The sequence below is a fragment of the Cherax quadricarinatus genome, chromosome 71 (assembly GCF_038502225.1).
Source record: "Cherax quadricarinatus isolate ZL_2023a chromosome 71, ASM3850222v1, whole genome shotgun sequence".
Taxonomy (NCBI): Eukaryota; Metazoa; Arthropoda; class Malacostraca; order Decapoda; family Parastacidae; genus Cherax; species Cherax quadricarinatus.
In genome coordinates, this window is record NC_091362.1 from 9,928,686 (window position 1) to 10,000,774 (window position 72,089).

A 72,089-nucleotide genomic window follows, 5' to 3' on the forward strand; every position below is an offset into this window, starting at 1 on the left:
GAAGCTAAAACCTTGTGTGGCTTTAAAAAATAGGCTAGGGAATTACATGAGTGGGTGTGGGTGGGTGTGAGTTGAACCTGCAGTAGGCCTGCTGTAGTGATCGTCCTTTCTTATGTTCTAATATCACCAACACAACAACCAGCCAAACATCACGAGAAGTACATTACTACCACCATCACCACCACCATCACCAGTACCACCACTGCCTCACCCATCCCAACACATCACACAACTCCCACCACCTTCCTCATCACCATCCGTACTACCACCCCATCACCACTCGCACCACCATCCTCATCACCATCCCCACTACCACCCCATCACCACCCACATCACCATCACCACCCACACCACCATCACCACCATCACCAATCACACCACCCACTCCATCACCACCCACGCCACCATCACCACCCACACCACCATCACCACCCACACCACCATCACCACTCACACCATCATCACCACCCACACCACCATCACCACCCACACCACCATCACCACCCACACCACCATCACCACCCACACCACCATCACCACCCACACCACCACCACCACCCACACCATCACCACCCACACCACCACACCTCCACCCACACCACCATCACCACCCACACCACCATCACCACCCACACCACTATCACCACTCACACCACCATCACCACTCACACCATCACCACCCACACCACCATCACCACCCACACCACCACCACCACCACCCACACCACCACCACCACCACCACCACCCACACCACCATCACCACCCACACCACCACCACCACCCACACCACCACCACCACCACCACCCACACCACCACCGCCAGCCACACAACCACCACCCACACCACCATCACCACCCACACCACCATCACCACCCACACCACCACCACCATCCACACCACCATCACCACCCACACCACCATCACCACCCACACCACCACCGCCACCACCCACACCACCATCACCACCCACACCACCATCACCACCCACACCACCATCACCACCCACACCACCATCACCACTCACACCGCCACCACCACCCACACCACCATCACCACCCACACCACAATCACCACCCACATCACCATCACCACCCACACCACCACCACCACCCACACCACCATCACCACCCACACCACCATCACCACCCACATCACCACCACCACCCACACCACAATCACCACCCACATCACCATCACCACCCACACCACAATCACCACCCACATCACCATCACCACCCACACCACCACCACCACCCACACCACCATCACCACCCACACCACCATCACCACACACATCTCCACCACCACCCACACCACCATCACCACCCACACCACCATCACCACCCACACCACCAACACCACCCACACCACCACCACCACCCACACCACCAACACCACCCACACCACCATCACCACCCACACCACCACCACCACCACCCACACCACCACCACCACCCCCAGCACCAGCACCACCCACACCACCATCACCACCCACACCACCAACACCACCCACACCACCATCACCACCCACACCACCATCACCACCCACACCACCATCACCACCCACACCACCATCACCACCCACACCACCACCACCACCATCACCACCACCACCACCCACACCACCACCACCACCCACACCACCATCACCACCCACACCACCAACACCACCCACACCACCATCACCACCCACACCACCATCACCACCCACACCACCATCACCACCCACACCACCATCACCACCCACACCACCAACACCACCCACACCACCATCACCACCCACACCACCATCACCACCCACACCACCATCACCACCCACACCACCATCACCACCCACGCTACCATCACCACCCACACCACCATCACCACCCACACCACCATCACCACCCACACCACCACCACCACCCACGCCACCAACACCACCCACGCCACCATCACCACCCACGCCACCATCACCACCCACAGCACCATCACCACGCACACCACCATCACCACCCACACCACCAGCACCACCCACACCACCACAACCACCCACACCACCATCACCACCCACACCACCACCACCACCCACACCACCATCACCACCCACACCACCATCACCACCCACACCACCACCACCCACACCACCACCACCACCCACACCACCACCACCACCCACACCACCATCACCACCCACACCACCATCCCCACCCACACCACCATCACCACCCACACCACCATCACCACCCACACCACCACCACCACCCACACCACCATCACCACCCACACCACCATCACCACCCACACCACCACCACCCACACCACCACCACCACCCACACCACCACCACCACCACCCACACCACCATCACCACCCACACCACCATCCCCACCCACACCACCATCACCACCCACACCACCATCACCACCCACACCACCACCACCACCCACACCACCAACACCACCCACACCACCATCACCACCCACACCACCAACACCACCCACACCACCACCACCACCCACACCACCATCACCACCCACACCTCCACCACCACCCACACCACCATCACCACCCACACCACCATCACTACCCACACCACCACCACCACCCACACCACCACCACCACCCACACCACAACCACCCACACCACCACCACCACCCACACCACCACCACCACCACCCACACCACCATCACCACCCACACCACCATCACCACCCGCACCACCACCACCACCACCCACACCACCATCACCACCCACACCACCACCACCACCCACATCACCATCACCACCCACACCACCATCACCACCCACACCACCATCACCACCCACACCTCCATCACCACCCACACCACCACCACCACCCACACCACCATCACCACCCACACCACCATCACCACCCACACCACCATCACCACCCACACCACCACCACCACCCACACCACCATCACCACCCACACCACCATCACCACCCACACCACCACCACCTCCCACACCACCACCACCACCCACACCACCATCACCACCCACACCACCATCACCACCCACACCACCATCACCACCCCCACCACCACCACCACCCACACCACCACCACCACCACCAACACCACCACCACCTCCCACACCACCACCACCACCACCCACACCACCACCACCAACCACACCACCACCACCACCCACATCACCACCACCACCCACACCACCACCACCACCACCCACACCACCATCACCACCCACACCACCACCAACACTCCACAACCACCACCACCACCACCCACAGCACCACCACCACCCACACCACCACCACCCACACCACCACCACCCACTCCACCACCACCACCCACACTACCACCACCCACACTACCACCACCCACACCACCACCACCACCCACAGAACCACCACCCACACCACCACCACCCACACCACCACCAACACTCCACAACCACCACAGGTGTTGCGTGTGAGAGACTCATTAGAAGCAGCCAGTGTGAAGCAGACAAGGGTCATCACAGTATTGGAGGAAAGCTAAAACTGTTCCATTTACTGTGTAAAAGTATTTGACTGAGTGTTGCACATTTGCTTGACACCTTCCTGAAACTTGACCGTAAACTTCAACAAAATAAGGAAACAGGTTTTTCCTCAAACTTTTGATTCAAAGAAGCTTGAGTAAGGTTATTTTTTTGAAAAGTCGTTAATTATTTGTTGCTTTTGTTGTAGTTATAGTTCTTGTAATTAATGCAGATTCAGAAATCTCTATTATCAAGGAGTACACACACACACACACACACACACACACACACAGAATCTCCCACCAAAAGACTCCAACCGCGACATTCCCAACGCAACTGAGCAACCTATACTACAACCCACTCACTGTTCCCTCTGCCACCAACCCCCATATCACAAACCTCACCCCAACAGCTGTCCCTTATGGGCATTCTGACCCCACCCCTATCAACACAAACCCCACCTACACCACAGCCCCATATAGGCCCCCACCAAGGCTCTCGCTCCCCCAACCCCAATATTCTTGCATGACCACAATGATAGAAAAGAAACTGAAGGTTTGGTACACAAACGCGGATGGAATAACGAATAAACATGAGGAGTGGAAAGAAAGAATCAGTGAAAAATCCCCAGACATCATAGCAGTCACAGAAACAAAACTCGCTGAGACAATAACAGACACAGTCTTCCCAACAGGATATCAGATCCTGAGGAAAGATAGAAGGAGTAGAGGGGGAGGAGGGGTTGCACTGCTCATAAAACACCGATGGGGATTTGAGGAAATGGAAGGCATGGACATGATTGGAGAAAGAGACTACATTGTAGGTACAATTCAGTCCGGAGAACATAAAGTAGTCATTGGAGTGATGTATAACCCACCACAGAACTGCAGGAGGCCAAGAGAGGAGTACGAAGAAAACAACAGGGTGATGGTGGACACACTGGCTGAGGTGGCAAGAAGAGCTCACTCGAGCAGAGCAAAGTTACTGGTAATGGGCGATTTCAACCACAGGGAGATCGACTGGGAAAACCTGGAGCCACATGGGGGTCCCGAAACATGGAGAGCCAAGATGATGGATGTGGTACTTGAAAACCTCATGCATCAACATGTCAGGGACACAACCAGAGAGAGAGGGGAGGATGAGCCAGCAAGACTGGATCTTGTGTTCACTCTGAGCAGTTCAGACATTGAGGACATCACTTACGAGAGGCCCCTTGGAGCTAGCGATCACGTGGTTCTGAGTTTTGACTATATAGTAGAGTTACAAGTGGAGAAGGTAACAGGAACTGAAGGGGACAGGGCAAACTATAAAAGGGGGGACTACACAGGTATGAGAAACTTCCTGCAGGAGGTTCAGTGGGACAGAGAAATGGTAGGAAAATCAGTAAACGAGATGATGGAATATGTGGCAACAAAGTGCAAGGAGGCAGAGGAAAGTTTTGTTCCCAAGGGAAACAGAAATAATAGGAAGACCAAAACGAGTCCTTGGTTTACCCGAAGGTGTAGGGAGGAAAAAATAAGTGCAACAGAGAATGGAAAAGGTACAGGAGGCATAGGACCCAGGAAAACAAGGAGATTAGTAGAAGAGCCAGAAACGAGTATGCACAGATAAGGAGGGAGGCCCAGCGACAGTATGAAAACGACATAGCATCAAAAGTCAAATCTGACCCGAAACTGCTGTATAGCCACATTAGGAGGAAGACAACAGTCAAGGACCAGGTGATAAGGCTGAGGAAAGAAGGTGGAGAACTCACAAGAAACGATCAAGAGGTATGTGAGGAGCTCAACACGAGATTTAAGGAAGTATTTACAGTAGAGACAGGAAGGACTCTCGGGGGACAGACCAGATGGGGACACCAGCAAGGAATACACCAACAAGTGTTGGACGACATACATACAGATGAGGAGGTGAAGAAACTGCTAAGGGACATCGATACCTCAAAGGCAATGGGACCGGACAACATCTCCCCGTGGGTCCTTAGAGAGGGAGCAGATATGTTGTGCGTGCCACTTACCACAATCTTCAACACGTCCCTGGAAACTGGGCAACTGCCTGAGGTATGGAAGACGGCAAATGTAGTTCCCATTTTTAAAAAAGGAGACAGAAAAGAGGCACTAAACTATAGACCTGTGTCATTGACGTGTATAGTATGCAAAATTATGGAGAAGATTATCAGGAGGAGAGTGGTGGAGCACCTGGAACGGAACAAGAGTATAAATGCCAACCAGCACGGATTCACGGAAGGCAAATCCTGCGTCACAAACCTTCTGGAGTTTTATGATAAAATAACAGAAGTAAGACACGAGAGAGAGGGGTGGGTTGATTGCATCTCCTTGGACTGCAAGAAGGCCTTTGACACAGTTCCTCACAAGAGATTAGTGCAGAAGCTAGAGCATCAGGTGCATATAACAGGAAGGGCACTGCAATGGATCAGAGAATACCTGACAGGGAGGCAACAACGAGTCATGGTACGTAATGATGTATCACAGTGGGCACCTGTGACGAGCGGGGTCCCACAGGGGTCGGTCTTAGGACCAGTGCTATTTTTGGTATATGTGAACGACATGACGGAAGGGTTAGACTCAGAAGTGTCCCTGTTTGCAGATGATGTGAAGTTAATGAGGAGAATTAAATCTGATGAGGACCAGGCAGGACTTCAAAGAGACCTGGACAGACTGGACACCTGGTCCAGCAAATGGCTTCTCGAATTTAATCCTGCCAAATGCAAAGTCATGAAGATAGGGGAAGGGCACAGAAGACCACAGACAGAGTATAGGCTAGGTGGCCAAAGACTGCAAACCTCACTCAAGGAGAAAGATCTTGGGGTGAGTATAACACCGAGCATGTCTCCGGAAGCACACATCAATCAGATAACTGCTGCAGCATATGGGCGCCTGGCAAACCTGAGAACAGCATTCCGATACCTTAGTAAGGAATCATTCAAAACACTGTACACCGTGTATGTCAGGCCCATACTGGAGTATGCAGCACCTGTTTGGAACCCGCACTTGATAAAGCACGTCAAGAAACTAGAGAAAGTACAAAGGTTTGCGACAAGGTTAGTTCCAGAGCTAAGGGGAATGTCCTATGAAGAAAGATTAAGGGAAATCGGCCTGACGACACTGGAGGACAGGAGGGTCAGGGGAGACATGATAACGACATATAAAATACTGCGTGGAATAGACAAGGTGGACAAAGACAGGATGTTCCAGGGAGGGGACACAGAAACAAGAGGCCACAATTGGAAGTTGAAGACACAAATGAGTCAGAGAGATAGTAGGAAGTATTTCTTCAGTCATAGAGTTGTAAGGCAGTGGAATAGCCTAGAAAATGATGTAGTGGAGGCAGGAACCATACACAGTTTTAAGACAAGGTTTGATAAAGCTCATGGAGCGGGGAGAGAGAGGGCCCAGTAGCAACCGGTGAAGAGGCGGGGCCAGGAGCTAAGACTCGACCCCTGCAACCACAAATAGGTGAGTACAAATATGTGAGTACATATATATATATATATATATATATATATATATATATATATATATATATATATATATATATATATATATATATATATATATTATATATTGTAACCATGAACGAGTGGTATTTAGTCAATAACACTGCGACTAGCCGAGGGCTCGAACCCCCCGTGCTGTTTTGGCCCGCCTCATGGTGAGCGAAAGTCACACGACGCTCTAACCCACAGGACCACCTAATCCAAACAAAGCGCACCCAGCGGAGTATTGTTATTGATTAAATGCCACTCGTCCGTGGTTGCAATAATATATATACTGCTTGTGGAGGCTAGTACACCAAACGGGGAGTAAAATGAAATTAGCTCTGAGGCAGCCACACCATCGTATGTCCTCGGATCACTTTAAAACACCTAGCTCTGCTGGGTGCGTGATTCTTGTAGGATTTGATGGTCCTGTGGGTTAGAGCGTCATGTGGTTTTTCGCTCACCATGAGGCTGGCCAAAACAACATGGGATCAAATCCTTGGCTAGTCGCGGTATTGTTACTGACATATAGATATATATATAAATATATATATATATAGATATATATATATATATATATATATATATATATATATATATATATATATATATATATATATATATATATATGTATGTATGTATGTATGTGTGTGTGTGTGTGTGTGTGTGTGTGTGTGTGTGTGTGTGTGTGTGTGTGTGTATTTTGTTTTTAAATAAAATCTACTTAGGAGAAGACAATATTCAAACAGCTCCGGGCAGAACCTCGAGTTTTCCCTGATGTAAGTTTATTCTTTTCTCTGAAGATGAGGGTCCCCAGCACAGTTCCAGAGGTGGTACCCCTCTCTCTCTCTCTCTCTCTCTCTCTCTCTATATATATATATATATATATATATATGTATATATATGTATGTATATATATAAATATATATATATATATATGTATATATATATATGTATATATATGTATATATATATATATATATATATATATATATATGTCGAGCCGAATATGTAAAACTGGTCAATTAGCAAGAACTCATTTAAAATTAAGTCCTTCCTAAAATTTTCTCTTATACGTTTAAAGATATATTTTTTTTATTAATGTTAATGTAAAAATTTTTAATTTTGCTCCAAAAAGAATCTTAGAAAACTTACCTAACCTTATTATAACAACAACAATTTATTTTAGCCTAACCCGACTAAATATATTTTAGATTTGTTCACAGTAATTTAATACTAAACAAACACAGTGAAATATATTTTTTTCGTTAGGTTCAGAATAATTTTGGCGAAATTATTGCATACACAAATTTTCACTTATCCTATATGGCGAGATGAGCGTTGCTATTTAAGCCAAGATCGCAAGTTCTGCCTATTCGACAGCAACCACCCAGGGAAGTACTACCGTCCTGCCAGATGACTGTGAAACAGAAACCTGTAACTGTTTTGCATGATGGTAGGATTGCTGGTTTTCTTTTTCTGTCTCATAAACACGCTAGATAACAGGGATATCTTGCTACTCCTACTTACACTTTGGTCACACTTCACAGACACGCACATGCATATATATATATACATACATCTAGGTTTTTCTCCTTATTCTAAATAGCTCTTGTTCTTTTTTATTTCTTCTATTGTCCATGGGGAAGTGGAAAAGAATCTTTCCTCCGTAAGCTATGCGTGTCGTATGAGGCGACTAAAATGCCGGGAGCAATGGGCTAGTAACCCCTTCTCCTGTATACATTTACTAAAAAAGAGAAGAAGAAAAACTTTATAAAACTGGGTTGTTTAAATGTGCGTGGATGTAGTGCGGATGACAAGAAACAGATGATTGCTGATGTTATGAATGAAAAGAAGTTGGATGTCCTGGCTCTAAGCGAAACAAAGCTGAAGGGGGTAGGAGAGTTTCAGTGGGGGGAAATAAATGGGATTAAATCTGGAGTATCTGAGAGAGTTAGAGCAAAGGAAGGGGTAGCAGTAATGTTAAATGATCAGTTATGGAAGGAGAAAAGAGAATATGAATGTGTAAATTCGAGAATTATGTGGATTAAAGTAAAGGTTGGATGCGAGAAGTGGGTCATAATAAGCGTGTATGCACCTGGAGAAGAGAGGAATGCAGAGGAGAGAGAGAGATTTTGGGAGATTTTAAGTGAATGTATAGGAGCCTTTGAACCAAGTGAGAGAGTAATTGTGGTAGGGGACCTGAATGCTAAAGTAGGAGAAACTTTTAGAGAGGGTGTGGTAGGTAAGTTTGGGGTGCCAGGTGTAAATGATAATGGGAGCCCATTGATTGAACTTTGTATAGAAAGGGGTTTAGTTATAGGTAATACATATTTTAAGAAAAAGAGGATAAATAAGTATACACGATATGATGTAGGGCGAAATGACAGTAGTTTGTTGGATTATGTATTGGTAGATAAAAGACTGTTGAGTAGACTTCAGGATGTACATGTTTATAGAGGGGCCACAGATATATCAGATCACTTTCTAGTTGTAGCTACACTGAGAATAAAAGGTAGATGGGATACAAGGAGAATAGAAGCATCAGGGAAGAGAGAGGTGAAGGTTTATAAACTAAAAGAGGAGGCAGTTAGGGTAAGATATAAACAGCTATTGGAGGATAGATGGGCTAATGAGAGCATAGGCAATGGGGTCGAAGAGGAATGGGGTAGGTTTAAAAATGTAGTGTTAGAGTGTTCAGCAGAAGTTTGTGGTTACAGGAAAGTGGGTGCAGGAGGGAAGAGGAGCGATTGGTGGAATGATGATGTAAAGAGAGTAGTAAGGGAGAAAAAGTTAGCATATGAGAAGTTTTTACAAAGTAGAAGTGATGCAAGGAGGGAAGAGTATATGGAGAAAAAGAGAGAGGTTAAGAGAGTGGTGAAGCAATGTAAAAAGAGAGCAAATGAGAGAGTGGGTGAGATGTTATCAACAAATTTTGTTGAAAATAAGAAAAAGTTTTGGAGTGAGATTAACAAGTTAAGGAAGCCTAGAGAACAAATGGATTTGTCAGTTAAAAATAGGAGAGGAGAGTTATTAAATGGAGAGTTAGAGGTATTGGGAAGATGGAGGGAATATTTTGAGGAATTGTTAAATGTTGATGAAGATAGGGAAGCTGTGATTTCGTGTATAGGGCAAGGAGGAATAACATCTTGTAGGAGTGAGGAAGAGCCAGTTGTGAGTGTGGGGGAAGTTCGTGAGGCAGTAGGTAAAATGAAAGGGGGTAAGGCAGCCGGGATTGATGGGATAAAGATAGAAATGTTAAAAGCAGGTGGGGATATAGTTTTGGAGTGGTTGGTGCAATTATTTAATAAATGTATGGAAGAGGGTAAGGTACCTAGGGATTGGCAGAGAGCATGCATAGTTCCTTTGTATAAAGGCAAAGGGGATAAAAGAGAGTGCAAAAATTATAGGGGGATAAGTCTGTTGAGTGTACCTGGTAAAGTGTATGGTAGAGTTATAATTGAAAGAATTAAGAGTAAGACGGAGAATAGGATAGCAGATGAACAAGGAGGCTTTAGGAAAGGTAGGGGGTGTGTGGACCAGGTGTTTACAGTGAAACATATAAGTGAACAGTATTTAGATAAGGCTAAAGAGGTCTTTGTGGCATTTATGGATTTGGAAAAGGCGTATGACAGGGTGGATAGGGGGGCAATGTGGCAGATGTTGCAAGTGTATGGTGTAGGAGGTAGGTTACTGAAAGCAGTGAAGAGTTTTTACGAGGATAGTGAGGCTCAAGTTAGAGTATGTAGAAAAGAGGGAAATTTTTTCCCAGTAAAAGTAGGCCTTAGACAAGGATGTGTGATGTCACCGTGGTTGTTTAATATATTTATAGATGGGGTTGTAAGAGAAGTAAATGCGAGGGTCTTGGCAAGAGGCGTGGAGTTAAAAGATAAAGAATCACACACAAAGTGGGAGTTGTCACAGCTGCTCTTTGCTGATGACACTGTGCTCTTGGGAGATTCTGAAGAGAAGCTGCAGAGATTGGTGGATGAATTTGGTAGGGTGTGCAAAAGAAGAAAATTAAAGGTGAATACAGGAAAGAGTAAGGTTATGAGGATAACAAAAAGATTAGGTGATGAAAGATTGAATATCAGATTGGAGGGAGAGAGTATGGAGGAGGTGAACGTATTCAGATATTTGGGAGTGGACGTGTCAGCGGATGGGTCTATGAAAGATGAGGTGAATCATAGAATTGATGAGGGAAAAAGAGTGAGTGGTGCACTTAGGAGTCTGTGGAGACAAAGAACTTTGTCCTTGGAGGCAAAGAGGGGAATGTATGAGAGTATAGTTTTACCAACGCTCTTATATGGGTGTGAAGCATGGGTGATGAATGTTGCAGCGAGGAGAAGGCTGGAGGCAGTGGAGATGTCATGTCTGAGGGCAATGTGTGGTGTGAATATAATGCAGAGAATTCGTAGTTTGGAAGTTAGGAGGAGGTGCGGGATTACCAAAACTGTTGTCCAGAGGGCTGAGGAAGGGTTGTTGAGGTGGTTCGGACATGTAGAGAGAATGGAGCGAAACAGAATAACTTCAAGAGTGTATCAGTCTGTAGTGGAAGGAAGGCGGGGTAGGGGTCGGCCTAGGAAGGGTTGGAGGGAGGGGGTAAAGGAGGTTTTGTGTGCGAGGGGCTTGGACTTCCAGCAGGCATGCGTGAGCGTGTTTGATAGGAGTGAATGGAGACAAATGGTTTTTAATACTTGACGTGCTGTTGGAGTGTGAGCAAAGTAACATTTATGAAGGGATTCAGGGAAACCGGCAGGCCGGACTTGAGTCCTGGAGATGGGAAGTACAGTGCCTGCACTCTGAAGGAGGGGTGTTAATGTTGCAGTTTAAAAACTGTAGTGTAAAGCACCCTTCTGGCAAGACAGTGATGGAGTGAATGATGGTGAAAGTTTTTCTTTTTCGGGCCACCCTGCCTTGGTGGGAATCGGCCAGTGTGATAATAATAATAATAAAAATATATATATATATATATATATATATATATATATATATATATATATATATATATATATATATATATATATATATATATATTTATTTATTTATTTATTTATTTATTTCAAATAACAGTAACCCCAAGTAGTTAAAAATACTTCTAAGGCATCTCCTGGATAAGAAGAGATGTGTATAAATATTAGTGAAAGTGCGGATAATATGCTAGACTAAGGAAGAAGAGATTCTAACAAGACATTATAATTGTGTTTCGCTCGCCAGAGGATTTATCAAGCCAATAAGCAAGAAGACAAGAAGTTACATTTATTACTGTTCTTACTTCCTAGCAAGAACAGTAGTAAATGTAACTTCTTGTTATCAGATTACAATAAGGTTTATTTTCTTATGGAGTATTTATTCTGATATTTGGGAGATGATAAAGCGGCCTTTATCCTGTTTAACTGGGTCTGATATTGAGACTGATGACGCTTCGAGGCATTTTTGTCTTTGTGTCTCATTTCTTAATCAGTAAATGGGTGCTGTTCCACTTCATCATGTGGCTGGATGTATTCTGGTGTTGTACACATGAGTTGGTCAAGTTATTGTATTTGCACGTATGTATGTGTTCGGTTAGACGGATTTTTTTTTGCGTTTTTGTTCTGTTTTCTTTGATGAATAACTAGTATCAGCCTCACCAGGACCGAGGTAGAGAACCACGCCCACGTCACCAAAGATCTTCACCACAAACTGTGGAAGGAATGTGAAAAAGATTCTACTTAACAAAAGGCTGTAGCCTGGTAATAATAACCGCATATTACTCTCACTAAACCAAACAATCATTAAACTAACAAAACCTAACATTTAAAAACACAGTAAAAATAAATCGACTAAACAATAAATCACTGCTATCGTCTGCATCATACCTTGCAGAGGCTGTGATAAATCTTACATGGGAAAACCTTCAGGGTTTTAAACGCTGGAGCCAAACATATTATTGAAATGTTGGTCAAATTATCGACAGTTTGTTAAATAAAAGGACACAAGTGCAACTAATGTGACATTGTGGTAACGTTTCTCTCTCCAGGAGCTTTGTCAAGCCATTACGGCTTGAATGATAGCTCTAGGCCTTTCGTGTAGCAATCACTGCATCATCAAGAGCTTTCAATGCTGCAGAAATGTGTGATAATTGTACTTAGGTGTGCCTGTACCAAAATTAACTTGCACTTATGTCTGGAATAAACTTCGATTTGGTATCTACTAGAATAGTTGACTGATCTTGGCTGTCCGCAAGATGGCTCTCCTGGGCCACTCAGTATGCATAGTGGCAACTAGGCCACTCAGTATGCATAGCTTCATCAGCGCCACTCGGTATGCATTGTGCAATTTAGGCCACTCAGCATGCATAGCGTCAGCTGGGACCAATCAGAATGCATAATGCTCTCCGGGACAATCAGTATACCTGATGGGCCATCGGTCCTCTCGAGGTGCCAATGTCACCTTTGTAAATGGGACTAAAAATTCACTTTTTAAGTCAGTGTGACAACCAATGTTACCCTTATTATTGTGACCACCAGTGTTACCTTTGTAAGTTGATGTGACCACAAGTGTTACATTTGTAAGTTGGTTTGACCACTAGTGTTACCTTTGTAAGCTAGTGTGTGATCACCAGTGTTACCTTTGTAAATTAGTGTGTGACCACCCATTTTACCTCTATAAGTTAGTTTGTGTGACCACCTGTGTTACCTTTGTAAGTCAGTGTGACCACCAATATCCCCTTCATATGGGTTACTTATAATGTCACCTTTGTAAGTTAGTGTGAGCAGTGTAACATTTGATGAGGGAATTACTAGTGAAATGAGCAAATTCGCCGATGACACAAAGATAAGTAGGATAGTTGATTCAGAGAACTTCAGGAGGATTTAGACATACTCAATTCCTGGCCAGAAAAGTGGCAGATGCAGTTCAATGTAGATAAATGCAAGGTTCTGAAGCTCGGGAGTGTCCATAACCCTAGTACTTATCAGTTAAATAACGTAGAACTTAGCCATACAGATTGCGAAAAGGATTTGGGGGTTATGGTGAGCAGCAACCTTAAACCAAGACGTCAATGGCTAAGCGTACGTAACAAAGTAAACAGATTACTGGGATTTATATCTAGATGTGTAAGCAACAGAAGCCCAGCGGTTATTTTACAACTTTATACATCATTAGTAAGGCCTCACCTAGATTACGCAGCTCAGTTCTGGTCTCCATATTACAGAATGGACATAAATTCGCTAGAAAATATCCAGCGTAGAATGACCAAATTAATGCATAGCATTAGAAATCTTCCGTACGAAGAACGTTTGAAGACTCTTAAACTACGATCACTTGTAAGATGAAGAATGAGGAGAGACATGATCAAAGTGTATAAGTGGAAGATGGGTATTAACAAAGGGGATATAAATAAGGTCTTGAGGATATCACTTCAAGAAAGAACCCGCAATAATGGATTCAAATTAGATAAGTTTAGATTTCGAAAGGATATAGGCAAGTATTGGTTTGGAAATAGGGTAGTTGATTGGTGGAACAGTCTGCCTAGTAGGGTTATTGAAGCTAAAACGTTGGGTACTTTCAAATTTTGGTTAGATAAATACATGAGTGAGAGGGGTTGAATTTGAGTGAGACTTGAGTAATGAGTAAATAGAACCATCAAAACTTATTTCTTGGGTAGCATTGTAAACTGGGTTGGGCAAATATTTTGTTAGTGGGATGGATTGTAAAGGACCTGCCTAGTATGGGCCAACAGACCTGCTGCAGTGTTTCTTCTTTCTTATATTCTTATGTTCTTAAGTAATGTTCACTCTTTTACCGCTCACTGCGCCTTGTGACAGTGTGATTAACAATGCTCCTTGTAAAATACAGTGTAACACTGCGCCTTGTACCATTCACTGTGACTTACACTGTTTTTGTAGCAATCAGTGTGACACACTGTTCCTTGAACCACTCAGTGGGACAAATACTGCTCCTTGAACCATTCAGTGGGACAAACACTATTCCTTGAATCCCTCAGTGGGACAAACACTTTTCCTTGAACCACTCAGAGTGATAAACACTGTTCCTTGAACCACTCAGTGGGACAAACACTGCTCCTTGAACAACTCAGTGGGACAAACACTGCTCCTTGAACCACTCAGAGTGACAAACACTGTTCCTTGAAGCACTCTGTGTAGCTAGCACCCTCGTGTACCACTTAGTATTACGAACAAGTTTACTTAATTAATCTCGAAAACAATCACTTTATACGTTCCCAAGTATTTTTCTCAATTGATGCTTGTAGAGGTTAATCCAAATAGATTACACATCCGCCCTGTCCTTGATGCACACACACACACACACACACACACACACACACACACACACACACACACACGAAGAGAGAGACTGAAAGTGAGAGAGAGACAAAGAAAGATAGGGAGACAGAGAGAGGGAAGAAGCTGAAATAGATCGCTTCTCAGCATTCTCCTGTAAAATATTCGACACAGAAACTTGAATTGGTTTGGCAGGTCGTGACTTACATTTAATTGCCAATTTGACCCCTGCCCACTCGCATTACTGTATTTTACGCCATGATGAACCGCCGCTTAAAGCTGACCTCACCCAAGAATGGAAGCAGTTATCCAGACTGGAAACTGGCCCCAGTCCTTCTTTCTTTATTCCTTCTAACTTACAATTATTCAGTATCCTGTTTTTTTACTCTAAGCAAGCGTTATCAATTTTTTTTTCACTTTAATCAAGCGTTAACATTTGTTCTCTAACTTTTCCACATTATGAGTTTCATTAGTTATTTTTATGTGTTTTCTGAAGAGAAAACTGAAGAGAAATTGCGTTATTTTTCTATGTTCTCCTCTACCTGAATCAGGTGACAAAATTGCCTTCTGATTCATACGCTTTTTTTTTTATTTATTCGCATATACTGTGGGCGAAAATTTTGGTTCCTGAAAATAGAAAACACTTTAAATCTGAAGGAAGACTGTTGCAGGAGGTTGAGAGTCACTTTATACTCACTGATGGTTGTGGGATCAATGATGGCAGCAGTGGGATCAGTGGTGGCAGCATTGGGATCAATGGTGGCAGCAGGGAATCAATGGTGGCAGCAGTGGGATCAATGGTGGCAGCAGTGGGATCAAGGGTGGCAGCAGGGAATCAATGGTGGCAGCAGTGGGATCAGTGGTGGCAGCAGTGGGATCAATGATGGCAGCAGTGGGATCAAGGGTGGCAGCAGGGAATCAATGGTGGCAGCAGTGGGATCAGTGGTGGCAGCAGTGGGATCAATGATGGCAGCAGTGGGATCAATAGTGGCAGCAGTGGGATCAAGGGTGGCAGCAGTAAGATCAGTGGTGGTAGCAGTAGCTAAGTAGTGGCAGCATTGGATTAGTGGTGGTAACAGTGGTGGCAGCAGTGGGTAGTGCTCCTCACAAGTAGGAGATACTACAGTGCTCCAAGATAAAACACAGCACATAAAGTAGTGAATGTTGCGAATACAAATAAAACACATTCACGGAGTTTCTAATTAAAGATTTAAGAAAATATAAACTAAAGTCACTTTTTACAGAATAAGCTGTTATTGCGACAACTTTTCGCCCAGCTTTATGAGGTTCTACATGAAAGTTCATCATGCGGGTGAAAGCTTACTCCCAATAGAATCTTTTCATGTCACTTTAATCTTTGTGCTTGTACCCGGCAGTAATTCTACATGTCATCCAAATATTCTGTAATATCTGAAGGTGTTGTAGTTAAAGGTGGGAATGTACGTTCTTTCTTAACGAGTATTTATGGCGAGAAGCCTAGCTGTGTCCTGTTACATTTGCACCCTCCTTTGTGACCGGAATCTTTGCCGCTACGTAAGTCTGAGATCAAAGAGAATTTAATGTCTTTGCTTCCCCTATGTTTGGTAGGGTAATATGTCTTATTCTTTTCTAATTTAGATTTTTATTCTTGTACTCAGAAATCATGTGGGTAATACGCATAAACCATTTTCAAAAATACAGAAAGAATGCAAATATTTTCGGTTTAACTAGAGACCCTCCTCAGGAAGAAAAAAATATGAGCTGGGAGGAAGCTCTTATATAAGTTAACAGGTCAGGTGGACCAGAAAAAAAAGGCACTGCAGTAGGTGTACTGTCCTGTGTCCTGCCTAATCTTACCTAACCTAACCGATAACGGTAAATAGTATCAGTGGAAGCACCTCAGCAAGAGTACCTGCGTAGATGGTTGACCTGAGAGATATCTGCCATAAACTTCCTGTGATAAAGACTGAAAAATAAAATAAAATTTTGTGTACCTAGTGCAGGAATTGAAGAGTTTGTCGACAGGATAGACAATATTCTATCCGGAAATTGGAAAAAATCTCATTACTTGCCTGAGTGGGGGAAGAAACAATGTCGGGGAAGATAAAAGTGAAGAATTACTAAAAATATATACAAAAGTTTTGGCAACGAGTTAAAAATAGGATAGAATACCTGTCCAATGTGGCAGTCTACCAAAAATTAAAATTAATAACACATTGTTCTGGGACATAAAAGAAGGTTTCAAGCTAAATAAATAATGTGATAAAAACAAACTGGAATACGTATTTTTAGATAGAAGAATATATATATATATATATATATATATATATATATTATATATATATAAATATATATATATATATATATATATATAAATATATATATATATATGTCGTGCCGAATATGTAAAACTGGTCAATTAGAAAGAACTCATTTAAAATTAAGTCCTTTCTAAAATTTTCTCTTGTACGTTTAAAGGTATATTTTTTTCATTAGTGTTAATGTAAAAAAATTTAATTTTGCACCAAAAGAATCTTAGAAAACTTACCTAACCTTATTATAACAAGAGCAATTTATTCTAGCCTAACCCAGCTAAATATATTTTAAATACGTTTACAATAATTTAATACTAAACAAACACAATCAAATATATTTTTTTCGTTAGGTTCAGAATGATTTTGGCGAAATTATTGCATACACAAATTTTTACTTGTCCTATATGGCAAGATGAGCGTTGCTATTTAAGCCAAGATCGCAAGTTCTGCCTATTCGGCACGACATATATATATATATATAAATATATATATATATATAAATATATATATAAATATATATATATATATAAATATATATATATATATATATATATATATATATATGTATATATGTATATATATATGTCGTGCCGAATATGTAAAACTGGTCAATTAGAAAGAACTCATTTAAAATTAAGTCCTTTCTAAAATTTTCTCTTATACGTTTAAAGATATATTTTTTCATTGACGTTGATGTAAAAATTTATAATTTTGCACCAAAAAGAACTTAGAAAACTTACCTAACCTTATTATAACAAGCGCAATTTATTTTAGCCTAACCCAACTAAATATATTTTAGATTTGTTTACAATAATTTAATACTAAACAAACACAGTGAAATATATTTTTTTCCTTAGGTTCAGAATGATTTTGGCGAAATTATTGCATACACAAATTTTCACTAGTCCTATATGGCAAGATGAGCGTTGCTATTTAAGCCAAGATCTCAAGTTCTGCCTATTCGGCACGACATATATATATATATATATATTTATATATATATATATATATATATATATATATATATATATATATATATATATATATATATATAATCGGATTTATCTCTTCAGATTACAGATATATAGTACATTATCTTAATTTTCAAAGGGGAGGATGGGTGAGGTAGTGGAAGGTCTTGATCAGATGACCATAATCTCCAGTGGCGAGTCATGTGGCTAAGACCCGAGTCAGAAGCACTTGAAAACCATACCACAGGCGGGGATAGAACCCTCGATCAGAGAGTCTCAAAACTCCAAACCGTGGTATGGTTTGTTTGCAATCGTGTCATTACGATTTCGTGAGTCAGAAGCACTTGTCCTGTTTCCTGACGCATGTACCTAACCTAACCTCTCCTGTTTAGAGGTTTGCTGTTTAGAGGTTTCCTGTTTAGAGGTCTTCTGTTTAGAGGTCTCCTGTTTAGAGGTTTCCTGTTTAGAGGTCTCCTGTTTAGAGTGGTATGACAGGAATCAGAAACTTCAAGAGCGCTGGTCAAGTGATTAGAATCGTAATGAATAACAAAATAAACAAATTGTTCATTGATACTGAGAACGTTTGAGTCGCAACGTTCTAGAAGATGTGGTTAAATATTTTACTGAATCAAAACTTATTCCAAAAAAGTAGTTATGGGTCCCAGTGTTGCCATTTTTTTAACAATACAAAACCACCACCATTATACTTCCAGCCTCCAACAATATAAGCACCACCACTGTACTTCCAGCCTCCAACAATATAACCACCACCACTGTACTTCCAGCCTCCAACAATATAACCACCACCACTGTACTTCCAGCCTCCAACAATATAAACACCACCACTGTACTTCCAGCCTCCAACAATATAACCACCACCACTGTACTTCCAGCCTCCAACAATATAACCACCACCACTGTACTTCCAGCCTCCAACAATATAACCTCCATCACTGTACTTCCAGCCTCCAACAATATAACCACCACCACTGTACTTCCAGCCTCCAACAATATAACCTCCATCACTGTACTTCCAGCCTCCAACAATATAAGCACCACCACTGTACTTCCTGCCTCCAACAATATAACCACCACCACTGTACTTCCAGCCTCCAACAATATAACCACCACCACTGTACTTCCAGCCTCCAACAATATAACCACCACCATTGAACTTCCAGCCTCCAACAATATAAGAACCACCACTGTACTTCCAGCCTCCAACAATATAACCACCACCACTGTACTTCCAGCCTCCAACAATATAACCACCACCACTGTACTTCCTGCCTCAAACAATATAACCCCCACCACTGTACTTCCAGCCTCCAACAATATAAACACCACCACTGTACTTCCAGCCTCCAACAATATAAACACCACCACTGTACTTCCTGCCTCCAACAATATAACCACCACCACTGTACTTCCTGCCTCCAACAATATAACCACCACCACTGTACTTCCAGCCTCCAACAATATAAGCACCACCACTGTACTTCCAGCCTCCAACAATATAAACACCACCACTGTACTTCCAGCCTCCAACAATATAACCACCACCACTGTACTTCCAGCCTCCAACAATATAACCACCACCACTGTACTTCCTGCCTCCAACAATATAACCACCACCATTGAACTTCCAGCCTCCAACAATATAAGAACCACCACTGTACTTCCAGCCTCCAACAATATAACCTCCACCACTCTACTTCCAGCCTCCAACAATATAAACACCACCACTGTACTTCCTGCCTCCAACAATATAACCACCACCACTGTACTTCCTGCCTCCAACAATATAAACACCACCACTGTACTTCCAGCCTCCAACAATATAAACACCACCACTGTACTTCCAGCCTCCAACAATATAACCACCACCACTGTACTTCCAGCCTCCAACAATATAACCACCACCACTGTACTTCCTGCCTCCAACAATATAACCACCAACACTGTACTTCCAGCCTCCAACAATATAAGCACCACCACTGTACTTCCTGCCTCCAACAATATAACCACCAACACTGTACTTCCAGCCTCCAACAATATAAGCACCACCACTGTACTTCCTGCCTCCAACAATATAACCACCAACACTGTACTTCCAGCCTCCAACAATATAACCACCACCACTGTACTTCCAGCCTCCAACAATATAACCACCACCATTGAACTTCCAGCCTCCAACAATATAAGAACCACCACTGTACTTCCAGCCTCCAACAATATAACCACCACCACTGTACTTCCAGCCTCCAACAATATAAGAACCACCACTGTACTTCCTGCCTCCAACAATATAACCACCACCACTGTACTTCCAGCCTCCAACAATATAACCTCCACCACTGAACTTCCAGCTTCCAACAATGCAAACACCACCACTGTACTTCCAGCCTCCAACAATATAACCTCCACCACTGTACTTCCAGCCTACAACAATATAAACACCACCACTGTACTTCCAGCCTCCAACAATATAACCTCCACCACTGTACTTCCAGCTTCCAACAATATAAACACCACCACTGTACTTCCAGCCTCCAACAATATAAACACCACCACTGTACTTCCAGCCTCCAACAATATAACCTCCATCACTGTACTTCCAGCCTCCAACAATATAAACACCACCACTGTACTTCCTGCCTCCAACAATATAAACACCACCACTGTACTTCCAGCCTCCAACAATATAAACACCACCACTGTACTTCCTGCCTCCAACAATATAACCACCACCACTGTACTTCCTGCCTCCAACAATATAAACACCACCACTTTACTTCCAGCCTCCAACAATATAACCTCCATCACTGTACTTCCAGCCTCCAAGAATATAAACACCACCACTGTACTTCCTGCCTCCAACAATATAACCACCACCACTGTACTTCCTGCCTCCAACAATATAAACACCACCACTGTACTTCCTGCCTCCAACAATATAACCACCACTACTGTACTTCCTGCCTTCAGCAATATAACCACCACCACTGTACTTCCAGCCTCCAACAATATAACCACCACCACTGTACTTCCTGCCTCCAACAATATAACCACCACCACTGTACTTCCAGCCTCCAACAATATAAACACCACCACTGTACTTCCAGCCTCCAACAATGTAACCACCACCACTGTACTTCCTGCCTCCAACAATGTAACCACCACCACTGTACTTCCTGCCTCCAACAATATAAACACCACCACTGTACTTCCTGCCTCCAACAATATAAACACCACCACTGTACTTCCAACCTCCAACAATATAAACACCACCACTGTACTTCCAGCCTCCAACAATATAACCACCACCACTGTACTTCCTGCCTCCAACAACATAAACACCACCACTGTACTTCCAGCCTCCAACAATATAAACACCACCACTGTACTTCCTGCCTCCAACAATATAACCACCACCACTGTACTTCCAGCCTCCAACAATATAAACACCACCACTGTACTTCCTGCCTCCAACAATATAACCACCACTACTGTACTTCCTGCCTTCAACAATATAACCACCACCACTGTACTTCCAGCCTCCAACAATATAACCACCACCACTGTACTTCCTGCCTCCAACAATATAACCACCACCACTGTACTTCCTGCCTCCAACAATATAACCACCACCACTGTACTTCCAGCCTCCAACAATATAAACACCACCACTGTACTTCCAGCCTCCAACAATGTAACCACCACCACTGTACTTCCTGCCTCCAACAATATAAACACCACCACTGTACTTCCTGCCTCCAACAATATAAACACCACCGCTGTACTTCCAGCCTCCAACAATATATCCACCACCACTGTACTTCCAGCCTCCAACAATATAACCACCACCACTGTACTTCCTGCCTCCAACAATATAAACACCACCACTGTACTTCCAGCCTCCAACAATATAACCACCACCACTGTACTTCCAGCCTCCAACAATATAACCACCACCACTGTACTTCCAGCCTCCAACAATATAACCACCACCACTGTAATTCCTGTCTCCAACAATATAACCACCACCACTGTACTTCCAGCCTCCAAGAATTCAATCACCACTACAAAACAACCACCACCACTGTACTTTCTACCCTCAACGATCCAACACCACCACCACTGCATCTTCTGCCTCCAACAATACAACATCACTGTCCCTTCTGCCTCCAACAATACAACACCACCACTGTACCTTCTGCCTCAATACTAAACTAGCTCCTCCTTGCATATAAAAACCTGGCAAAATCATTCGAAAGCCAGCTACAAAAATGCCTAGAATTCCAGTCGGAACGTGTGTGTGGCGCAATCAATATTTGCCTGCATAAGTTGGCTTTGTGTCTCTTGCGAGGTAGCCGGAGACGTCAGCGTCTCTTGTTAAACAAGAATGACATTTCAGTGTTAAAATGGAAGTCGACAAAAATTGATGACGCCAAATGTTATTTTCTGACAAGGAAGAAATTAAGCCAAGAGAAATTGGAAGTGACATCTGTAGGTATCTAATTTGTAACTAGAAATATATCAAACCGTGTTGCTGTCAGATTTTATGTGACATTCAACTAAGATTGCAACAGTTTTTTTTTAATGTTGGTGTAACACAATACAGTTTAGCTGAGGAGTAAAATGTTAGTGTCACACTTGGATATCTTTATTGCTGAAATGTTACACCTGAAGATGCCTGCCATGCAGGTGAAGCATTTCGGTAATAAAGATACGCAAGTATTGCACATGTATCTTATTACCAGTTTTTGCCTTAGTAAGAAACTATGAGGCTCGAGCATCATAGTCTCTTACTAAAGTCAGACAAAACCCACTGGGAGACAAAAATCCCTGGGAGACGAAAAAAAACCCTGGCAAATAAAAACCCACTGGGAGACCAAAAAAAAAAAAACTAAAAAACATCCATGGGGGAAAAATCCTAAGACAATTCTCCGAGAAAACCTCACTTAGGGTGACTTTTTGGGTGGGAACCTGGATCATTATCAAGTCACGACTGAAGCAGGAAGAGAAGGCCAGAAGACACTGCAAGAGGGAGAGGGAAACAACGAAGTGTGGTAGTAGTGGTAGAAGTAGTAGTTGTAATAGTGGTAGTGTTGGTAGTGGTAGAACTAGTAATAGTACCAGTAGCAGTAGTAGTAGTAGTAGTAGCAGTAGTACTAGTAATGTTAGTAGTAGTGGTGGTAGTAGTAATAGAAAGGCTGTCAGACCGTAAGGTTTCTCTACCTTTGTGTAAGGACTGAAGTGTACTGTTTACCTGGAGTTTACCTGGAGAGAGTTCCGGGGGTCAACGCCCCCGCGATCTGTGAGTACTGTTAGTGAAGGTTCTCTCAGTGCTAGCCTTCCCACCATTTAGTACAATGCTGAAATACTGTATTGTTTTACATAAATCGATTTAAAAGGCTAGGAGCTGTTATTCTGCCTCGGCTCATTCCAAAACTCCCCCCCCCCTTTTCAGGATGCGACTCAAAACAACTGACAAACACCCGGGTACCTACTCTCTGCTAGGTGAGCAGGAGCAGAAGTTACATGAAAATATGTCCATCGTTTCCACCCATGCCTGGGATCGAACTACGGACACTCATTATTGAGGTGAGTGAGTGGCCTAACCACTATGGATGGATATCGTAGTAAAATAAAGAGGCAATGCTTATATATATATATATATATATATATATATATATATATATATATATATATATATATATATATATATATATATATATATATATATATATATATATATAACAACACTACGACTAGCTAAGGAATCGAACCCGTGCTGTTTTGGCCTGCCTCATGGTGGGCGAAAACTCATGACGCCTTAATCCACTGGACCATACAATCCTTAAGAGTAGCGCAAGCAGCATGGGTTCGAGTCCTTGGCTAGTCGCAGTGCTGTTATTGATTAATACCACTCGTTCGTGGGCACAATAATATATATATATATATATATATATATATATATATATATATATATATATATATATATATATATATATATATATTGTGTGTGTGTCTGTGTCTGTGTAATACTTTCCAGTACAAAGAAATGATTATTACACACACTTTCTAGTATTATTCAAACTACTTCGTGTCTAGTCTACACGCACTCACTTCATCCATCCATACAAACAGTTAATGTAACTACATTTTGTTTATCCGCTACAGCCAATGAAATCAAAGCATTTTCATAATCCTCATTAAACAGTGCTGAGACAGCAGGGAATATTTTTGTGTTAGACAGCGGTCATAATTCATGACTGTCTCGCCATGAAGCGCTCATTCAGCGTTAAATAACTCACTTGGACAGTCTCCCCTTGATTTCAGTGTGGTATTTATTTTGTACTCTGGCTATGGGTGTTTATCTGGAGAGTTCCGGGGGTCAACGCCCCCGCGGCCCGGTCTGTGACCAGGCCTCCTTAGGTCAGTGTCCCAGGATGCGACCCACACCAGTCGACTAACACCCAGGTACCCATTTTACTGATGGGGAACATAGACAACAGGTGGAAAGAAACACGTCCAATGTTTCTACTCTGGCTGGGAATCGAACCCAGGCCCTCGCCGTGTGAAGCGAGAGCGTTAACCACCAGGCCACCACACGTAATGCAGAGCAAAACCAGTTTTGACGATTTTGCTTCTTGCTCAGGATTGAAACTTGTTAAATATCCAGCTAAACTTAAATCCAGCTTCGTACATTTCAGTTCGACGTAAAACCTGAAAAAGACACTAGCAACAGTTTTAAACTCTTTTAAAACTACGTTTCGGCTGCCTGGTAGGCTTTATTAAGTCTAATCATACTTGGTGACACCTTCTGTACAGGCGAAACAGTTTTAATAATTAAGTATCCAGCCGCTGTGTGTGTCTTCAGTAACTTCTTCATGTTGGTATTCCCATGCCATCCATACTACATTAAAATCTGATTTTATATTTCCATTATTTACCATGATATCCACTCGTCATCAACTTTATCTTCATTTACTTATCATAAAAATGTTTTTTTTTTGGTTGTATCAATCTTGTTAACACAATGAAAATCCTATTACCATGGCGTCTTATGATGTGATATTTGATTCTTCACAATATTGACGGTAAGCCAGTGGAAGGGTTCTATCAAATTTAATTTCACACAAAAGAGTGACGGAGCCAGTATATAAAGGCGACGGGGACGGGACCAAGAGAGGAAGAAAAGGAAGTAGTGATAGAGATAAGGCTAGTAGCGGAAATAGTAGAAATAATAGTAGTAGTAGAAAGTAGGAAGAGAAGTTTAGTAGTGGCACCTCTACTACTATTTCTTCCACTACCAGACTTACCATTGCCACTACTTTTTCTTTTCCTCTCTTGGTCCCGTCCCTGTTTCCCCTCGCCTCTATGTATTGGCTCATTCACTCTTTAGTATTGGTATGACTTTGTAAATGGTCTACTTCAGATTGAAATGTTGTCGTACGATTTTTTTCTCTCTCTCTCCTGTGTGCGGGTTATTTAAGTATTGTTCTAGTAGCGGTATTGTGATTTTTTGTTCTTTTTGATTACCACATAGGATTGGCTTTAACAATGCAGTATTGATAATACAACTTCCGATCGGCTTCAAACTAAGTGTGCTGGTGTGTTTAAATATATAATTCTCTCTAAGATAACAAGAGTATGTTCCTTCTATTTGGCTTCTAAGGTTTTTGTAATGTAGTGAAAGGTTTGATTGAATTTTAGGCTGTTTGTCCCAATTTGCCATTTTTTACCGAAGAATTTTGAATATTAGTGAATTCCCCTCCTGTTTCACTTCAACAGTAATATTTGCCTGCACTACACACATATCCCACATTCTGCACTATTCCTAGAGTGTGCACTGAGGTACAGAGCACTAGGGAGTTACGCAGTTTGTGAATATCTTTCTCTGAACGAGCAGCGACTGAAGTACATGTAGTTGTGAACTCTAGCCTCGGTATTGTGATTCTTTTTTTTTTTTTTTGCCTTATTCAAATTGCGTCAGAAGTTGGTTGGTGGTCTGGCACAGTGCGAGGCTACGAGAGTTCTCACCGGAACTGCTCACGCGAGTTTCTTTGAATTCTTCTTCTTATACTTCTAGTGCTTTGCAAGGGGTGTCATGATGATATTAAAGGACAGATGATCCAAGGATTTGAAGACATCCTCTCTTTCCAAGCTTGGGTCAGTACTCTTACGGTACTGGGTGTGCCTGAATTCTTCCCATATGTAAGAGTTTCTTCCCAATTCGTTTATTATTTCCTGAGGAGGGTTTCCACTTAGACCGAAAATATGCGTGTTTTATCTATACTGTTGCATGTTCGTTATTCTTATATAGACACAAATGTATGAAATACATCTTCGTTTGATCTGTTCTCAGCGAGTAACATTAAGAATCTGCTGATCTCCAGAGATGAGACTCCGTCGCTCTGTTGCTGTGGCGTTACTCAAGTCGCGGGTTTAAATACTCATACCACACACACACACACACACACACACACACACACACACACACACACACACACACACACACACACACACACACACACACACACACATACAAAGAAAGGGAAATGATGGAGGCAGGATCCATACATAGCTTTAGGAAGAGGTATGATAATATTCACAGTGATCTAGTAGCGACCAGTGAATAGGAGGGGCCAGAATCTATCACACGACCCCTGCAACCACAATTAGGTGAGTACAATTAGGTGAGTACAATTAGGTGAGTACAATTAGGTGTGTACACACACACACACACACGTACACACGTACACACACACATGTTCCTAGGACAAAATAGTAACTAACACACACGTACTCATATACAACAGGCCTAGTGTCTAATCGACATGTGCCTAGGACCAAATGGTAACTAACACACACACACACACACACACACACACACACACACACACACACACACACTATTATGCAGGATTGTGCTTTGTTATAATAATTTTTTTTTTAATTTTAAGTGTAGTAAAACGTCCATAAATAGTGTCAGTGGACGGGATTCTGAAATCAAACGTGTACTGGACAAGTGACTGGGATGAGAGAGGTGTGTGTGGGCTGCTGATGGAGACAGTGTCGTGGTAGCAGTGTTGGGAACAAGGTGTAGACTGATCATGAAAGTTTGTGATATTTTGGGTAAATTTAGGCCATAGCTTATTTTAGTGATTTTGTCTGTACTCTCATGATATTACATGTAAGGCCCTAGTGTGTGGGGGGGGGGGTTAAGTTTTGGAGAGTACGGGTAAAGTGTTTTTACCTGCAGGTTACAGGCATGCAGAAGGGTGGGGTTATGAGACCCATTGTTATCATAAGAGTAAATAAGTTGTAGCAGTGTATTATTGGATGTGAAATACGGTGGAGATAAGTTTTGTATATTAAGGTATACTGGAGGATGGTATTTGTTGTAATAAGGTTGTGTGTTGAATATTTACACTTACTGTTATAATATTTTTATATATGTTAGTTTATCTGCCCTTCGTGATTGTCCCATTCACGGTACTGTGCCTTTTTATTCTTTATTGTCTACGTTTCGCTCTAAAACTACATTTATAAACTACGTTTCGCTCTAAACTTTTATTTATAGATTAGATTCACTGAAGAATATTATTTATAATCACACTTGGTTCTAAAACTTTAATAACTGTTAAGTTTTGTTCGAAAGTTTTACTCTTCGCTCAAAACTTAATATCTTACCGCAACAAAGTCGCAAACAGGTGATCTTAACACTGCTGACGATGCACGAGTGCATCGTCAGGAGCTATGCAATGTTGCAAGACAGCAAACGTTAGGAGAGGAAGACAGAACGCATCAATGGCGGTGTACTTGATGGCTGCCATTGATGCCTTCTGTCAGCTACTGATGGCATGTTTGAGGCCATCTGTCAACTACTGATGGCATGTTTGAGGCCATCTGTCAACTACTGATGGCATGTTTGAGGCCATCTGTCAACTACTGATGGCATGTTTGAGGCCATCTGTCAACTACTGATGGCATGTTTGAGGCCATCTGTCAACTACTGATGGCATGTTTGAGGCCATCTGTCAACTACTGATGGCATGTTTGAGGCCATCTGTCAACTACTGATGGCATGTTTGAGGCCATCTGTCAACTACTGACGGCGGGTTTGAGGCCATCTGTCAACTACTGACGGCGGGTTTGAGGCCATCTGTCAACTACTGATGGCATGTTTGAGGCCATCTGTCAACTACTGACGGCGGGTTTGAGGCCATCTGTCAACTACTGATGGCATGTTTGAGGCCATCTGTCAACTACTGATGGCGGGTTTGAGGCCATCTGTCAACTACTGATGGCGGGTTTGAGGCCATCTGTCAACTACTGATGGCGGGTTTGAGGCCTTCTGTCAACTACTGATGGCGGGTTTGAGACCATCTGTCAACTACTGATGGCGGGTTTGAGGCCATCTGTCAACTACTGACGGCGGGTTTGAGGCCATCTGTCAACTACTGATGGCATGTTTGAGGCCATCTGTCAACTACTGACGGCGGGTTTGAGGCCATCTGTCAACTACTGATGGCATGTTTGAGGCCATCTGTCAACTACTGACGGCGGGTTTGAGGCCATCTGTCAACTACTGATGGCGGGTTTGAGGCCATCTGTCAACTACTGATGGCGGGTTTGAGGCCTTCTGTCAACTAGTGATGGCGGGTTTGAGGCCATTTGTCAACTACTGATGGCGGGTTTGAGGCCATCTGTCAACTACTGATGGCGGGTTTGAGGCCATCTGTCAACTACTGGTGGCGGCTTTGATGCCATCTTTCAACTACTGATGGCATGTTTGAGGCCATCTGTCAACTACTGATGACATGTTTGAGGCCATCTGTCAACTACTGATTGCATGTTTGAGGCCATCTGTCAACTACTGATAGCGTGTTTCAGGCCATCTGTCAACTACTGATAGCGTGTTTCAGGCCATCTGTCAACTACTGATGGCGGGTTTGAGGCTATCTGTCAACTACTGATAGCGTGTTTCAGGCCATCTGTCAACTACTGATGGCGGGTTTGAGGCCATCTGTCAACTACTGATGGCGGGTTTGAGGCCATCTGTCAACTACTGATAGCGTGTTTCAGGCCATCTGTCAACTACTGATGGCGGGTTTGAGGCCATCTGTCAACTACTGATAGCGTGTTTCAGGCCATCTGTCAACTACTGATGGCGGGTTTGAGGCCATCTGTCAACTACTGATGGCGGGTTTGAGGCCATCTGTCAACTACTGATGGCGGGTTTGAGGCCATCTGTCAACTACTGATGGCGGGTTTGAGGCCATCTGTCAACTACTGGTGGCGGCTTTGATGCCATCTTTCAACTACTGATGGCATGTTTGAGGCCATCTGTCAACTACTGATGACATGTTTGAGGCCATCTGTCAACTACTGATTGCATGTTTGAGGCCATCTGTCAACTACTGATAGCGTGTTTCAGGCCATCTGTCAACTACTGATAGCGTGTTTCAGGCCATCTGTCAACTACTGATGGCGGGTTTGAGGCTATCTGTCAACTACTGATAGCGTGTTTCAGGCCATCTGTCAACTACTGATGGCGGGTTTGAGGCCATCTGTCAACTACTGATGGCGGGTTTGAGGCCATCTGTCAACTACTGATAGCGTGTTTCAGGCCATCTGTCAACTACTGATGGCGGGTTTGAGGCCATCTGTCAACTACTGATAGCGTGTTTCAGGCCATCTGTCAACTACTGATGGCGGGTTTGAGGCCATCTGTCAACTACTGATGGCGGGTTTGAGGCCATCTGTCAACTACTGATGGCGGGTTTGAGGCCATCTGTCAACTACTGATGGCGGGTTTGAGGCCATCTGTCAACTACTGACGGCGGGTTTGAGGCCATCTGTCAACTACTGACGGCATGTTTCGCATCACAAGTGACAGGCGGCTTTAATAACACTTGTGTAATAATAATAATAATAATAATAATAGTAGTAGTGTAAATAATAATAACTATAATCCTTGTACTCATCACAAATCCAGCTATGTACTCATGACACTCGTGTAGTCGACAGGCTTGAAACCAACCAACCACGTAGTGAACCTGTGCCAGAGAAAAACCACGAGGATGAAAAACAATAAATACATCCTGTGAGAAAATTAAGAATTCAGTGTCGTTGTATAATTTACTTCGATCCTCTTCTCTTTTGTCTAACACTTTTTCGAACCCTAATTGTTTTCAGACAATGATATCTGCAGTTTCAATTTGCTAAAGTATTTTTAGAGTCTAGTCGACTAGAAGGTAATTTGCTGAATGCAAAAAAAATCGAGCTTTTCGTCTGTTAATACCAAGGAAAAGAAGTTAATGCTCTTCCCGTTTTCATTGTATTTTCTCTCTCTCTTTCTCTCTCTCTCTCGAGAGAGAGAAAGAGAGTTAGTTAGTTTGGCATATTCTGCCAAACTAACCGAAATAGCAGAACGAATGTTTTTTGCTTAAATCAATTTCAACATAACAATTATTATTATTATTATTATTATTATTATTATTATTATTATTATTATTATTATTATTATTATTAGGCACCCCGCTAACATACGTGTAAATTTTACCATATTCCTAGTAATAACCCTCGTATTGTAGATAGTCTTAATGACCTTGGTGTAGTAAATAGTCTTTCTAGTATGATAATAAGATGTTATCTTCATTGTAGAATAATAAGAAAATATTATAACCTTTATATTATAATAATAAGGTAAAAGGACCCCAATGGAAATAAGTCACTCTGTCTGACTTTTTTGGGTTATCCCAGGTTCTCTACACATATGCTGCTATGTATGATAATTCTATGTAACTGTATTTGTGTATACCTGAATAAACTTACTTACTTACTTACCCGCAACCAATCAACACAAATAGTTCATTACCGTGACGCCATACATATATATATATATATATATATATATATATATATATATATATATATATATATATATATATATATATATATATATATTATATATCTGTCCACTAGGCCACCCTGCCGCAAACATCAGGGGTCCAGTGGGTACACTAGTACACTTGGTCTGCCACTTCATGATCAGAAGTGACAGCGCTGCAGCCTTCTTGATCAGCAGTGATCAGATAAACAACTTTACTCTATTTTTTTTGATCATATCACATTAGCGGGAGTTGTTTGCAAGCTGCTGCTGCTGCTGCTGCTGCTGTTGCTGCTGCTGCTGCTGCTGCTGCTGCTGCTGCTGCTGCTGCTGTTGTTGTTGTTGTTGCTGCTGCTGCTGCTGTTACTGCTGTTGCTGCTGCTGCTGCTGCTGCTGCTGCTGCTGCTGCTGCTGCTGCTGTTGTTGCTGCTGCTGCTGCTGTTGCTGCTGCTGCTGCTGCTGCTGCTGTATACTGTGGTATGCTGTACTATGCTGTGACCTGCTTTAGTATGCTGCAGCGTTATTTATTGAGTCGCTGCACTGAGCTGGACATTTCATGAGTCAGTAGCGACAAGTATGGCGTCACGGTAAGGAACTATTTGTCTTGATTGGTTGCGGGGTGCCTAATAATAATAATAATAAAAATAATAATAATAATAATAATAATAATAATAATAATAATAATAATAATAATAATAATAATAATAATAATAATAATATCTTTATTTACTACATGTACATGTGCAAGGTATACAGGTCTAGCTGACATCAATGACATACTACTGAATAGAAAGCCGCTTGTTATGCAGAGCATTTCGGGCAAATTAGGTCAGTTTTGTCCCAGGATGCGACCCACACCAGTCGACTAACATCCAAGTACCCAATTTACTGATGGATGATCATGGACAACCGGCGTAAGGAAACATGTCCAATGTTTCCACCCCTTCGCCGGGAATCGAACCCGGACCCTCACCGTGTGAAGCGATTTTAACACTGAAGACGATTTGAACACTGAAGACAAGTGGTGGAGACAAAGTGCTGAGGTGATCAGTCCCTCTGCCTTCATAGATGGTCACTGACTGAGTCTTTTCAATTCTTTTCCAAGGAATTGCAATTTCGAGTTTTAAATTAGGTTATGTTGCTGCTAAATACCCACTCGTACTTATACGTATAATCTTTAATTTTCACTCATCTACCCCCTCCCTCCCTCCCTCCCACCCGGGACACTATAAAAGTTATTAATATTGTGTATCAGGTGGAAAAAAAATAAATTGAACCCCCATCCGCAAATTGCGCAGGTGGTCAACTAACGGGAAATGTGATCCCTTCACTCGATTCACTAATATATTTTCATAAGAGCTGTTCTGATCTGTAAACTGATATATATGACACACACACATACACACACACACACACGCACACACACACACACACACACACACACACACACACACACACACACACACACACACACACACACACACACACACACACACACACACACACACACACACGTTCCAGAGATGGGACACAGACACAAGAGGTCACAATTGGAAGTTGAAGACTCAGATGAATCGAAGGGATGTTAGGAAGTATTTCTTCAGTCATAGAGTAGTCAAGTCATGGAATAGTCTAGAAAGTGAAGTAGTGGAGGCGGGAAGCATACATAGTTTTAAGGCGAGGTATGATAAAGCTCATGTAGCAGAGAGAGAGAGGACCTAGTAGCAATCAGTGAAGAGGTGGGGCCAGGAGCTATGACTCGACCCCTGCAACCACAAATAGGTGAGTACAAATAGGTGAGTACACACACACACACACACAAAGTACAAAGGTTTGCAATGAGACTAGTCCCGGAGCTAAGGGGCATGCCCAACGAGAAGAGGTTAAGGGAACTCGACCTGACGACACTTGAGGACAGGAGAGATAGAGGAGATATGATAACGTCATATAAAATACTGAGGGGAATCGACAAGGTGGACAGAGACAGGATGTTCCACAGACGGGGCACAGAAACAAGGGGTCACAATTGGAAGCTGAAGACTCAGATGAGTCACTGTGTCAAACCAAGGCCAGTGACCTGTCTCTGTGTCAAGCCAAAGCCAGTGACCTGTCTCTGTGTCAAACCAAAGCCAGTGACCTGTCTCTGTGTCAAACCAAAGCCATGGATCTCCTATGTAGGTCTAGCGGTTGTTTTCAAAATACTGAGGGGAATCGACAAGGTGGACAGAGACAGGATGTTCCACAGACGGGGCACAGAAACAAGGGGTCACAATTGGAAGCTGAAGACTCAGATGAGTCACTGTGTCAAGCCAAAGCCAGTGACCTGTCTCTGTGTCAAACCAAAGCCAGTGACCTGTCTCTGTGTCAAACCAAAGCCATGGATCTCCTATGTAGGTCTAGCGGTTGTTTTCAATCTTATAATAACAATAATAATAATAATAATAATAACAACAAAAATCCTTGTTTTTCTCACAAACGCAGCCATGTACTCATGTGTACCTCACAAACAGTCATGGTAGCCATGTGTACTTTACAGGAGAGTTATATAGTTATGTATACCTCACAAACTCAGTCATGTTAGCTATGTGTCGCTGCAATGAGACCACATACACACAGCACGCCAGAAAGCGTACCCAAAACAAAGTCGAGGAAGGAGTACAAGGATTGCACAAATTTAAACCAGTACATTTCTCAAGGTGCTTAATTTTATGAGTGTCTAAGTCTAGGAGTGTACAGTATAAGGAGAGAACGAGTCTAGGCTTGTACAGTTCTAGTACAATATTAGGTTTATAGAATTCTTTGTATCCAGTTCTACAAGCGGACAATAGTAGGATATATAATTCTAGGAGTGTATAGCTCTAAGCGTATATAATACTAGGGGTTTACAACTCTGTATATACGATTCTAGAAGTGCACTATTGATAGAGTGCACAGTACTAGGAGTGAACAATTTTTGAAGTATAGTATTCTCTGAGTTCACATTACTATTGGCGTCCAGTTCTAGTAATGAGCAATTATTTTAGTGCTCGGTTGTTTGTGGTGATGGAGTTGAGTGTCAGCTCCTGACCCTGCCTCTTAATTAGCCTCTTGGGTCTTTTCAAACGCCTTCTTAAAACTATGTACGCAGCTTGTCTCCGTTACATAATCAAGTCACTCTACTTCCTGACAACCCTGAGATTGAAGAAATGCCTCGTACATCCCTGTAGCTCATCTGTGTTCTCAACCTCCAGCTGTGCCTTCGTGTACTCGCTCTCCGCCTCCTGAACAGTTCATCCCTACCAATGCTATCTAGCCCTCTGAGTATTTTGCATGTTATCACTGTGTCTACCCTGGTTCTCTCTCTCTTACTGCCGTCAAGTTCACTTCCTTTAGCATCTACTCGTAGCTCATTACCCTTAGCTCCGGGACTAGCCCCGTTGCACATCCTTGAACTTTCTCAGTTCCCTAACTTGCTTTATAAGATGAAGGTTCCATGCTGGTGCTGCATGCTACAAAACAGATCTGACATAAATTGTATATAGTGTCGTTAATAATTTTTTATCGAGATTCCCGAAAGCTTCTCTCAGATTTACCAAACGAGTAGTCGCTGCAAAGGTCATTCAGTTGATGTGTTACTCTGGTGAAATGTTCGTCATTATGTTCTCGCTATCGTCTTCCTCCTTGAGTGACATTTGCAGTCTCTGTCCCAAGAGTCTATACTCAGTTTCCTGACTTTTTGGATTTTTTAACCATTCCCCATTTTTCATACTGGTAACCTTGCCTTAATTGGAGTTGAATTCCAGTAGCCACTTTTATCATGCAGTTTGGCCAGGTCCAATTGTAACTGTTCCTTGTCGTCATCTGTGTCTGTTCTCCTTATTAATTTAACATTGTCTGCAAAACGACATACATTTATGTTTACGGGTATATCATTCTCATATGACAGAAATAGTACCGATCCTTGTGGAACCCCACTTGTTACATCTTCCCATTTCGACGCGTTTTCTCGGACAATCACTCTTTGTCTCCTTTCCATAACGTATCTTTGATCCGCTGTAGCACATCCCCTGTTATTACTGATTGATCCTCGAAGTTTTTGACCCAGTCTCTTGTGATGCACAGTGTCAAATGCCTTTCTGCAGAACATTGCCCAATTCCAGACGTCTGCAGTTCTAGGACTTCAGTTCTACGAATATACAATTTTAAGGTAGGTAAGTTTCGTCAAAAAACAGGACAAGTGTTTCCTGACCCTGGGCTTAGTCAGATGATGTCCCGCAATTGGAGCTTTTGGTCATCTTACCGAGGCCTTCTGCTGGCTTACCGGTCCAACCCTTTAAAATTTTTGCTTTTATTCTTTTACAATTTTAAGAGTATATAATTCTAAGAGTGTCATTTTATTAAGGGACAATACTACTAGTGTACAGTGCAAGATATGGACACTAGGAATCGTACGTTCGTCGCTGGTGAAGGAGCACTGCAGAAAATTAAGGTAATGTAATTATTACTAATATGACGCACCAGTAAATTACTGTGTGCAAGTTTTTGTTGAGAGTGAACAAAAAACATGTACGGGAAAATTACAAAAATTAAGACACACCTCAAACGCAGTTAGATGATATACAAGTGTATGAAAGAGAGGAGAAGTGTATCAACATAAAACAGTGTATGAAACAGGAGCAGTGTATAGGGTGTTCACAAAAACACTCCCTGATATCAAATAGGTATAACATGTAACTTTATTGTAATAATCTTTCACAGTTAGTAGCTTTGGATGCAGGATTACATTCAGTTTCATGTGGTATAGTGTAGCATTAAAGGTACTCAATGTTCGCCCCTCTGGTTGCTCGGCAAACATCGATGCGGTAGTCCAGTTTGGTCCAGACACTCTGCAGCATATCTGGTGTTATGCGAACTGCTACAGTGATTGAAATTTTCAGCTTCTCCAGGGTTGCAGGTAGTGGTGGTACGTAAACTGTTCTCTTCACGTACCCCCAAAGAAAGAAGTCACAAACAGTTCGGTCCGGTGACCTCGCAGGCCACTTGCAGAGGTCACCAGATCTAACTGTTTGAGACTTCTTTCTTTGGGGTACGTAAAGAGCACAGTTTACGTACCACCACTACCTGCAACCCTGGAGGAACTGAAAATTTCACTGCAGAAGTTCGCATGATAACACAAGATATGCTGCAGAGCGTCTGGACCGAACTGGATTATCACATCGATGTTTGCCGAGCAACCAGAGGGACGCACATTGAGTGCGAATCAAGAAGAAAATTAGCAAAATTATTTTTCTTATGATAGTGTTTGGTACATTTTCTCTTGAAATGATCAGCACTATTATCTTTCATATCAACACGTCTGGTTTCAAGATGTCTTCTTAATTTCGCTTTATTCAGATTGTTGTTGCTGTGTTGAACACTTATTCACATTCAGCTAATCTTCAGCTTATTCACATTGCCGCTAATCTTACAACGCAAGCTTCTCGTCAAGAGCAACTAGACGAGTTAAGTGTTGTTTATAATCCTCACCAAGACATCTACAATAAGAGGGCACCTACCCCCACCAGGTTTTCTGTGGTACTATCCAATCGTAGTGGAAGGCCTCGGTCAGCTGACCAAAAGCTCCAGCGGCTGGTTATCATATGACTAAGACCCTCGTTAGGAAACACTTGTCCTGTTTCCTGACAAATCTTACTTAACCCACCTAAACGTAAATGGTGAAAAGATTACATATCAGGTAGATAAGTGAACCACGTGTTAAAGACTTTTGAACAATGAGTTGATATAAAAATTAATGAGTTGACAGCCTTGCACTGCTGCAACTGGTTTAACAGAGCTGTTTTCTCAGGCTGAGACCCACTTTTCTTACGTGAACTCTCCCCGCGACGTTTTAATATACCTGCTGGAGTTTATGTGACCAGCCGTACGTTTTAACTCACTCTCACACTCTTCTTTCCAGTTTTCCCTCTCAGACACAAGCATTTAAAACTTTTAACAGCTTGCAGGCTTTACCTTCTCTAAATATTTTACACTTATCCTAATTTAGGAAAAAATCCTTAAATAATGACGATTTATATCCTCGAATTAATAATTTATTCCCGAATTTATTTTCAACTAAATTTTCAGCATCCCAACCGTGTCACGCCCTATTTGTAATAATTATTTTTATAGGTTTGTGTAATGTAACCTAAATTAAAATTTATTAAAAAAAGTGTGTATACAGGAAACGTTCGGAAAGTGACTCTGGCTAGAGCGTAAGTAAACGAACGATGTCAAATGAGAATGATAAATCTCTTTGATTTAGTTGTACACTTCATATGATTTTTTAAAAAATACGTGAAACATTAAAAAAATAAGAAAAAAGTGCTAAAATGTTATTTTATTGCATATTTCAACGACTCAGAGTGGTTTTAACTATTTTTTGACATAACTCATCTTTTAGCTAAGTTTTCCGAGACTCTTGTGTCATCATGACTGCCATGTATTTTCTGACTCTCGAGTGTGGGGTCGGTGCCGGGTCTTCCCACAAGATAATCAACTCTTGTTTCATCCCACAGTGGAACAATGAACTATTGTCTCTGGCTTCTTCACTCGCCAAGAAATGTGGTCAGAATTTTTCAATCTCTCTTTCTCTCCCCTCCAGTACATACACACACAAGCAGTTTTATGCAGTTTTAAAATTTCACAGAGTTTATAATATAGTTTAATAAAGCTTAAATCGTTTATATATATATATATATATATATATATATATATATATATATATATATATATATATATATATATATATATATATATATATATATATATATATATATATATATATATATATATATATGCAATAAGATCACAGTAAACAGGTGATTTCAGAATATGCAAAACAACCACTCTGAAAGAATAGAGAAATTCCAAGCGCTTTCGTGACTACTCACATTATCAAGGAACTTGATAATGTGAGTAGTCACGAAAGCGCTTGGAATTTCTCTATTCTTTCTAAGTGGTTGTTTTGCATATATGTATATATATATATATATATATATATATATATATATATATATATATATATATATATATATATATATATATATATATATATATATATATATATATATATACACACATCTGGTATGAACCTTGGTGATAAATACCGACGCGTTGGTTTAGAAAACACGTAAGTGAACACTAGGACATATTTTTTGAAAACGTTTCGGTCCTGGGACCTTGATCACTTCTAACATACCGAGGTTGAAAGACAATATATGTACATGTACATAGGCGAAGACTGAGGTGATAGTGACGCATGGTGACCTGAAGAATGACATACTGGGAGGAGGACGGGTAGACGATGAGATCATGTGACTCTTGTGTTGCTGGGTTGGTGGTGCTTTGCCTGCTTGAGTATCATGTATGCTAATGTTTTAGAAATTTTGTGGTTTCCAGTGTTACATTCTGTTTGATTAGCGAGGCTAATCTAAGGTCTTGTTCTGTGAGAACGAGTCGTGCCTCATCCCAGTTCATCAAATGTCCCTTGGAGTCTCTGTGGAGGACACAGGAGTACCTTAAGTCGTACCTTAAGGCGTATCTTAAAATCTCTGCCTGTTTCGCGTCTACACCATCCACAGGGCATGGTGTAGACGCCTGCTGTGGAAGTTAGAGGTGTGAAGCTGCGTTTCATAGAGAGGTTTTTGATAGATTATGTGCTTATGGTGGAAGCATTGTTACTCTTCTTCAAGAAAACAAAGGCTGGAGATACGAAGAGCTCTCAAGAAGCCAATGAGGACTCCTCTTTTAGTGCGGGTGTCTTGGTGTGAATAAAAGTGTATAAGACCGTCCTTGTTGGTAGGTTTTCTATACACTTTGAAGAGAAGTTTGTCACGTTGAGAGATTTACACAGGAGTACGTCGAGGAAGGGAAGTTTGCCATCGTTTTCGAGTTCAAGTGTAAACTTTCCTGGTGGTTCGGCCGCATTGATCTTGTTGAGGAGGGCCTGGATATTGAGACGTCTCGGATAGAAAACCAATATATCATCAACCTATCTTACCTAGGTAATGGTATGGTGGATGAGGGTGCTGAATTTCTCTATCTGTAGGTTCTCCATGAAAAGGTTGACAAGCGCAGCACTAAGCACTGTTTGTAACAGTTGTCTTGATGCTAGAAGTTGGAATTAACACAGAGATCCACTAGACTGACAAAATCTATAAGAGGTAAAGGTGAATGCTAAAAATAAATATAAAAATATTGTTATAAATGACCATAATTTTTAAAGGGGTGGACAGGTAAGCCAGCGGAAGGCCTCGGTCAGATGACCAAAGCTCCAAAGGCGGGTCATCATCTGACTAAGACCCGCGTCAGGAAACATTTATCCTGTTTCCTGACGAACCTTACCTAACCTAACCTAACAACAAAAGCATGGTTTCCTTCGATGTCACAGACCTCTTTACCATCGTTCCTACTGATGCTGCAGTAAATATTCTGAGACAGAGGTTCATTGAACACCCAGACCTCCCTTTACCTCTTCTAGGTTTCAACAGTCTAGTGAAACACACTACTGTTTCACTAGTTTTGTACATTTTTACATTGTTTCATATAATTTTACATGTTTCACAATTTTTACGCAGATTGAGAAAGTTTTACATAGCTTTAAAAGGTTTTACAATGTTTTACTCATTTTTACAAACTTTTACACAATTTTTCTCAGGTTTACAGAGTTTTACACTTTTTCCATCAGTTTTATATTGTTTTTTGCTGTTTCACTTTTAAAGTGTTTCATTGTCTCTTTTTCTTTTCTCTGTAACTTGCATCTCTCTCCAGCTGTCTCTTGCATCTCTCTCCAGCTGTCTCTTGCATCTCTCTCCAGCTGTCTCTTGCATCTCTCTCCAGCTGTCTCTTGCATCTCTCTCCAGCTGTCTCTTGCATCTCTCTCCAGCTGTCTCTTGCATCTCTCTCCAGCTGTCTCTTGCATCTCTCTCCAGCTGTCTCTTGCATCTCTCTCCAGCTGTCTCTTGCATCTCTCTCCACCTGTCTCTTGCATCTCTCTCCAGCTATCTCTTGCATCTCTCTCCAGCTGTCTCTTCCATCTCTCTCCAGCTGTCTCTTGCATCTCTCTCCAGCTGTCTCTTGCATCTCTCTCCAGCTGTCTCTTGCATCTCTCTCCAGCTATCTCTTGCATCTCTCTCCAGCTATCTCTTGCATCTCTCGCCAGCTGTATGTTGCATCTCTCTCCAGCTATCTCTTGCATCTCTCTCCAGCTATCTCTTGCATCTCTCTCCAACTGTCTCTTGCATCTCTCTCCAGCTGTCTCTTGCATCTCTCTCCAACTGTCTCTTGCATCTCTCCCCAGCTGTCTCTTGCATCTCTCTCCAGCTGTCTCTTGCATCTCTCTCCAGCTGTCTCTTGCATCTCTCTCCAACTGTCTCTTGCATCTCTCTCCAGCTGTCTCTTGCATCTCTCTCCAACTGTCTCTTGCATCTCTCTCCAGCTGTCTCTTGCATCTCTCTCCAGCTGTCTCTTGCATCTCTCCCCAGCTGTCTCTTGCATCTCTCTCCAGCTGTCTCTTGCATCTCTCCCCAGCTGTCTCTTGCATCTCTCCCCAGCTGTCTCTTGCATCTCTCTCCAGCTGTCTATTACATCTCTCTCCAGGTTTTTCTTGCATCTCTCCCCACCTGTCTCCTAAATCTCTCCCTGTCTCCAACATTTCTTCCCTGCTTTCTCCTCCCAGTCTCCTCCGTGTGTCTCACTTTCTTATATATCTGTCTCATGTCTCTTCCATGTCTCCCATTTTCTCCTTCATGTATCCGCACTTTCTCCTCCCTCTCAGCTACTTTCTCCTCCCTGTTAGCTACTTTCTCCTCCCTGTCAGCTACTTTCTCCTCCCTGTCTGCTACTTTCTCCTCCCTCTCAGCTACTTTCTCCTCCCTGTTAGCTACTTTCTCCTCCCTGTCAGCTACTTTCTCCTCCCTGTCTGCTACTTTCTCCTCCCTGTCAGCTACTTTCTCCTCCCTATCTGTTACTTTCTTCATGTTTGCTGCTTTCCTCTTCATGTCTGCTACTTTCTTCTTCATGTCTGCTATTTTTTTCTCCCTGTCTGCTACTTTCTCCTTCATGTCTGCTACTTTCTCTTTCATGTCTGCTACTTTCTCCTCCATGTCTGATGCTTTCTCCTCCATATCTGCTACTTTCTCCTCCATATCTGCTACTTTCTCCATATCTGCTACTTTCTCCTCCATATCTGCTACTTTCTCCTCCATGTCTGCTAAGTTATCCTTCCTGTCTGCTACTTTCTCCTCCATATCTGCTGCTTTCTCCTCCATGTCTGTCAATTTCTCCTCCCTGTCTGCTAGTTTCTCCTCCATATCTGCTACTTTCTCCTCCATTTCTGCTACTTTCTCCTCCATGTCTGCTAATTTCTTCTCCATGTCTGCTACTTTCTCCTCCATGTCTGCTACTTTCTCCTCCATATCTGCTACTTTCTCCTCCATGTCTGCTACTTTCTCCTTCATGTCTGCTACTTTCTCCTCCCTGTCTTCTACTTTCTCTTCCCTGTCTGCTACTTTCTCCTCCATGTCTGCTACTTTCTCCTCCATGTCTGCTACTTTTTCCTCCATGTCTGCTACTTTCTCCTCCATGTCTGCTACTTTCTCCTCCATGTCTGCTACTTTCTCCTCCATGTCTACTACTTTTCCTCCATATCTGCTACTTTCTCCACCATATCTGCTACTTTCTCCTCCATGTCTGCTACTTTCTCCTCCCTGTCTGCTACTTTCTCCTCCATGTCTGCTACTTTCTCCTCCCTGTCTGCTACTTTCTCATCCATGTCTGCTACTTTTCATCCATATCTGCTACTTTCTCCACCATATCTGCCACTTTCTCCTCCATATTTGCTTTCTCCTCCATGTCTGCTACTTTCTCCTCCATATCTCCTACTTTCTCCTCCGTGTCTGCTACTTTCTCCTCCATGTCTGCTACTTTCTCCTCCATGTCTGCGACTTTCGCCTGCATGTCTGCTACTTTCTCCTCCATGTCTGCTTTCTCCTCCATATCTGCTACTTTTTCCTCCATGTCTGCTACTTTCTCCTCCATGTCTGCTACTTTCTCCTCCCTGTCTGCTACTTTCTCCTCCATGTCTGCTACCTTCTCCTCCATGTCTGCTTTCTCCTCCCTGTCTGCTACTTTCTCCTCCGTGTCTGCTACTTTCTCCTCCATGTCTGCTACTTTCTCCTCCATGTCTGCTACTTTCTCCTCCATGTCTGCTACTTTCTCCTCCATGTCTGCCGCTTTCTCCTCCATGTCTGCTACTTTTCCTCCATGTCTGCTACTTTCTCCTCCATGTCTGCTACTTTCTCCTCCGTGTCTGCTACTTTCTCCATATCTACTACTTTCTCCTCCACGTCTGCTACTTTCTCCTCCATGTCTGCTACTTTCTCCTCCATGTCTGCTACTTTCTCCTCCATGTCTGCTACTTTCTCATCCATGTCTGCTACTTTCTCTTCCATGTCTGCTACTTTCTCCTCCATGTCTGCTACTTTCTCCTCCATGTCTGCTACTTTCTCCTCCATGTCTGCTACTTTCTCCTCTATGTCTGCTACTTTCTCCTCCATATCATCCAGGTTCTCCTCCGTCTCTTCTCTTTCTAGTCTGTATTTTACATATTTTCTTCTTCCTCTTCAGCTTACACATCTCACTCAGCTTCAAAGCTTTGACTTGCAAATTACGACTGTCTTTTTTTTCATTTAATTTGAATGTACACACACACACACACACACACACACACACACACACACACACACAATGGGAGAAATGGGAGGAAATGAAAAAGGAGAGCAGAATAACCCAGGATCAAATGGAAGGACAAGCGCACCCCCCAGAAACACCTGCAGGACTCCAGCCACGACACCCCCAAGGCAACTGAACAATCCAAACCAACCATCACACACCGATCCCTCTGTTTCCACCCCCCGCACCACAGTTACAGTATTAGAACAGAAGTAGAAGGTTTGGTACACAAATGCAGATGGATTAACGAATAAACATGAGGAATGGCAAGAAAGAATCAATGAGAAGTCCCCAGACATCATAGCAGTTACAGAAACAAAACTCATGGAGACAATAACAGATGCAATCTTCCCACCAGGATACCAGATCATGAGGAAAGATAGAAGGGGCAGGGGGGGAGGTGGGGTTCCTCTGCTCGTAAAAAGCAGATGGAAATTCGAGAAAATGGAAGGCATAGATGAGACGGGGGAAAGAGACTACATAGCAGGTACACTTCAGTCTGGGGAACACAAAGTGGTCATTGCAGTGATGTATAATCCACCACAGAACTGCAGGAGGCCAAGAGAGGAATATGAAGAGAGCAACAGAGCAATGGTGGACACACTTGCTGAGGTGGCAAGAAGAGCTCATTCCAACAGAGCAAAGTTGCTGGTTATGGGGGATTTCAACCACAGGGAGATCGACTGGGAAAACCTGGAGCCACATGGGGGTCCCGTAACATGGAGAGCCAGGATGTTGGACGTGGTGCTGGAAAACCTCATGCACCAACATGTTAAGGACACTACCAGAGTGAGAGGGGAGGATGAACCAGCAAGATTGGACCTTGTGTTCACCCTGGGCAGCTCAGACATTGAGGACATCAAGTATGAGAGTCCCCTAGGAGCTAGCGACCACGTGGTTCTGTGCTTTGAATACATAGTAGAGCTGCAAGTGGAGAGAATAACAGGAGTTGAATGGGAAAAGCCTGACTATAAAAGAGGGGACTACATAGGGATGAAGAACTTCCTGCGGGAGGTCCAGTGGGACAGAGAACTGGCAGGAAAGCCAGTAAATGAAATGATGGAATATGTAACAACAAAATGCAAGGAGGTAGTGGAAAAGTTTATTCCCAAGGGCAACAGTAACAACGGGAAGACCGGAACGAACCCCTGGTTTACCCGACGGTGTAAGGAGGCAAAAACAAAGTGCAATAGAGAATGGAAAAAGTACAGAAGGCAGACAACACACGAAAATAGGGAGATCAGTCGCAGAGCCAGGAATGAGTATGCACAGGTAAGGAGGGAGGCCCAGCGACAGTATGAAAATGACATAGCATCGAGAATCAAGACTGACCCGAAACTGTTGTATAGCCACATCAGGAGGAAGACAACAGTCAAAGACCAGGTGATCAGATTAAGGACAGAAGGTGGAGAACTCACAAGAAATGATCAGGAGGTATGTGAGGAGCTGAACAGGAGATTTAAGGAAGTTTTTACAGTTGAGACAGGAAGGGCTGTGGGAAGACAGCACAGAAGGGAACATCAAGAGGGAATATACCAACAAGTGTTGGATGACATACGAACAACTGAGGAGGAGGTGAAGAAGCTCTTAAGTGACCTTGACACCTCAAAGGCGATGGGACCGGACAACATCTCCCCATGGGTCCTTAGAGAAGGAGCAGAGACGCTGTGCGTGCCTCTAACCACAATCTTCAACACATCCCTTGAAACTGGGCAACTACCTGAGAAATGGAAGACAGCTAATGTAGTCCCCATATTTAAGAAAGGAAACAGAAACGAGGCACTAAACTACAGACCTGTGTCTCTGACATGTATTGTGTGCAAAGTCATGGAGAAGATTATCAGGAGGAGAGTGGTCGAACACCTGGAAAGGAACAAGATTATAAATGAAAACCAGCATGGGTTCATGGAAGGCCAATCCTGTATCACAAACCTCCTGGAGTTTTATGACAAGGTAACAGAAGTAAGACACGAGAGAGAGGGGTGGGTAGATTGCGTTTTCCTAGACTGCAGGAAGGCCTTTGACACAGTTCCCCACAAGAGATTAGTGCAGAAGCTGCAGGATCAGGCGCATGTAAAAGGGAGGGCACTGCAATGGATAAGGGAATACTTGACAGGGAGGCAGCAACGAGTCATGGTACGTTAAGAGGTATCACAGTGGGCGCCTGTTACGAGCGGGGTCCCACAGGGGTCAGTTCTAGGACCAGTGCTATTTTTGATATATGTGAACGACATGATGGAAGGAATAGACTCTGAAGTGTCCCTGTTCGCAGATGATGTGAAGTTGATGAGAAGAATTAAATCGGACGAGGATGAGGCAGGACTGCAAAGAGACCTGGACAGGCTGGGCATGTGGTCCAGTAACTGGCTTCTCGAATTCAATCCTGCCAAATGCAAAGTCATGAAGATTGGGGAGGGGCAAAGAAGACCGCAGACAGAGTATAGGCTAGGTGGACAAAGACTACAGACCTCACTCAGGGAGAAAGACCTTGGGGTGACCATAACACCGAGCACATCACCGGAGGCACACATCAACCAAATAACTGCTGCAGCATACGGGCGCCTGGCAAACCTGAGAATAGCGTTCCGATACCTTAATAAGGAATCGTTCAAGACACTGTACACTGTGTATGTTAGGCCCATACTGGAGTATGCAGCACCAGTCTGGAACCCACACCTGGTCAAGCACGTCAAGAAGTTAGAGAAAGTACAAAGGTTTGCAACAAGGCTAGTCTCAGAGCTCAAGGAAATGTCGTACGAGGAAAGGTTAAGGGAAATTGGACTGACGACACTGGAGGACAGAAGGGTCAGGGAAGACATGATAACGACATATAAGATACTGCGGGGAATAGACAAGGTGGACAGAGATAGGATGTTCCAGAGAGGGGACACAGGGACAAGGGGTCACAACTGGAAGCTGAAGACTCAGACGAGTCACAGGGACGTTAGGAAGTATTTCTTCAGTCATAGAGTTGTCAGCAAGTGGAATAGCCTAGCAAGTGAAGTAGTGGAGGCAGGAACCATATATAGTTTTAAGAAGAGGTATGACAAAGCTCAGGAAGCAGAGAGAGAGAGGATCCAGTAGCGATCAGTGAAGAGGCGGGGCCAGGAGCTGAGTCTCGACCCCTGCAACCACAATTAGGTGAGTACACACACACACACACACCCCCAGAGTAGCGACTGTGTGTGTGTGACTCGACCCCCGCAACCACTGCTAGTTGAGTACACACACATGAATTGTTGACATTGGTTGACATCAAAAGACAACTTTTAATCACGTGGGACATCACTCTTGAAGGTAATCAGGTGAGGTAAGATTCTTCAGGAAACAGGACATGTGTTTCTTGACGCGGGTGTTTAGTCGCTGGAGCTCTTTGTCACTGATCGAGGCCTTCCGCTGGCTTACCCGTCAACCCCCTTTAAAAATTAATAAATTAATTTTGAAGGTTAATGTTTCACACACTCTGTGTGTGTGTGTGTGTGTGTGTGTGTGTGTGTGTGTGTGTGTGTGTGTGTGTGTGTGTGTGTGTGTATGTGTGTGTGTGTGTGTGTGTGTGTGTGTGTGTGTGTGTGTGTGTATGTGTGTGTGTGTGCGTGTGTGTGAAAGAGAGAGAGAGAGAGAGAGAACAATATTGTTTCGTTACCAGACAATAGTTGCAATGGGAATGAAATGTTTGGCTCACAATTATGAAGAGTTTCCAGAACCAGTTTTCCTTTGTACAGCATCTGGCTCAGGTGACTTAATACAGTTCTATGTTGTTCCAGTGAAAACTCTCATTCTGTACCTGTGTCTTCAGAGCTGCAAACTCTGAGAAGACACGGAAGGAAGAATGTAACGAAGGATCATCTGACTCAGATCTATGCACTTACCTCACCTCGGTACTGTGTACTTACCTCACCTCGGTACTGTGTACTTACTCCGTCTCAGTACTGTGTACTTACTCCATCTCAGTACTGTACACTTACTCCATCTCAATACCGTGTACTTACTCCATCTTAGTACTAAGTATTTACTCCATTTCAGTACTGTACACTTACTCCAACTCAGTACTGTGTACTTATCCCATCTTAGTACTATGTACTTACTCCATCTCAGTACTGTACACTTACTCCATCTCGGTACTGTGTACTTACTCCATCTCAGTACTGTGTACTTACTCCATCTTAGTACTGTGTACTTTATGTCAGTACTGTGTACCTCATCTCAGTACTGTACACTTAATTCATCTCAGTACTCTGTACTTACTCCATCTCAGAACTGTGTACTTACTCCATCTCAGTACTGTGTACTTACTCCATCTCAGTACTGTGTACTTACTCCATCTCAGTACTGTGTACTTACTCCATCTCAGTACTGTGTACTTACTCCATCTCAGTACTGTGTACTTACTCCATCTCAGTACTGTGTACTTACTCCATCTCAGTACTGTGTACTTACTCCATTTCAGTACTGTGTACTTACTCCATCTCAGTACTGTGTACTTACTCCGTCTCAGTTCTGTGTACTTACTCCATCTCAGTACTGTGTACTTACTCCATCTCAGTACTGTGTACTTACTCCATTTCAGTACTGTGTACTTACTCCATCTCAGTACTGTGTACTTACTCCGTCTCAGTACTGTGTACTTACTCCATTTCAGTACTGTGTACTTACTCCATCTCAGTACTGTGTACTTACTCCATATCAGCACTGTGTACATTCTCCATCTCAGTACTGTGTACTTACTCCATCTCAGTACTGTGTACTTACACCATCTCAGTACTGTGTACTTCATCTCAGTACTGCACACTTACTCCATCTCATTACTGTGTACTTACTACATCTCAGTACTGTGTACTTACACCATCTCAGTACTGTGTACTTCATCTCAGTACTGCACACTTACTCCATCTCATTACTGTGTACTTACTACATCTCAGTACTGTGTACTTACACCATCTCAGTACTGTGTACTTCATCTCAGTACTGTGTACTTACTCCATCCCAGTACTGTGTACTTACTCCATCTCAGTACTGTGTACTTACTCCATCTCAGTACTGTGTACTTACTCCATCCCAGTACTGTGTACTTACTCCATCTCAGTACTGTGTACTTACTCCATCTCAGTACTGTGTACTTACTCCGTCTCAGTTCTGTGTACTTACTCCATCTCAGTACTGTGTACTGACTCCATCTCAGTACTGTGTACTTACTCCATCTCAGTACTGTGTACTTACTCCGTCTCAGTTCTGTGTACTTACTCCATCTCAGTACTGTGTACTTACTCCATCTCAGTACTGTGTACTTCATCTCAGTACTGTACACTTACTCCATCTCATTACTGTGTACTTACTCCATCTCAGTACTGTGTACTTACTCCTCAGTACTGTGTACTTACTCCTCAGTACTGTGTACTTGCTCCATCTCAGTACTGTGTACCTACTCCATTTCAGTACTGTGTACATACTCCATCTCAGTACTGTGTACTTACTCCATCTCGGTACTGGTTACTTACTCGTTCTCAGTACTGTGTACTTACTCCATCTCAGTACTGTGTACTTACTCCTCAGTACTGTGTACTTACTCCTCAGTACTGTGTACTTGCTCCATCTCAGTACTGTGTACCTACTCCATTTCAGTACTGTGTACATACTCCATCTCAGTACTGTGTACTTACTCCATCTCGGTACTGTGTACTTACTCCATCTCGGTACTGTGTACTTACTCCATCTCAGTACTGTGTACTTACTCCATCTCAGTACTGTGTACTTACTCCATCTCGGTACTGTGTACATACTCCATCTCAGTACTGTGTACTTACTCCATCTCAGTACTGTGTACTTACACCATCTCAGTACTGTGTACTTACTCCATCTCGGTACTGTGTACTTACTCCATCTCAGTACTGGTTACTTACTCGTTCTCAGTACTGTGTACTTACTCCATCTCAGTACTGTGTACTTACTCCATCTCAGTACTGTGTACATACTCCATCTCAGTACTGTGTACTTACTCCATCTCAGTACTGTGTACTTATTCCATCTCAGTACTGTGTACTTACTCCATCTCAGTACTGGTTACTTACTCGTTCTCAGTACTGTGTACTTACTCCATCTCAGTACTGGTTACTTACTCGTTCTCAGTACTGTGTACTTACTCCATCTCAGTACTGTGTACTTACTCCATCTCAGTACTGTGTACTTACTCCATCTCAGTACTGTGTCCTTACTCCATCTCAGTACTGTGTACTTTCTCCATCTCAGTACTGTGTACTTATTCCATCTCAGTACTGTGTACTTACTCCATCTCAGTACTGTGTACTTACTCCATCTCAGTACTGTGTACTTACCCAATCTCAGTACTGTGTACTTACTCCATCTCAGCACTGTGTACTTACTCCATCTCAGTACTGTGTACTTACCCAGTCTCAGTACTGTGTACTTACTCCATCTCAGTACTGTGTACTTACTCCATCTCAGTACTGTGTACTTACCCAATCTCAGTACTGTGTACTTACTCCATCTCAGCACTGTGTACTTACTCCATCTCAGTACTGTGTACTTACTCCATCTCAGCACTGTGTACTTACTCCATCTCAGTACTGTGTACTTACCCAGTCTCAGCACTGTGTACTTACACCATCTCAGTACTGTGTACTTACTCCATCTCAGTACTGTACACTTACTCCATCTCAGTACTGTACACTTACTCCATCTCAGTACTGTACACTTACTCCATCTCAGTACTGTGTACTTACTCCATCTCAGTACCATGCACTTACTTCATCTCAGTACCATGCACTTACTCCATCTCAGTACCATGCACTTACTCCATCTCAGTACCATGCACTTACTTCATCTCAGTACCATGCACTTACTTCATCTCAGTACCATGCACTTACTTCATCTCAGTACCATGCACTTACTTCATCTCAGTACCATGCACTTACTTCATCTCAGTACCATGCACTTACTTCATCTCAGTACCATGCACTTACTTCATCTCAGTACCATGCACTTACTTCATCTCAGTACCATGCACTTACTCCATCTCAGTACCATGCACTTACTCCATCTCAGTACCATGCACTTACTTCATCTCAGTACCATGCACTTACTTCATCTCAGTACCATGCACTTACTCCATCTCAGTACCATGCACTTACTCCATCTCAGTACCATGCACTTACTCCATCTCAGTACCATGCACTTACTCCATCTCAGTACCATGCACTTACTTCATCTCAGTACCATGCACTTACTTCATCTCAGTACCATGCACTTACTCCATCTCAGTACCATGCACTTACTCCATCTCAGTACCATGCACTTACTTCATCTCAGTACCATGCACTTACTTCATCTCAGTACCATGCACTTACTTCATCTCAGTACCATGCACTTACTCCATCTCAGTACCATGCACTTACTCCATCTCAGTACCATGCACTTACTCCATCTCAGTACCATACACTTCATCTCAATACCCTGCACCTGCTCCCATCTCATCAACTATCCTTCCCTGGAAGAGAGATGTCAGAAGAGTGTAAATCCTGCCCATCACAATCTCAACCCCGTTTTCCCTGATCTCAAGATGAATGAGAAACACTAGTTTGGTTGGAAGAGCTTCCTCATTTTATCTGTGGCATCCGTAAATACTTTTTTTTAGAGGTTCCTCAACTAAGATAATCAGAATTACTTTAAGACTGAATACCTGGAGGGGGAGAAGGAGGAGATTTCGGGGGTCAATGGCCCCGCGGTCCGGTCCGTGACCAGGCCTTGTGTAACAGGAACAAGAGAAGGAACCTCGACCAACCTAACTGTTAAGTTTAATTATGAAAATGGCAAACAATACCGAGAAGTGGATGAGACACATGCGCAAAACAGTTGGGTATCTTCATTGTTGGAACATTTCGCCTGTTTATTCTCCTCTCTATGTAACTGATGAAGTCTGCCATGTAGGCGAAAACACAACTAAATATGTGCAGTATTATTATGGAACCTGGTTTTGTTAAGGTACATCAAGAAGTTGGCGTTAAACCTGACTACACTAGAGGACGAAAGGGCCAGGAATGACGTGTTTACGGTGTACAAAATATTGAAAGGAACTGGCATGGTGACCAGAAAGAGTGTGCTTGAGAGGCCCAAGCGAGATGTTTCAGCAGTGCGGATACCCGGTTGTTGCATGTGTCTTATTCATCAGCCTGTTGACATTGTTTACCGTCAATAATATGACATATGGTAGCTACCATAATGAAGGAAAGAGTTCCCAGATGAAAGCAACAGAACTATGGTACCTACCATAGAAGAAGATGGAAAGAGATCAACAGAAAAAGCCTACCTGGCCAAAGCAAACGTAAAATCATAGTTTAATTACATTATTATTATTATTATTATTATTATTATTATTATTATTATTATTATTATTATTATTATTATTATTATTATTATTATTATTATTATTTTTATTTTTATTATTTTTACTATTGTTATACTAAAAACTAGTGTTAATCCTGTATGGTTTACACGCCTGTCACAGGAGACTGCTGGGAACTAGACAGCTGGGGAGACATCTCTCCTATGACATTCTTCCCTCGGCAGCTGATGAATAGCTAAAGATAAATCACTTGTCATGTAACTCCTCCAATACATATTTTGAGTTCCATTTAGCAGAGCGTCCTGGTAGAGCAGACGTGGGATGGGAGTAGCAGTGGATGCTGTGTGATGCTTCCCTCTACCCATTAATCTTCGGGATATATTTAATCAAGGGGAAGATTCAGCCAGACTTGGTGGGTGTCGAGCCTAAGCCAGTGGAAGTTTTATAATGTTGTGCAGCTAGATTTAAAATGATGAGGTGTGGTTAGTTTTATAATGATGAGATAAGGCTAGTTTAACTGTGACTAGTTATGGTTATTTATGCTGAGGTGTGACTAGTTTTATTATGCTGAGTTGAAATTAGTTTAATTATGCTGAGTTATGGTTCATTATATTATGTTGAGATGTAGCTGGTTATTGAGTACCGGAAGTAAAATTGAAAGAAAATAATGAAAATAAATTAACAGTGTATAATGGCCTCGTTGTCACTAACGACCTATAAATAAAGTTAAAGACACTAGTTGCAAAATAAGCTTTTGTTTCTAGACACACACACACACACACAGAGCGATGTAGCGGAGGCAGAATCCATACATAGCTGTAAGCAGAGGTATGATAAAGCTCACAGTGAAGAGGCGGGGCCAGGAGCTTGGACTCGACCCCTGCAACCTCAACTAGGTGAGTACAACTAGGTGAGTACACACACACACACACACACACACACACACACACACACACACACACACACACACACACACACACACACACACACACACACACACACACACACACACACACACACACACACATATATATATATATATATATATATATATATATATATATATATATATATATATATATATATATATATATATATATATATATATATATATATATATATATATATATATATATATATATATGCATTAAAGTGTAGAGTATATCGTATTTCTAACAAAGAACTACTTTAAACTGAACAGGATAGAGAAATTCTATACAATAATTCATCAATAGTTTTCACAGTGAACCACCAACACGACCAGCGTTCCAGTTCACAACTCCTCTCTCTCTCTCATTAACAATGTACTGAAAAATCTGAAAATGGAACCTACAGTCCGGTGGTGCTGGGAACACCAACTTGTCCGGTTAATAACTATGCCGAAGAGTAAGATAGTGTGATTCATTTTTTTTTTTTTTGTAATGGCTGGAGCTCACGTACGGGTAGGCCAGCGGCCGCTTATTAATGAGCCTCATGTTACTAACACCAGCGTCAAGAACTCTAGCATGGAAACACTAACAGTAGTTTACAACCGAGAGTGTCAACACACGACTTACACCCGCGTTAACAACCCAAGCATGAAAACACCAGCAGTAATTTACAACAATGTTTCACATGATTTACACCTGCGTCAAGAACCTCAAGTATGGGGTACACCAGCCATTGTTTACCATTGAGCAAATCATCACATTACTAACACCCACGTCACAAGACACTTTCTTCCGTGACGACTAAAACACCACCACCATCTTCCCTGCCAGCGACAAAGAAAACTCCTGCGTGGATGCTGAAGGGATAAGAAGCCCATCGTGGCGAGAAGGTGGGCTTATGACAGGCTTATCGGAATGGTCCTCGGGCTCAGTCCTCGAAGCCTCGCCAGCTGGGGGGTGGAAGGGAATAGAAGGTATTTGAGGAGGGACCGTCTTAAGCCAGGATTGTCGACGACGTTAGGGCATCTTAGCGTCACACTCATCCAATTAAGATGGAGAAGGTGATAAGGTGTTTCCGACACATTACTGCTGTTGAGGTGAGTTGCTACTGATAGCTGCCAGGCAAGAATGATCCTTAATCAAACGGATTATAGAAGCTAATATTAATCTGGAAGAAGATAGCGGGGATAAGCCCTAAATGCAAATGCAATCCTGAACGGCTACGGAAAGATGGTATCAGAGAGCACAGCCAGGCCAATGGTGCCGCTTGAGCAGCAAGGTTCACCATGGCGCTCACGGCTAAAGCTTTGTCCTAGTCTAAATCGGACTGTTTAAAATTCGCTGTTTAAGAAAGGGATATCCCAAATTTGTCTGCATACATATGCCCGCCTGGCTGACGTTATGTAAATATAGCGCTTGTTGACACGGCACTCTGTCTTCCTGACTGAACAAGGTGAAGACGCTCCACCGATATTTGTATCATGTAAGTTGGGTTTTATTTTGTATTTTATCTTTGGGTGGTAAAGAACTTTTTTCTGATAATGCTACCGTGATTCTATTTCATTGTAAGTCATAGCAGTTGAGGTCGCAGTTGCATGAATTCATGGTAGTAATTGTGTGAGTATTGTGTACAATGATGATTTCCAGAAAGTGTATTGTGTACAGTGATGATTTACAGAAAGTACTGTGTACAATGATTTCCAGCAAGTGTTATGTACAATGATGAGTGCCAACATGTGTGTGAGGACTGTGCCAAAATCCAGTCTGTGTTGTGCACAAGTGAGTGTATAGTGCTGCTTACTTCGCCTTCCGTCCCATGATCAACAAAAAAGGTAACAACACACTGCTCATCTATCCAATGTCGTTAAAAATAAGGTCGTGTGGATTAACACCTACGGTGTGTGTCCTTTTCATGTCTCACTGTTTTTTGTCAGGCCTCACTTTTCCTTGTCATGCCTCAGTTTCCTTGTCATGCCTCACTGCTTCTTTGTCATGTCTCATTGTTTCATTGTCATGCCTCATTGTTTCCTTGTCATGCCTCACTGTTTCCTTGTCATGCCTCACTTTTCCTTGTCATGCCTCAGTTTCCTTGTCATGCCTCACTGCTTCTTTGTCATGTCTCATTGTTTCATTGTCATGCCTCATTGTTTCCTTGTCATGCCTCACTGTTTCCTTGTCATGCCTCACTGTTTCCTTGTCGTGCCTCACTTTTCCTTGTCATGCCTCACTCTTTCCTTGTCAATCCTCACTTTCCCTGTCATGCCTCACTGTTTCCTTGTCATGCCTCACTCTTTCCTTGTCATGCCTCACAGTTTCCTTGTCATGTGCCTCACAATTTCCTTGTCATGCCTCACAGTTTCCTTGTCATGCCTCATAGTTTCCTTGTCATGTGCCTCACAATTTCCTTGTCATGCCTCACAGTTTCCTTGTCATGTGCCTCACAATTTCCTTGTCATGCCTCACAGTTTCCTTGTCATGCCTCATAGTTTCCTTGTCATGTGCCTCACAATTTCCTTGTCATGCCTCACAGTTTCCTTGTCATGCCTTACAGTTTCCTTGTCATGCCTCACTCTTTCCTTGTCATGCCTCACAATTTCCTTGTCATGCCTCAGTTTCCTTGTCATGCCTCACAGTTTCCTTGTCATGTGCCTCACAATTTCCTTGTCATGCCTCACAGTTTCCTTGTCATGCCTCATAGTTTCCTTGTCATGTGCCTCACAATTTCCTTGTCATGCCTCACAGTTTCCTTGTCATGCCTCACAGTTTCCTTGTCATGCCTCATAGTTTCCTTGTCATGCCTCACAGTTTCCTTGTCATGTGCCTCACAATTTCCTTGTCATGCCTCACAGTTTCCTTGTCATGCCTCATAGTTTCCTTGTCATGTGCCTCACAATTTCCTTGTCATGCCTCACAGTTTCCTTGTCATGCCTCACAGTTTCCTTGTCATGCCTCATAGTTTCCTTGTCATGTCTCACTGTTTCCTTGGCATGACTCACTCTTTCCTTGTCAATCCTCACTTTCCCTGTCATGCCTCACTGTTTCCTTGTCATGCCTCACTGTTTCCTTGTCATGCCTCACTGTTTCCTTGTCATGCCTCACTCTTTCCTTGTCATGCCTCACTGTTTCCTTGTCATGCCTCACAATTTCCTTGTCATGCCTCAGTTTCCATGTCATGCCTCACAGTTTCCTTGTCATGTACCTCACAATTTCCTTGTCATGCTTCACAGTTTCCTTGTCATGCCTCACAGTTTCCTTGTCATGACTCATAGTTTCCTTGTCATGTCTCACTGTTTCCTTGTCATGCCTCAAGTTTCCTTGGCATGCCTTACAGTTTCCTTGTCATGCCTCATAGTTTCCTTGTCATGTCTCACTGTTTCCTTGTCATACCTCACAGTTTCCTTGGCATGCCTCACAGTTTCCTTGTCATGCATCACAGTTTCCTTGTCATGCCTCACAGCTTCCTTGTCATGCTTCACAGTTTCCTTGTCATGCCTCACAGTTTCCTTGTCATGCCTCACAGTTTCCTTGTCATGCCTCAGTTTCCTTGTCATGCCTCACTGCTTCCTTGTCATGCCTCACAGTTTCCTTGTCATGCCTCACTGATTCCTTGTCATGCCTCACAGTTTCCTTGTCATGCCTCACTGCTTCCTTGTCATACCTCACAGTTTCCTTGTCATGCCTCACTGCTTCCTTGTCATGCCTCAGTTTCCTTGTCATGCCTCACTGCTTCCTTGTCATGCCTCACTGTTTCCTTGTCATGCCTCACTGCTTCCTTGTCATGCCTCACTGCTTCCTTGTCATGCCTCACTGTTTCCTTGTCATGCCTCACTGCTTCCTTGTCATGCCTCACTGCTTCCTTGTCATGCCTCAGTTTCCTTGTCATGCCTCACTGCTTCCTTGTCATGCCTCACTGTTTCCTTGTCATGCCTCACTTTCCACTCATTGGATTATTAAATCGAACTCAGTCAACTTTTAATTGTTTATTATTAGATTCACAAACCTGCGCTAAACCTGTATAGGTCACAAATCACCCCCAGAAAAATCTTTCTTTCATCTGGTGATTTAATCCAATGAGCTCGTTGATGAGACTCTCATCACTTGAAAATTTTCAGTGATAGTTTATGGTAGCAACGTCAGCTATCATCACTGACTGAATGGGAATCAACCTATGGGACTGTAGGCGAGAGTGGAGACGTTTTTGTTCCTTCCATCCCCATTCACTACGATCATTGGCTTTCTTACCTCCAGTTTCCCATACACTACGATCATTACCTTTCTCACCTCCGGCTCCCCATACACTATGACGTCACCCTCACTTCACACAGCATGACCGTGTGAACACCCTGGTGTTCGTGACTCTAGCAGTGCTTGAAGTCATGTTAATTGCCCAAGAGTGGTAGGTCAAGAACATGCCAGAAGTGCGACTAACTGCAGCCTCAACTCACTCACTCACTCTCTCTCTCTCTCTCTCTCTCTCTCTCTCTCTCTCTCTCTCTCTCTCTCTCTCTCTCTCTCTCTCTCTCTCTCTCTCTCTCTCTCTCTCTCTCTCTCTCTGCTCTCTCTCATCACATACTCTCTCTCTATATATATATATATATATATATATATAATAGTATATATATATATATATATATATATATATATATATATATATATATATATACATATATGTACATGTAAATAATCAAAGTGCAGTAGACAGCTGTCAATATGCGTGTGCGCGCGTGTGTACACACCAAACACACGGTACAGAAGACTGATATCCCCGCTTTATGCGATATCATCAAGCTGATACCCTGTTGTCTCTCGCTCTAGTGGGGGGAGGAAATATTCCCGCTTATTTTCTGCTGCGGGAAGGACTTTGATGCTGAAGAATCCGCTCTGCTCAGCGCTCTGTACAAAAGAATTCTTATACTCCTCTCGTAGACAAATGCGTTTCCGGAACAGGGATGGGAGAGGCATAGGATGCTGGGTTTGGTGGTGTGTTCCCTCCAACACCACATCGTTCACCTCGACTTTTCAAAAAGGTACAAAACTCTGAGTGTTTCCAAAGGCATTCGGTGCACACAGCGGCCGGGTAACATAGAATTTCAGATACAGTTGAACAGTCGTGGCGGTCAAGTATAGCAAGAATCCTTTTGTTGCTTTATTTGTTACTGGATTTTTGTTTATGTGACGTAGACCAGGGGTCCCAAACCTGCGTCCCGAGGGCTGCATGCGTCCCGAGGGCTGCATGCGTCCCGAGGGCTGCATGCGTCCCGAGGGCTGCATGCGTCCCGAGGGCTGCATGCAGCCCTTCTGGGAAAATGATGCGGCCTTCACATGAAATTATGAATCCACTTTTATGTAGGTTCCACACTGCACAGTGTTAATAATTATAAAATCTTTAAAACTCTCCTTTAAATTTTTGGCTTTTCAAATTCGCCCTTTCATACTGAGCGTCTGAGGGACTACTGACGTACACTGAGTGGCTGAGGGACTACTGACGTACACTGAGTAGCTGAGGGACTACTGACGTACACTGAGTGGATGAGGGACTACTGACGTACACTGAGGGGCTGAGGGACTACTGACGTACACTGAGTGGCTGAGGGACTACTGACGTATACTGAGTGGATGAGGGACTACTGACGTACACTGAGGGGCTGAGGGACTACTGACGTACACTGAGTGGCTGAGGGACTACTGACGTACACTGAGTGGCTGAGGGACTACTGACGTACACTGAGTGGCTGAGGGACTACTGACGTACACTGAGGGGCTGAGGAACTACTGACGTACACTAAGTGGATGAGGGACTACTGACGCACAGAGGGGCTGAGGAACTACCGACGTACACCTAAGGTGGCTGAGGGACTACTGACGTACACCGAGTGGCTGAGGACTACTGACGTACACTGAGTGGCTGAGGGACTACTGACGTACACCGAGGGTCTGAGGGACTACTGACGTACACCGAGTGGCTGAGGGACTACTGACGTACACCGGAGTGGCTGAGGGACTACTGACGTACACTGAGTGGCTGAGGGACTACTGACGTACACTGAGGGTATGAGGGACTACTGACGTACACTGAGTGGCTGAGGGACTACTGACGTACACTGAGGGGCTGAGGGACTACTGACGTACACTGAGTGGCTGAGGGACTACTGACGTACACTGAGTGGCTGAGGGACTACTGACGTACACTGAGGGTCTGAGGGACTACTGACGTACACTGAGTGGCTGAGGGACTACTGACGTACACTGAGGGGCTGAGGGACTACTGACGTACACTGAGTGGCTGAGGGACTACTGACGTACACTGAGGGGCTGAGGGACTACTGACGTACACTGAGTGGCTGAGGGACTACTGACGTACACTGAGTGGCTGAGGGACTACTGACGTACACTGAGTGGATGAGGGACTACTGACGTACACTGTCATATTACAGATGGATGTATAACTACATATGGATTTATAAGAACAGATAGATGTATAACTACAGATGGATGTATAACTTCAGATGGATGTATAACTACAGATGGATGTATAACTACAGATGGATGTATAACTACAGATGGATGTATAACTACAGATAGTTGTATAACTACAGTAGATGTATAACTACAGATGGATGTATAACTACAGATGGATGTATAACTACAGATGAATGTATAACTACAGATGGATGTATAACTACAGTGGATGTATAACTACAGTGGATGTATAACTACAGATGGATGTATAACTACAGTGGATGTATAACTACAGATGAATGTATAACTACAGATGGATGTATAACTACAGATGAATGTATAACTACAGTGGATGTATAACTACAGATGGATGTATAACTACAGTGGATGTATAACTACAGATGGATGTATAACTACAGTGGATGTATAACTACAGATGAATGTATAACTACAGATGGATGTATAACTACAGTGGATGTATAACTACAGATGGATGTATAACTACAGTGGATGTATAACTACAGATGGATGTATAACTACAGTGGATGTATAACTACAGATGGATGTATAACTACAGTGGATGTATAACTACAATGGATGTATAACTACAGTGGATGTATAACTACAGATGGATGTATAACTACAGTGGATGTATAACTACAGATGGATGTATAACTACAGTGGATGTATAACTACAGATGGATGTATAACTACAGATGGATGTATAACTACAGATGGATGTATAACTACAGATGGATGTATAACTACAGATGGATGTATAACTACAGATGGATGTATAACTACAGATGGATGTATAACTACAGATGGATGTATAACTACAATGGATGTATAACTACAGTGGATGTATAACTACAATGGATGTATAACTACAGTGGATGTATAACTACAGATGGATGTATAACTACAGATGGATGTATAACTACAGATGGATGTATAACTACAGATGGATGTATAACTACAGTGGATGTATAACTACAATGGATGTATAACTACAGTGGATGTATAACTACAATGGATGTATAACTACAGTGGATGTATAACTACAATGGATGTATAACTACAGTGGATGTATAACTACAATGGATGTATAACTACAGTGGATGTATAACTACAGATGGAAGGGTAAATACATGTGGAAATATTGGTGGAAATATCACTACTGGAGGAAAAACAACGATAAAACGTTAATTACCGGTTAAAATAGCAACTAGAAGCTAGAAGAGTAATTATTGGTAGAATTGTAACCATGGAACGGGTGGGGTTTAAACGCACTGGCCTGGAGTTTAATGATTTATTCTCAATGGCTTCAAATTTCACCCGTTCTGTGGTTTGTTTACGATCGTGTTATTGCGATTTCTTGAGTAGAAGTGAGACTACCAGTAGAAGTGACACTACCAGTAGAAGTGACACTACCAGTAGAAGTGACACTACCAGTAGAAGTGACACTACCAGTAGAAGTGACACTACCAGTAGAAGTGACACTACCAGTAGAAGTGACACTACCAGTAGAAGTGACACTACCAGTAGAAGTGACACTACCAGTAGAAGTGACACTACCAGTAGAAGTGACACTACCAGTAGAAGTGACACTACCAGTAGAAGTGACACTACCAGTAGAAGGGACACTACCAGTAGAAGTGACACTACCAGTAGAAGGGACACTACCAGTAGAAGTGACACTACCAGTAGAAGGGACCCAGTAGAAGTGACACTACCAGTAGAAGGGACACTACCAGTAGAAGTGACACTACCAGTAGAAGGGACACTACCAGTAGAAGTGACACTACCAGTAGAAGTGACACTACCAGTAGAAGTGACACTACCAGTAGAAGGTACCCAGTAGAAGTGACACTACCAGTAGAAGGGACCCAGTAGAAGTGACACTACCAGTAGAAGTGACACTACCAGTAGAAGTGACACTACCAGTAGAAGTGACACTACCAGTAGAAGTGACACTACCAGTAGAAGCGACACTACCAGTGGAAGTGACACTACCAGTAGAAGTGACACTAACAGTAAAAGGGAAATTACAAGTAGAATTGACACTACCAGTAGAAGTGACACTACCAATATAAATGACATTACCAGTAGAAGTGACACTACCAGTAGAAGTGACACTACCAGTAGAAGTGACACTACCAGTAGAAGGGAAACTACCAGTAGAATTGACACTACCAGTAGAAGTGACACTACCAATATAAATGACATTACCAGTAGAAGTGACACTACCAGTAGAAGTGACACTACCAGTAGAAGTGAAACTACCAGTAGAAGGGACACTACCAGTAGAAGGGAAGCTACCGGTAGAAGTGACACTACCAGTAGAAGTGACACTACCAGTAGAAGGGACACTACCAGTAGAAGTGACACTACCAGGAGAAGTGACATTACCAGTAGAAGTGACACTACCAGTAGAAGGGACACTACCAGTGGAAGTGACTACCAGTAGAAGTGACACTACCAGTAGAAGGGAAATTACCAGTAGAATTGACACTACCAGTAGAAGGGAGACTACCAGTAGAAGTGGCACTATCAGTAGAAGGTATACTACCAGTGGAAGTGACACTACCAGTGGAAGTGACACTACCAGTAGACGTGACACTACCAGTAGAAGGGAAACTACCAATAGAATTGACACTACCAGTAGAATTGACACTACCAGTAGAAGTGACACTGCCAGTAGAAGTGACACTACCAGTAGAAGTGACACTACCAGTAGAAGTGACACTACCAGTAGAAGGGACACTACCAGTAGAAGGGACACTACCAGTAGAAGTGACACTACCAGTAGAAGGGAAACCACCAGAAGAAGTGACACTACCAGGAGAAGTGACACTACCAGAAGAAGTGACACTACCAGTAGAAGAGAAACTACTAGTAGAAGTGACACTACCGGTAGAAGCGACACTACCAGTAGAAGGGAAACTACCAGTAGAATTGACACTACCAATAGACAGGACACTACCAGTAGAAGTGACACTACCAGTAGGAGTGACACTACCAGTAGAAGGGACACTACCAGTCGAAGGGAAACTACTAATAGAAGTGACACTAAAAGTAGAAGGAACACTACCAGTAGAAGGGACACTACCAGTAGAAGGGACACTACCAGTAGAAGGGACACTACCAGTAGAAGGGACACTACCAGCAGAAGGGACACTTCCAGGAGAAGTGACACTACCAGTAGAAGTGACACTACAAGTAGAAGGAGCACTACCAGTAGAAGTGACACTACCAGTAGAAGGGACACTACCAGCAGAAGGGACACTACCAGTAGAAGTGACACTACCTGTAGAAGTGACACTACCAGTAGAAGGGACACTACCAGTAGAAGGGACACTACCAGTAGAAGGAACACTACCAGTAGAAGTGACACTACCATTAGAAGGGACACTACCAGTAGAAGGAACACTACCAGTAGAAGGGACACTACCAGTAGAAGGGACACTACCAGTAGAAGGGACACTACCAGTAGAAGTGGCACTACCAGTAGAAGTGAGGGGAAACATAGTAGCTGCCACTGTTTAGCCAGTTGTACGTAAATGGTCTACAGTACCGACAAGAAGAAGAATTAGACACATGTGGAACTTCTGGGTATCTTTAAATTAAACGTTTCGACATTCAGTGATTTTATCAGTACAAATTCAAGGACATAATATAAAGACAGCAGAACTACATACAAAAGATGAGGTAATCAGTCCCACAGTCTTGGAGTTGGTGAACAGTACGATGCTCTTCACAGTTTATTTCTGGAAAATCAATGGATCAGTGTTAATAAAAGTCACACAAGTTATTCCATAATAAAATAACGATGTAATAACTGAGGGAATCTACGAACTATACATGAAGAGGAAATTAAGTTAAAACAAAAATTTACAGAAAAAAATTCTTATCGTGCGTTCGATCTGGAGAACGTCTGAGCCCCGAGAGACGATCTGGAGAACGTCTGGACCCCGATAGTCGATCTGAAGAATGTCTGGGCCCTGAGAGTCGATCTGGAGAACGTCTGGAACCCGAGAGGCGATCTGGAGAACGTCTGGACCCTGAGAGTCGATCTGGAGAACGCCTGAGTTCCGAGAGTCGATCTGGAGAACGTCTGGACCCTGAGAGTCGATCTGGAGAACGTCTGGGCCCTGGGAGTCGATCTGGAGAACGTCTGGACCCCGAGAGTCGATCTGGAGAACGTCTGGACCCTGAGAGTCGATCTGGAGAACGTCTGGGCCCTGAGAGTCGATCTGGAGAACGTCTGGAACCCGAGAGGCGATCTGGAGAAATTCTGGGCCCCGAGAGACGATCTGGAGAACGTCTGAACCCTGAGAGTCGATCTGGAGAACGTCTGGACCCCGAGAGTCGATCTGGAGAACGTCTGGGCCCCGAGAGACTATCTGGAGAACGTCTGGACCCCGATAGTCGATCTGGAGAACGTCTGGAACCTGATAGTCGATCTGGAGAACGTCTGGGCCCCGAGAGTTCATCTTGAGAACGTCTGGGCCCCGAGAGACTATCTGGAGAACGTCTGAACCCCGATAGTCGATCTGGAGAACGTCTGGGCCCTGAGAGTCGATCTGGAGAGCGTCTGGGCCCCGAGAGTTCATCTTGAGAACGTCTCGGCCCCGAGAGTCCATCTGCAGAACGTCTGGGCCCCGAGAGTCGACCTGGAAAACTTCTGGGCCCCGAGAGTCGATCTGGAAAACGTCTGAACCCCGCGAGTCGATCTCACAGCGCGGTTATGTCTCTTCTACGGTAAATAATATTAAAACAATTAAATAACGTACAAATAAAATTGGGTTTATAACTGAACAGCATATTGATAGCTGACATTAACAGAACAAACTATTAGGAAAGATGGGGAAGGACAGGATGAAGATGACGACTTGGTGAGGAAAATGAGAGAAGGACAGAAGTGACATCAGGAAGGAATGAGAGCAAAGAGAGACCGAGTGAGTTGAGTCCTGGAGGTGGACAGCACAGAACTCACCGTCATCTGTATTAAAAGTTTGCTCTAAACCAAGTGTCTTTCTACTATGGATGAAATGGAAAACAAGAGCAACATGTTCAAAGTGATGACCGAACATAAACAACCAGACAGACCTGGAAGAGTTGAGATAAAACTTTGGAAAGCCATACCAACTCATGTTGTTCCCATCAGAGTCCTGAACCGGGTTATTTATTTGTGCTTCCCAAGCGGCAAGATTATTTTGCCTCCCAAATCTCTCCAGGAGATGGAAGCGCAGCAAGCTTTTTGTGTCCCCCTGTATCCCTTTTGTGGAAAGTAGCGCGGTAAGCTTATTGCGCAGCGCACTCTGTGTCCCTTCTGTGGCAAGCTTATTGTGCAGCACACTCTGTATCCTTTCTGTGGCAAGCTTATTGTGCAGCACACTCTGTGTCCTTTCTGTGGCAAGCTTATTGTGCAGCACACTCTGTGTCCTTTCTGTGGCAAGCTTATTGTGCAGCACACTCTGTGTCCTTTCTGTGGCAAGCTTATTGTGCAGCACACTCTGTGTCCTTTCTGTGGCAAGCTTATTGTGCAGCACACTCTGTGTCCTTTCTGTGGCAAGCTTATTGTGCAGCACACTCTGTGTCCTTTCTGTGGCAAGCTTATTGTGCAGCACACTCTGTGTCCTTTCTGTGGCAAGCTTATTGTGCAGCACACTCTGTGTCCTTTCTGTGGCAAGCTTATTGTGCAGCACACTCTGTGTCCTTTCTGTGGCAAGCTTATTGTGCACACCTATAACAGTACTGACTTGTTTATTGTGCACCCCGTGAAGATAGCGACGTACTTATTGTGCACCAAATATATTTACAGTTGAAATCTCAGATATGTCACAGGGACGTTTAAAAAGTATTTCCTCGGTCTCAGAGTTGTCAGGAAGTGGAATAATCGGGAGATTATTATTATTATTATAATCAAAAAGAAGCGCTAAACCACAAGGGCTATACAGCGCTGCAAAATAATCTGGAGAGAAGTGGTAAAGGAAGGATCCATATGAAGTTTTAAGAAGAGGGGCGATAAGACTGTTGCAGCCGGGAGAGAGAGTGGACTAGTAGCAATCAGCGAAGAAGCGGGGCAACTAGCAGTGACTCGACCCCTGCAACCACATACAGGTGAGGACACACACACACACACACACACACACACACACACATACACATATATATATATGTAGTGCCGAGTAGGCAGAATTTGCGATCTTGGCTTAAATAGCAACTTTCATCTTGCCATATAAGACAAGTGAAAATTTGTGTATGCAATAATTTCCCCAAAATCATTCTGAACCTAACGAAAAAAATACATTTCACTGTGTTTGTTTAGTATTAAATTACTGTAATCAAATCTAAAATATATTTAGTTGGGTTAGGCTAAAATAAATTGCTCTTGTTATAATAAGGTTATGTAAGTTTTCTAAGTTTCTTTTGGTGCAAAATTAAAAATTTTTACATTAACATTAAGGAAAAAAAATATATCTTTAAACTTACAAGAAAATTTTTTAGAAAGGACTTAATTTCAAATGAGTTCTTGCTAATTGACCAGTTTTACATATTCGGCACAACATACATATATATATATATATATATATATATATATATATATATATATATATATATATATATATATATATATATATATATATATATATATATATATTCATTCCCAGTTTGAGTGTGTAGGTAGAGGCGGTCATCCGTACTGAAATTTGTATGCTGCTCTGCTGGTACATTCAATAGTTACCATGGCGAGTGTGAGTAAGAGGATTGGCCAGGCATTTGAGCGTGGTGGTGGGGTGAGACTAGCGTGTGCTTGCATCACTCTTCACAAATACCACTCTATATTTGACGAATATTTCATACCCATATGAATCTTTACACTGTTGCATTACTAACTACTGAAATGTAATTTTAATGAGAATGTAATGAACGGAATGACTTCGTTTTAAAGCTTGTTTCCTGTTTTGATCCATGCTGGGTGAGATACTCTTTACGTGATTCTGCGTCCACCAATAAATAATGAAAATACATGCATAGGCAAGTGTGAGAAAAAATATAATATATGAAGAGCCTTGGGAATGCTCATGAATTCCACATTCCCTACACACAAACACACACACACACACACACACACACACACACACACACACACACACACACACACACACACACACACATACACACACACACACACACACACACACACACACACACACACACACACACACACACACACACACACACACACACACACACACACACACACACACACACACACACACACACACACACACACACACACACACACACCAGCTGAAGATGCCAGAAGGGCCAATATGGGAAGGGCAAAATAACTAGTTGTGGGTGATTTCAATAACAAGGAGATTAGGGAAACCTGGTCACACAGGGAACCAGAAACGTGGAGGGCCAAGAGGATGGAGGTGGTACTGGAAAATCTCATGTATCAACATCATAGAGAGACTACCAGAGAGGAGAGGATGAACCAGCAAGGTTGGACCTCATATTCACCATGAGTAGTTCAGACATTGGGGACAACACATGTGAAACGCCCCTCGGAGCTAGTGATCACTTGGTCCTGAGCTTCGAAAACATTAGAGCTAAAAGTAGAGAAGGAAGCAGCCCGAGTAGGATATGAGAGGCCAAATTATAAAAGAGCGAACTACACAGATATGAGGTACAGTGGAAAAGAGACATGATGGGAAAAGCAGTAAATGAAATGATGGAATACGTGACCACAAAATGCAAAGAGGTGGAGATGAAGTTCATACTTAAGTGTAGCAGAATCAATGGGAAAATTAGAACGAACCCTTGATTCACCCAAATGTGTAGAGAGGCCAAAACTAAGTACGCCAGAGAAAGGAAAAAAAAAACAAAGAAGACGAAGGACCCAGGAAAATAAGGAGATTAGCCGAAGAGCCGGAAATTAATATGAATGGATAAGGAGGGAGACCCAGCGGCAATTGGAGAATGACATAGCATCGAAAGCCAGATCTGTCCCAAAGCTGTTGTACAGCCACATCAAGAGGCAAACAACAGTCAAGGACAAGGTAATCAAGCTGAGGAAGGAAGGAGGGGAGATCACAATTAACGACAAAGAAGTATGTGAAGTGTTAAACACGTGATTTAAGAAGTGGTTTTAGCGAAGACAGACTGGACTACAGCAGACCGGAATGGTAGGGTACACCAACAAGTGCTGGACACACTATACACAACCGAGAAGGTGAAAAGACTGCTAAGTGAGCTAGATACCTCAAAAGCGGTAGGACTTGACAACATCTCTCTGTGGGTCCTGAGAAGGGAAGCTGAGACTCTGTGTGTGCCACTAACTTCATTCTTCAACAAATGTATCGAGACAGGGCAGCTACCTGAAGTGCAGAAGACAGCAAATGTATTCCCAATATTTAAGACAGGAGACCGGCAGGTACCATTAAACTACAGACCAGTGTCACTGACATGTACAGTAAGCAAAGTCATCGAGAACTTTATCAAAAAAAGACAGGTGGAGCACCTAGAAAGGAATGAGCTTATACACGATAACCAGCACGGTTTCAGGGAGGGGAAATCCTGTGTCACAAACCTACTGGAGTCTTACGACAATATGACACAAATAATTAAGGAGAGGGACATATAGACCGCATTTTCTTTGATTGTAGGAAGGCTTTCGACAGTTTCACGCAAGACATTAGTGCAAAAGCTAGAGGAGCAGGCAGGAATAATACGAAAGGCACTGCAATGGATCAGAGAATACATGACAGGAAGGAAACAACGAGTGAGCGACTGTGACAAGAGGGGTTCCAAAAGGTCAGTCCTAGCGCCTTATATGTAAATGACATGATTAAATGGATAGATTCAGAGGTGTCCCTGTTTGCAGACGACGTGAAGTTAATGTGCAGAATTCAAGTGGATGAGGATCAGGTAGAACTACAAAGGGATCTGGACAGACTGTAAACCTAGTGCAACAACTGTCTCCTGGAGTTTAACCCCACCAAGTGCAAACTTCTGAAGATTGCGGAAAGTTAAAGAAGATCGCAGACAGAGTACAGGCTAGGGGGCCAAAGATTGCAAATCTCACTCAAGGAAAAGGATATTGCCGAGGACATCTCCCGAGACGCACATCAACCAAATAACTGCTGCAGCATATGGGCGCCTGGCAGACCTAATAGCGTTTCGACACCTTAACAAGGAACCGTTTAAGATTCTGTACACCGTGTACGTCAGGCCCATATTTGAGTATGCAGCTCCAGTATGAACCCACAACTGGTCAAGCACGTCGAGAAATTAGAGAAAGTGTAAAGGTTAGCAACAAGACTAGTTCCGGAACTGATGGGTATGTCCTACGAAGAAAGGTTAAGGGAAATCTAATTGACGACACTGGAGGACAGAAGAGATATGGGAAACATGATAACGACATATAAAGTACTGAGAGGAATTGACAAGGTAGATAGGGACAGAATGTTTCAGAGATATGACACAGTAACAAGGGGTCATAACTGGAAGTTGAAGACTCAGATTAGTCACAGGCATGTTAGGAAGTTCTTCAGCCATAGAGATGTTAGGAAGTGGAATACCCTGGAGAGTTATGTAGTGGAGGCAGGATTCATGCATAGCTTTAAGAAAAGATGCGAGAAAGCTCATGGAGAAGAGAGAGGGTGGACCTAGTGGCGACCAGTGAAGAGGCGGGTCCAAGAGCTGTGACTTGACCTCTGCAACAATAAATAGGTAAGAACACACACAAACACACACACATTCATACGGACACACAAACAACCAATGTAAGACAAACTGTATGATAAAAGTAAGCAATGCCAATGCAAATCATATAACTAACGAAGTAATTCACTTCGTGAGTAAATATCAGAAGTATCACTTGTCGTAATGGTCATCTTTAAGACAAAATTAATAGGAACCTTCATAAATACAATATTCCCAGCAAGGCACCACATAATAAGAAAGGAACGAGGAGACAAAGGAGGTTGAGAAGTACAGTCTGTCACGAACGTACGGTATTTTCATATGCTAGGAGGAATGCACATGGACGAGGTGCAGAAACTGCTGTACATTGTAGGTAGAGTCATGGAAGGGAGAAATAATGTTTAGCAACAACCTTAATTTGCAATCTAACAGCAAGATACAGGACAAGGATGAGAAAATAACAATATGGGTATAACAAAGAAAATTTTGAGGGCTCTCCGTGAGGAAAAAGAAGAATTCTATTTTTCAGCAAAAGTCAGATGACGCATCGCGCTGTGGAACACTGCCATTCTATTTTTGATCAGTGGACAGAAGAGTAACTGAACTTTTGAACAAAGAGTCTCTTTTTTCAGCAGACATCCAAATTCTGAACAAAGTTACAGAGAACTTTTAAACGGATAAGTCTTACCTCTGAACGATATTTTTTTTTTTTTTGGGGGGGGGACAGAGAGACATTGTGATTTTAAATGTATGCTTCTAAATTTTGAACAAAGTCGTCCTTCTTTCGAGCACCGGCCTCCTACTTTTGACCAAGGGAATATTTTGAGCAGTGGCATCCTACATTTGAACAAAGGGCCGTCATAATTTTTATCTAAAGGAAATAAATAAGCCACGGAACGGTTGAGACTTGAACCTATGCCAGTTTAGTCCTAAAACTCACAGGCATGGGTTAGGACTCACTTGCCATGAGTTAGAACTCACAGGTATGGGTTAGGACTCACTTGCCATGAGTTAGAACTCACAGGTATGGGTTAGGACTCACTTGCCATGAGTTAGAACTCACAGGTATGGGTTAGGACTCACTTGCCATGAGTTAGAACTCACGGGTATGGGTTAGGACTCACTTGCCATGAGTTAGAACTCCCAGGAATGGGTTAGGACTCACTTGCCATGAGTTCAAACCCCACTCGCTCCCTGATGTGTTTGCAATCGTGTTATTACGATTTCGTGAGTCGGGTACGTAGGTATTAGGTGTGTCAGGAAATAGGACAAGTGTTTCCTGACGCGGGTCTTAGTCATATGATGGCCCGCAGCTGGAGCTTTTGGTCATCTGACCGAGGCCTTCCGCTGGCTTACCCCTCCACCCCTTTAAAAATCACGGTTCTGATTACAGCCATTTCATTAATGACATGAGTCAGAGTTCTGAGTATATACAGCTGAGCTTCCCGAAGATACTCAAATTGACTCCTTTCATTACGTTACAGGTGACAGGAGGAGCTGACTAGCTGGGTAAGACACTCACAGCAGTTTAGGTCTTGTAAAGTAAAAGGACACAAGTGCAACTAATGTGACATTTATTGTGGCAACGTTTCGCTCTCCAGGAGCTTTATCAAGCCATTACAATGGCTTGTAATGGCTTGATAAAGCTCCTGGAGAGCGAAACGTTGCCACAATAAATGTCACATTAGTTGCACTTGTGTCCTTTTACTTTACATATTGTCGGTAATTCTACCAACTTTATTACAGTTTAGGTCTTGATTAAAGCAACATTTCACTCAAGGTCTTTATTAATACATGGCTTAATTAACCTCTCCATGAGCGAAACGTTATCCTAATAAAAGCTTTTATGGTTCAATATTTGTTACTTTTTATCAGCTGACACTGCCACGATAACTTTACCTGAGTTGACGTTTCCACACGAACTTTACGTCAGTCGACACTGCCATAATAACTTTACGTCAGTCGACACTGCCATAATAACTTTACGTCAGTCGACACTGCCATAATAACTTTACGTCAGTCGACACTGCCATAATAACTTTACGTCAGTCGACACTGCCATAATAACTTTACGTCAGTCGACACTACCATAATAACTTTACGTCAGTCGACACTGCCATAATAACTTTACGTTAGTCGACTCTCTACAGGAATAACCCGTGAGGGATTATTTGTGTGTTGTTCCAGTGATGGTATTGTACCTGTGTACTATTTAATTTTACGTCAGTTACCATTGCCATAATATCCACGTCCATTAACCTCTTCAAATTTCTATCGTGCAAAACATCTGTGGAAGATAAATGTATTCTTGTCTTACCCTCCTACATGCTGTCTAGATCATATTTTTACACTGTGCTATATCAGATTTTTGAAAGTTAAAAGGATATTGTGCTTCTCGGGTGGGATTCAGGATTGGCACTTACCAGTAGATATCCCTTGAAAAGGGATTTTGGCTAGGACGGGGTGGAATGGAGGGTTGAATTTAAGGAAATGAAACTGTGAGGCCTGGTCATGGACCTGACCGCGGGGGTGTTGACCACCGTGGCACCTTCCAGGCCATTTCCATCCTTGGATCATACCTGACTGCCTCGCATAATTCTAGTGCTCTACGGCCTCTACCATCTCAGCTATTTCCAGTGTAGTAATAATAATAATCCCGCTAGATGTCTCTCAGGAGAGCAGATTCAAGCAATTTAATTTAGCCTAATCCAGCTAAATATATTTTAGATAAGTTTGTAATAATTTAATAATACACAAACACAGTGAAATATATTTTTTTTCGTTAAGTTCAGAATGATTTTTGCGAAATTATTGCATACACAAATTTTCGCTTGCCTTATTCGGCAAGAAGAGAGTTGCTGTTTATGCCAAAATCGCAAGTTTTACTATTCGGCACGACATATATATAAAGCATGATTTTTTTGCAGAGTAAATCAGCACATCTGTGATAAATCCATCACTATCATCAAGAATCATAATCTGGAACATGACATAATAATGAATAACCACAATATTTAACAGAAAAGCAAAATGATAAATTAGGAAAACATGAGGAGGGAAAAATAAAAATGTAGGTAAACAAACCATACCACGGCCGGGATTGAACCCGCGGTCAGAGAGTCTCAAAACTCCAGCCCGTCGCGTTAGCCACTAGACCAGCTAGCCACAATAAGATTCATCCAACTAGGTATATTTCTACACCATAGGAAGGTTAGCATAGGCACCACTGTGACCACAAATGCAAGTTTTTACAGACGAATCTCCAGCTAGCGTCAACATGACGGCATTACGATTTCGTGAGTCATGTAGGTAAACAAACTAGTAAAGAGATGATAATATATGTGATGCATGAATCAGAGAGTTACACTCCGAGAAAAAACACAACACTGAATGGAAACAGAAACCTAAATTCATCAACAGAGGGTGAACAAGTTAATT